Consider the following 72,089-nt stretch of genomic DNA (forward strand, 5'->3'; position numbering starts at 1 on the left):
TTAAATACAATACCAACAACAGAGTTCTGAAACTGGCAAGCAGAGCAATGAAAAAATCAGGCCTGGAGATGAGATAATAGCATGGATGAGGATTTCTGCGGTTGGTGGAGGTAATCTAATAACACAAGTGGACAATGTTATGCAGATGGGAGTACATGATCTTAGTTGGGTGATATAATGGAGGACACTTCAAGAAACAGGAGAGATTAGAGATGGGCTGGTATTTAGAGAAAACAGAGGGAACAAAGATGGATTTTAAAGGAAATATTTAGATGAAAAACCTCTGCCCAATGACAGATGATGCCAGGATCCCTCCCACTCCCCTAGCTAGGTTTCCAGATTGGAACGCCTTGGAGCTGGGAGACATGGCTGCTTCCATTCAGCACCTCCGCGCTCAACTCAAACTTGAGTCTGACCCTGCTCTGTGCTATTAAGCATTAACATGTTAATAATGCTCAGTGGCCATCAGGCTGACCTTGTTAACAATATATTTAGGTCTTGTCAGTCTTGCCTCAGGGGTAGCAGTCTTACCTTACAATCAGAGGGTTGTGGGTTCAACTGCGTTCCAGAACTTGAGCATATAAGGTTGGCTGAAACTCCAATGTATACTGAGGGAGTGCTACTTAATCAACACAGACCTAGCGCGCACAGATATCGCAGTGTGGGCTGGCCCGTGCTGCCCCTGGGCCCTCGGCTCTTCTGGGCCCCGTACCTTCATCTCTCGCACCTCCAACAGTCACCACACGTTAAAAAAAATTCACGCACAGGCATCTTCCACCTCATCAGTTGGAGTTCAGGACTGGAACATCGGGTTCTTCATCGAAACACCTGTGAACTCATGGAAGCAAGTCATCCCCGTTCGAGGGACCGCCTATGATGATGATGATGATGACTTAATCAGCCAGCTACCTAGGTCTGAAACCTGGTTGATATCTGAGAACAACAGCCTTGGAAAAAAACCTACAAAAATAATGGGCCGGATTTTGCCGACAAAATAACTGATGCTGATGGCACTTCCTGTAATTTATGCATATTTGGTACAGCAACTTCAGGCAGGTGCACGGTTAGAAACATAGAAACATAGAAAATAGGTGCAGGAGTAGGCCATTCGGCCCTTCGAGCCTGCACCTCCATTCAATAAGATCATGGCTGATCATTCCCTCAGTACCTCTTTCCTGCTTTCTCTCCATTCCCCTTGATCCCCTTAGCCGTAAGGGCCATATCTAACTCCCTCTTGAATATATCCAATGAACTGGTACCAACAACTCTCTGCGGCAGGGAATTCCACAGGTTAATAACTCTCTGAGTGAAGAAGTTTCTCCTCATCTCAGTCCTAAATGGCCTACCTCTTATTCTAAGACTATGTCTGGTTCTGGATTTCCCCAACATCGGGAACATTCTTCCCGCATCTAACCTGTCCAGTCCCGTCAGAATCTTATACGTTTCAATGAGATCCCCTTTCATCCTTCTAAACTCTAGTGAATAAAGGCCCAGTTGATCCAGTCTCTCCTCATATGACAGTCCAGCCATCCCTGGAATCAGTCTGGTGAACCTTCGCTGCACTCCCTCAATAGTAAGAACGTCCTTCCTCAGATTAAGAGACCAAATCTGAACACAATATTCCAGGTGAGGCCTCACGAAGGCCCTGTACAACTGCAGTAAGACCTCCCTGCTCCTATATTCAAATCCCCTAGCTATGAAGTCCAACATACCATTTGCCTTCTTCACCACCTGCTGTACCTGCATACCAACTGATGACTGATGAACCATGACACCCAGATCTCGTTGCACCTCCCCTTTTCCTAATCTGCCACCATTCAGATAATATTCTGCCTTCGTGTTTTTGCCACCAAAGTGGATAACCTCACATTTGTCCACATTATACTGCATCTGCCATGCATTTGCCCACTCACCTAACCTGTCCAAGTCACCCTGCAGCCTCTTAGCATCCTCCTCACAGCTCACACCGCCACCCAGTTTAGTGTCATCTGCAAACTTGGAGATATTACACTCAATTCCTTCATCTAAATCGTTAATGTATATTGTAAAGAGCTGGGGTCCCAGCACTGAGCCCTGCGGCACTCTACTAGTCACTGCCTGCCATTCTGAAAAGGACCCGTGCATCCCGACTCTCTGCTTCCTGTCTGCCAACCAGTTCTCTATCCACGTCAGTACATCACCACCAATACCATGCGCTTTGATTTTGCACACCAATCTCTTGTGCGGGACCTTGTCAAAAGTCTTTTGAAAGTCCAAATACACCACATCCACTGGTTTTCCCTTGTCCACTCTGCTAGTTGCATCTCAAAAAATTCTAGAAGATTCGTCAAGCATGATTTTCCTTTCATAAATCCATGCTGACTTGGACCGATCCTGTCACTGCTTTCCAAATGCATTGCTATTTCATCCTCAATGATTGATTCCAACATTTTCCCCTCTACTGATGTCAGGCTAAACGTCTATAATTACCCGTTTTCTCTCTCCCTCCCTTTTTAAAAAGTGATGTTACATTAGCTACCCTCCAGTGCATAGGAACTGATCCAGAGTCGATAGACTGTTGGAAAATGATCATCAATGCATCCACCATTTCTAGGGCCACTTCGTTAAGTACTCTAGGATGCAGACGCCGCGGATTTATCGACCTTCAATCCCATCAATTTCCCTAACACAATTTCCCGCCTAATAAGGATATCCTTCAGGGGTATCATACAGGGGTATCATACAGGATATCATACAGGGGTATCTGACAATTCGGAAGGATAGACAAGAAGGGAAAGGAGGTGGGGTCGCTCTGTTAATAAAGGATGATATCAGGGCAGTTGTGAGAGATGATATTGGCTCTAATGAACAAAATGTTGAATCATTGTGGGTGGAGATTAGAGATAGTAAGGAGAAAAAGTCACTGGTGGGTGTAGTTTATAGGCCCCCAAATAATAACTTCACGGTGGGGCGGACAATAATCAAGGGAATAATAGAGGCATTTGAAAAAGGAATGGCAGTAATCATGGGGACTTTAAACTACATATCGATTGGTCAAATCAAATCGCACGGGTAGCCTGGAGGAGGAATTCATAGAATGCATACGGGATTGTTTCTTAGAACAGTACGTTACAGAACCTACAAGGGAGCGAGCTATCTTAGATCTGGTCCTGTTTAATGAGACAGGAATAATAAACGATCTCCTCGTAAAAGATCCTCTCAGAATGAGTGATCACAGTATGGTTGAATTTGTAATACAGATTGAGGGTGAGGAAGTAGTGTCTCAAACGAGCGTACTATGCTTAAACAAAGGGGACTACAGTGGGTTGAGGGCAGAGTTAGCTAAAGTAGTCTGGGAACACAGACTAAACGGTGGCACAATTGAGGAACAGTAGAGGACTTTTAAGGAGCTCTTTCATAGTGCTCAACAAAAATATAGTCCAGTGAAAAAGAAGGGCGGTAAGAGAAGGGATAACCAGCCGTGGATAACCAAGGAAATAAAGGAGAGTATCAAATTAAAAACCAATGCGTATAAGGTGGCCAAGGTTAGTGGGAAACTAGAAGATTGGGAAAATTTTAAACGACAGCAAAGAATGACTAAGAAAGCAATAAAGAAAGGAAAGACAGATTACAAAAGTAAACTTGCGCAAAACATAAAAACAGATAGTAAAAGCTTTTACCGATATATAAAACGGAAAAGAGTGACTAAAGTAAATGTTGGTCCTTTAGAAGATGAGAAGAGGGATTTAGTAATGGGAAATGTGGAAATGGCTGAGACCTTAAACAATTATTTTGTTTCGGTCTTCACAGTGGAAGACACAAAAACCATGCCAAAAATTGCTGGTCACGGGAATGTGGGAAGGGAGGACCTTGAGACAATCACTATCACTAGGGAGGTAGTGCTGGATAGGCTAATGGGACTCAAGGTAGACAAGTCCCCTGGTCCTGATGAAATGCATTCCAGGGTATTAAAATAGATGGCGGAAGTTATAGCAGATGCATTCGTTATAATCTACCAAAATTCTCTGGACTCTGGGGAGGTACCAGCAGATTGGAAAGCATTTAATGTAATGCCTCTGTTTAAAAAAAGGGACAGATAAAAGGCAGGTAACTAAAGGCCGGTTAGTTTAACATCTGTAGTGGGGAAAATATTTGAAGCTATCATTAAGGAAGAAATAGCGGGACATCTAGATAGGAATAGTGCAATCCAGCAGACGCAACATGGATTCATGAAGGGGAAATCATGTTTAACTAACTTACTGGAATTCTTTGAGGATATAACGAGCATGGTGGATAGAGGTGTACCGATGGATGTGGTGTATTTAGATTTCCAAAAGGCATTCAAAAGGTTACTGCAGAAGACAAAGGTACGCGGAGTCAGAAGAAATGTATTAGCATGGATCGAGAATTGGCTGGCTAACAGAAAGTAGAAAATCGGGATAAATGGGTCCTTTTTGGGTTGGAAATCGGTGGTTAGTGGTGTGCCACAGGGATCGGTGCTGGGACCACAACTGTTTACAATATACATAGATGACCTGGAAGAGGGGACAGAGTGTAGTGTAACAAAATTTGCAGATGACACAAAGATTAGTGGGAAAGCAGGCTGTGTAGAGGACACAGAGAGGCTGCAAAGAGATTTAGATAGGTTAAGTGAATGGGCTAAGGTTTGGCAGATGGAATACAATGTTGGAAAGTGTGAGGTCATCCACCTTGGAAAAAAAAACAGTAAAAAGGAATATTATTTGAATGGGGAGAAATTACAACATGCTGCAGTGCAGAGGGACCTGGGGGTCCTTGTGCATGAATCCCAAAAAGTTAGTTTGCAGATGAAGCAGGTAATCAGGAAGGGGAATGGAATGTTGGCCTTCATTGTGAGAGGGATGGAGTACAAAAGCAGTGAGGTCCTGCTGCAACTGTACAGCGTATTGGTGAGGCCGCACCTGGAGTACTGCGTGCAGTTTTGGTCACCTTACTTAAGGAAGGATATACTAGCTTTGGAGGGGGTACAGAGACGATTCACTAGGCTGATTCCGGAGATGAGGGGGTTACCTTATGATGATAAATTGAGTAGACTGGGTCTTTACTCGTTGGAGTTCAGAAGGATGAGGGGTGATCTTATAGAAACATTTAAAATAATGAAAGGGATAGACAAGATAGAGGCAGAGAGGTTGTTTCCTCTGGTCGGGGAGACTAGAACTAGGGGGCACAGCCTCAAAATACAGGGGAGCCAATTTAAAACCGAGTTGAGAAGGAATTTCTTCTCCCAGAGGGTTGTGAATCTGTGGAATTCTCTGCCCAAGGAAGCAGTTGAGGCTAGCTCATTGAATGTATTCAAATCACAGATAGATAGATTTTTAACCAATAAGGGAATTAAGGGTTATGGGGAGCGGGCGGGTAAGTGGAGCTGAGTCCACGGCCAGATCAGCCATGATCTTTTTGAATGCGGAGCAGGCTCGAGGAGCTAGATGGCCTACTCCTGTTCCTAATTCTTATGTTCTTATGTTCTTATGTTCCTCCTTCTCACTAGGTCCACTGTCGCCTAGTACATTCGGAAGGTTATTTGTGTCTTCCTTCGTGAAGACAGAACCGAAGTATTTGTTTAATTGGTCTGCCATTTCTTTGTTCCCCATTATAAATTTACCTGAATCCGACTGCAAGGGACCTACGTTTGTCTTCACTAATCTTTTTCTCTTCACATATTTATAGAAGCTTTTGCAGTCAGTTTAAGTAGCACATTACTAACTATGCAATGTAGGCTGGCTTGCAAAAGTACAATTGAAAGTGTTTAATATAAATCAACTCAGGAAAGGAAGATACATGAAAACTATACTTCAATGATTTTAGTGCTTTGGCAGCAAATACACAAATTTGAACACGAAGAAAGAAAAAAACTTTGATTTATATAGCACCTTTCATGACCTCAGGACATCACAAAGCATCTTACAGTAAAGAACATAAGAGCAGCGTGGAAGCCCTGACCTGCATGAGAACACCAGCGGCAGGTCGGGGCCATAAAAAGAGCGGTGCAGAGGCCTCGGGGAGCAGTGTGGCGGCATACTACTCCAGGGAGCAGCGTGAGCTGGTGCAGGAGAGCGACGGCAGCGAAGAGTGACTTCATCAAGGTCCAGGTCGGTGATTGGGACGTGGGCAGATACAGCACGAGTGGCGGGGTCAGGGCAAGGGAGCGGCTAGAGATTGTAGAGGGACGTGATTGGGCCCAGGGGAGCCGTGAGTTCGGGGCCAGGGGCCCAGGGGCAGCACGGGCCAGCCCACACTGCGATAAGTGTGCGCACTAGATCCGTGCAGCAGAGCTGGTCTCCAGTTGTCTTGGTTAATCCTTGCCACTGGACCAAGACCTAGCTCTGCCAAGCCCGTGTGGTGGCTGGTGTGCAACGGCCACCACACGTTAAAAAAAATCCATGCACAGGCATCTTCCACCCTTAAGGATGTAGTTAGGGTTCTTCATTGAAACACCTGTGAACTCATCCTTTTTTGGCGTGGAAGCAAGTCATCCTTGTTTCGAGGGACTGCCTATGATGATGACAGTACTGTTGAAGTGTAGGCACTGCTGAAATGTGGCAGCCAATTTGCACACAGCCAGATCCTATACCAGCAATGAGGTAACTGACCAGATAATCTGTTTTAGGACATTGGGAGAACTTCTCTGCTGATCTTCGAATAGTGCCATGGGATCTTTAATGTCCACCTTAGAGAGCAGATGGAGCCTTAGTTTAATGTCTGGTTAGCACACTGCAGCAACTTCTTCTTCTGCATGGTAGTATGACAGCGTGGATATCTTGTAGGCTGCCTGTGAATTTCCTCTGAGCGCAGTGCTCAATGATGTGCTCCAGGGTCTGATTAGGAGCCCCACAGTGGCATGATGGGGATACGTTATTCTTCCACCTATGGAGAAGGTGGCAGCATCTACCATGACCAGTTCTGGGGCAGTTTAATGGTTGTCCATTGTTTGCGAGGAAGGTTTGATCTTACAGGTTGTCATCATCATAGGCAGTCCCTCGAAATTGAGGAAGATTTGCTTCCACTCTAAAAGTGAGTTCTCAGGTGACTGAACAGTCCAATGCGGGAATTACAGTCTCTGTCACAGGTGGGACAGACATTGGTTGAAGGAAAGGGTGGGTGGGGAGTCTGGTTTGCCGCACGCTCCTTCCGCTGTCTGCGCTTGGTTTCTGCATGCTCTCGGTGACAAGACTCGAGGTGCTCAGCGCCCTCCCGGAGCTCTTCCTCCACTGAGGGATGTCCTGGGCTAGGGATTCCCAGGTGTCGGTGGGGATGTTGCACTTTATCAAGGAGGCTTTAAAATGTTTCCTCTGCCCACCTGGGGCACGCTTGCCGTGTCAGAGTTTTGAGTAGGTTGTACTGCAGCAACTAGGTAACCATTTAGCTTACATCTGCTTTACTCAATGTAATTAGTTTACATTTAAAATGTATATATGGCATTACACATCACATGCTCCCTATTGTTTGTCATTTGATTTCTCTTGAAAGCATACATGGAATTACACATTACAAACTCAACTGAAATATAAATCGTTCAGCCTCTAGATTTCACATGAATCTTTTCACTACGTTCCATGAATTCTAGGATATTTTAAGTCTGTTATTTTACTTTGGGTGAAACAAACTGGTGTTGCAATGTACATAAGTTCTTTTTGCTTAACCCTGACATGGCTGGGTTAGTCTGTGTAAAACGTTATGTTGTATCTCCACTTCACCTATATAGACCTTCCAGACTTGAATAGCCTCTCAAAGCTAGGATCGTATTCCCTTATTGGCATATTAATAATAGCTCAATGATATAGAGAAGAGAATCCGGCAAGGACCCACCCAACCACAGCCTGTCAATATCCTAGAATTATAGAATCATAGAATGGTTACAGCACCGAAGAAGGCCATTCAGCCCATCGAGCCCGTACCAACTCTCAGCTAGTCCCACTCCCCTGTCCTTTTCCCGTAGCCCTGTAAATTATTTTCCTTTTGATACTTATCTAACTTCCTTTTGAAAGATAAGATTGAGTCTGCCTCCATCGCCCTCTCAGGTAACACATTCCAGATCCCAACACTCGCTGCGTAAAAAAGGTTTTTCTGACGTCGCCTTTGTTTCATTTGCCAATCACCTTAAATCTGTGACCTCTGGTTCTCGACCCTTCAACCAATGGGAACAGTTTCTCTCTATCCACTCTGTCCAGATCCCTCATGATTTTGAACACCTCGATCAAATATCCTCTCAATCTTCCCTGCTCCAAGGAGAACAACCCCAGCTTCTCCAGTTTATCCACGTAACTGAAATAACTGAAGCATTATCTCCTAGGAGTAGGGCAGACCAAATCAGGCATGACCTTACAATATATGAATAACTAAACGATACTGGGGATTCTTTTCCTCACCATATTTTACTAAAAATAGGCCCCAATTCTTGTGACATAAGTGTTAATCTATTTTTTTCTTTTAATTGCAAACATACCTTTAAACATTAATATTTTGCCTTAGAATTTCTTTTAGGGTTTCTTCATGGTTGGAGATATAAGATACAATGTTCTGAACAAAAATAAGAAGAACTTTAGTTTCTTTCAAACATTTTCCGAGGAACTTGTCATAATATCTCCTTACCTAGAATATCAGATGGGCAGAATATACTACTTGTTTAGGGTTTGGGTTTTTATAGTGAAGAAATTAAATGAAAAGATGCCTTTTTCATTTCCACCCTCCCCCAGTATATCCGTTACAGTACTTACTGTAACTAAGAGGTTTTGCTCAGATAATCATGTTTAATTATATTCAGAATCTCCTTCCAAATGTGAATAATGATACAGTCCTTCCTGCTCTTATATTAAGCTTTCCTGTTGGTTGCTGATGTTCCGTGTCAGATACTCATACATATAAAATGCAGCTTCTGTAATCATTCACGATATATTACAATATATATACACACACAATAAACAATGGCATCATTTAATTTGTTGCTTGACATGCACAAAGTCCCAAAGATATTGGTTGGAAAGGCCGAGCTGAACAAAACTAGCTTCAGAGAACAAGTGAGACTCAAGCCTTGGCCCCGAAGAGGAAGAAGGCTTCTTGAGGCAAAATTTCCAAGAAAGCACAGGTAATTTTATGGGTTAATTTTTTTCCGCATTATTTAACTTTTCATATGTTTATTTTACAAACCTTAGTACTATATCTCCCTATCTCTGTAATCTCCTTCAGCTCCACAACCCCCCAAGATGTCGGCGCTCCTCTAATTCTTCCTTCCTGAGCAGCTCGGATTATAATCGCTCAACCGTTGGTGGCCGTGCCTACTGTTGCCTAGGCCTCAAGCTCTGGAACTCCCTGCCTAAACCTCTCCACCTCTCTAGCTCGCTTTCCTCTTTCAAAGACGCTCCTTAAAACATACCTCTTTGGTCACTTGCGCTAATTTCTACTTATGCGGCTCGGTGCCAAATTTTTATCGCATAATACTCCTGTGAAGCATCTTGGGATGTTTCACTACGTTAAAGGCGCAATATAAATACAAGTTGTTATATATCTTGGCGTTACTGACAAAACAAGATGGCAGCCAAGAACTCTTTCCAAAAATGGATTGAACAGTTTGTTTGTTTTCCTTCTCTGCCTTGCTAATGGTTTTCCAGCGATGGTCTGACGATTCCTGATTGGTAGTTTCTGTAATGTATGTACATAAGATCCGCCCACAAACAGGGGGCACTACCATTGGAGGTCCTAGGATCATAGGTACACGCGTGCTGGGCCCAGTATATAACCTGAACTTCACCTTTGTATCTTCACTTCTGGAAGCCATTAAAGACTGATCAGGTTATACCTGGTCACTGGCTCACAGTACGGAGTTCATTGTTCATACACAACAACTGGCGATGAGAATATGAACTCACGCAAAAGTATGGCGAGCATAGCACGATCAAGTACTGTTGGTATTCTCGAGAGGATTGGGGAGATTTCATGGATTGTCTTGACCAGTACTTCATGGCAAACGACCTAAACAAAGACGAGGATACAGAGAAGCGCAGGGCATTTCTTCTCACCGTCTGTGGCCCCACGACCTATGCACTCATCAAGAATCTGCTCTCACCCATTCTTCCTACAGAAAAGGATTATAAAGAACTGTGTGCTGTAGTTCGGGAACATCTTAAACCCATGGAAGGAATCCTCATATCCAGATATCGCTTTTATACGCACGTTCGTCCAGAAGATCAGGACGTAACGGCATTTATTGCCGACTTGAGTCATCTTGCAGGGCCTTGCAAATTTGGACTTGCGTTGGAAGACATGCTGCATGACTTTTTCGTGATCGGGGGTCAACCATGAGGCGATCTTAAGTAAGCTGCTGGCTGCGGAGATGCCGGACCTCAGCAAGGTCATCACCATCGCCCATACTTACGAGTCCAGGGAGAAAAGCACAAAGCAGATATCGCGACAAAACAGGAACTCCACCGCAAGTACTGTGTACAAAATTGTATCGATGGCCGGCAGAGCTGCACATGGCAGGGCCTACTCGACTGCGTCTGCAAGGCCAGGAGCCGCTCCAAGTTCGCCATCGAGGGCCTACTCGACTGCGTATGTGAGAACGGGAGCCGCTCAAAGCCCACCATCGGGCACAAATCTGAGCTCAATGTGTTGGTGTTGCGGGGGCAATCACCGACCCCATCAGTGCCGCTTCAGGCAGTATGTATGCAGAGGGTGTGCGAAGAAGGGGCATCTTCAGCGGATGTGTTCACAACAGAGCAAGCGAGCTGCGACACACCACGTGGATGACGACCAATCCAGCGTGGATCTGGCGATGCAACCTGAGGCATTTGAGTGCTCCGAGGAGGAAGTGTATAGCGTATGTGTGTTCCTAACAAAGAGCCAACCGATAATGATGGAGGTAAAATTAAACGGCGTGCCGGTATCCATGGAATTAGACACGGGTGCGAGTCAATCGATAATGAGCCAGAGAACTTTCGAAAAGCTGTGGGAGACCAAGGCAGAGAGACCCAAGCTGAGTCCGATATATGCAAAATTGCGTACCTACACCAAAGAGCTCATACCAGTGATCGATAGTACAGCAGTAAGAGTGACGTACGAGGGATCAGTTCATGATCTACCATTATGGATTATCCCAGGCAAAGGCCCATCGTTATTTGGCAGGAGTTAGCTCGAGAAAATAAAATGGAACTGGTACGATATCAAAGCTTTGTCATCAGCCGATGATGATTTGTGTGCTCAAGTGCTGAGCAAATTTCCCTCACTGTTTGAACCGGGAATTGGCAGCTTCAAGGGAGCCAAGGTGCAGATTCACCTAGGCCCAGACGCAAGGCCCATCCATCACAAAGCCAGGGCGGTCCCGCACATGATGAGAGAAAAGGTCAAGCTTGAGTTGGACAGGCTACAACGCGAGGGGGTAATCTCACCTGTCGAATTTACTGAATGGGCCAGTCCCATTGTTCCGGTGTTAAAAAGCGACAGCACAATCAGGATTTGTGGAGACTACAAGGTCACGATCAACCGAGTTTCGAAACAAGATCAGTACCCGCTACCGAAAGCTGATGACCTGTTTGCAACGCTAGCCGGGGGAAAATCATTCACCAAATTGGATCTAATGTCGGCCTACATGACACAGGAACTGGTTGAATCATCAAAGAAACTTACCTGCATCAAACAAAGGACTGTTTATTTACAACGGGTGCCTTTTTGGCATTCGTTTGGCGGCAGCCATATTTCAGAGAAACATGAAGAGCTTAATAAAATCCATTCCCAGGACCGTGGTATTCCAAGACGACATCCTAGTTACAGGTCGTGACACCGCCGAGCCACTGCACAATCTGGAAGAGGTTCTGCGTCGTCTGGACAAAGTGGGACTCAGGCTGAAATGTTCAAAGTGCGTTTTCATGGCACCAGAGGTCGGATTCCTTGCACGAAAGATTGCTACAGGTGGAATCAGGCCTACAGACGTGAAAACAGAGGCCATCAAAAATGCGCTCAGGCCCCAGAATGTGACGGAGCTGCGTTCGTTCCTGGGTCTTCTCAATTACTTCGGTAACTTCTTACCCAAATTGAGCACAGTATTAGAGCCTTTGCACAGGCTACTCAGAAAAGGAGACGACTGGGTGTGGGGTGAACTTCAAGACAGAGCCTTTGAGAAGGCTAGAAATCTGTTGTGTTCCCACAAGCTACTGGTACTGTATGACCCATGCAAGTGTCTAGTTTTGACCTGTGAAGTGTCGCCCTATGGGGTCGGCTGCGTACTCCAGCAAGCCAATGAGTCAGGTAAACTACAACCAGTTGAATACGCATCTCGAAGCCTGTCCAAGGCGGAAAGAAAGAGGCTTTAGCATGGTAGAGAAAGAGGCCTTAGCATGTGTTCATGGGGTAAAAAAATGCACCAGTACCTGTTTGGGCTTCGCTTCGAGCTGGAAACCGATCACAAGCCGCTTATATCATTGTTCTCGGAACATAAAGGTATCAATACCAACGCATCGTCCCGCATCCAGAGGTGGGCGCTGACATTATCTGCCTATGATTATGTCATTCGCCATAGACCAGGCACCGACAACTGCGCTGATGCATTGAGCCGGTTACCATTGCCCACAAGGGAGATGGAAACGCCAATGCCCGCAGAGCTACCCATGGTCATGGATGCCTTTGAGGGTGAAGGGTCGCCTGTTACTGCTCAACAAATTAAGACCTGGACCAGCCAGGATCCGTTTTAAAACATTGTGTTCTTAAAAGGGACTGGTCGACCATCCCCAAGGAAATGGGTGATGAAACCAAACCGTACAGCCGTCGCAAAGATGAGCTTTCCATCCAGTCCAACTGTTTACTGTGGGATAATCATGTTGTAATGCCCAAGAAAGGCAGGGCGAGATTTGTACGAGAGTTACATAGTACGCATTTCGGTATTGCCGAGATGAAGGCCATCGCCAGGTCCTATGTTTGGTGACCTGGCATTGACTTGGACTTAGAGTCATGCGTGCATCAGTGTAGCACTTGCATGCAGTTAAGCAATGCCCCAGAGGAAGCTCCGCTCAGTCTGTGGTCATGGCCATCCAAACCGTGGTCTAGAATCCACATTTACTTTGCGGGCCCCTTCCTCGGTAATATGTTTTTTGTGGTGGTGGATGCATACTCCAAATGGATAGAATGTGTGATTATGTCATCCAGCACTTCCACTGCCACCATTGAGAACCTGAGAGCCATGTTTGCCACACATGGTCTACCAGACATCGTTGTCAGCGACAACGGACCATGTTTCACGAGCCTGGAGTTTCAAGAGTTCATGAAACGCAACGGCATAAAACACGTGAGGTCAGCCCCATTCAAGCCTGTATCCAATGGTCAAGCAGAGCGGGCAGTTCAAACCATCAAGCAGAGCCTGAAACACGTAACTCACGGTTCCTTGAAGACACACCTGTCACGCATACTGCTCAGTTACAGGACAAGGTCACACACGCTGATCGGGGTCCCATCTGCGGAAGTATTGATGAAAAGAGGCCTCAAAACTAGGCTCTCCCTAGTCCATCCTGACCTTAACGATCATGTCGAAACCCGATGTCAATGCCAGCAGTGGTATCACGACCGCACTGCAGTGTCACTCGACTTATCTGTAAATGACCCAGTGTATGTACTTAACCATGGTCAAGGGCCCAAGTGGCTCCCGGACAATGTTACAGATAAGGAAGGTGTATATGGTTAAGCTCAAGAATGGGCAGATGTGCAGGAAACACATTGATCAAATCAAGCTAAGACACACTGACGAACCGGAACAGTTGGAAGAAGACACCGCGAGCTTAGACGATCAACCAACTCACGTCCAGCCATCAGAAGAACCCACTGTGGTCAACGCCCAGCCCCAAGTCGTGAGAGACTTTGAAAGCACTGGGATTGTACTGAGACGGTAAACCAGGAAGCGAAGGGCTCCGGACCGTCTGAACTTGTAATATGGACTTGTGCCAAGAACTGGGAGGGAGGGCGGGGAATTATGTAATGTATGTACATAAGGTCTGCTCACCAGCAGGGGGCACTACCGTCGGAGGTCCTAGGATCATAAGTACACTCCTGAACTTGTCCTTTGTATCTTTACTTCTGGAAGCCATTAAAGACTGACCAGGACCTGGTCACTGGCTCACAGTACAGAGTTCATTGTATCATTTCATACACAACAGTTTCTGTACCTGTTTGCTGCTGTTTCAATGGTCGGCTCCTATCCTGTTTGGTAGGGCGTTAGCGTTGGTTTGAAAATGAATTTAATATTAAAAGCCTATCACGAGCATGCACGAGATACATTGTGACAAACATTTTGCACGTGTGACACTTTGAAGTGTGAGCGACTTGCCAGATGTAAGACGTTTAATTATACAGATATACATCTGAACTTTTTCATGGGTTGTATCAGGTTAGCTAAAGCACTGAGTCAGTCAATTAAACTGCTTGATTTTCTGCACTGACTACAGGCATCTTTGATCTTACTAAATAACTGCAATATCCGCGAAAGCCGTTTCAACTTGATCAAAGTTGTCTCTGAATTCTCTGTCTCTAATGTTGTAAATCTATTATTATGCTGTATGAGGCTGGGCTGGAGCTGAGACCGAAAGCTAAGTGGTACATATAATTATTTGACATTGATATAACTAATAGAGGGTAAATGGAGTATGAATGACATTACAAGAATGTGTATGTTTTAAATAAGGAAAACCGTAACAAACTGGGAAACTCAATCCGCCAGTGAGTTTCTCGGTGACATTTCCTACAGACGAGCCTGCCCAATTCTAGGCCTCCCGCGCAATACTCCCTAACAATTCATTAACATACCTCTTCAGTGATACTCCCACAGACAAGTTGTACATTACTAAGCCTCCTTAATGATGGATTCTGCAGAGAAACCAGTCATACAGTGAGCCACTTAAATGGCTTTCATTGCATAGAAAGAAGAAAGACTTGAATTTTTATAGTGCTACCAGTTGTCTGAAGTACTATTACAGTGTAGTCACTGTTATAATGTGAGAGACGTGGCTGCAAACTTGTGCACAGCAAGCTCCCACAAACAGCAATGTGATAATGACCAGATGATCTGTTTTTTTTGTGATGTTGATTGGGGGGTAAATATTGACCAGGACACCGGGGTTAACTCCCCTGCTCTTCTTCAAAATAGTTCCATGGGATCTTTTACGTCCACCTGAGAGGGCAGACAGGGTCTCGGTTTAATGTCTCATCCAAAAGATGGCCCCGTCGATAGTGCAGCACTCCCTCAGTGCTCACTGGAGGTCTACCTCAATTTTATGAGCTCAAGTTCCTGGAGTGGGACTTGAACCCACAGCCTTCTGACTCAGACTACAGCTGACACTCTCATCATCATCATCATCATAGGTGGTCCCTCAAACGAGGATGACTTGCTTCCACGAGCTCACAGATGTTTCAATGAAGGACCCGATGTTCCAGTCCTGAACTCTAGTTGTGGTGGTGGAAGATGCCTGTGCGTGGATTTTTTTAACTTGTGGTGACCGTTGCATATCAGCCACCACACGGGCTCGACAGAGCTAGGCCATTATCCAGTGGCAAGGGTTGAACCAGGATGACTGGAGACCTGCTCTGCTGCACGGACCTAGTGCGCGCACATATCGCAGTGTGGGCTGGCCCGTGCTGCCCCCGGGCCCTCGGCCCTTCATAGACCCGTACCCTCATTCGCCGCACCTTCACCCACGATGTTCCAGGGCCTGGCGCTCCAGCTCTATTTATAGCCCCGACCTGCGGTTGTGTTCTCACACAGATCGGGGCGGTCCACTGTAAGATGCTGACACTATAAGATGCTGATAGCATACAAGAAGATAGTCTAATAGTGAGCCTGCTGAGTGATTCTCTCTAGTGAAAACATAGTGAGAATCCGGGCTGATACCTACCTGTAGACAAGCTCATCAGCGGATCTCCTGAGGGACCATGCCATGCGGAAAACCCTATCTGTCATACACAGTAACCATCATTGCTCTCTCTCATATTTTGCACGCATTGAGTTCTTTTTGTTTTCTTCTCCTATGTTGACTTGAAGAGTACTGTCCAAACCTGTTCTTAATTTCCGTATGCATGTTGTGATGCCATGACTCCATTCTTCCTTTCCACAATGATCCTTCAGTGCAGCTAAACATAACTGTGGTGAAATTCTGCACAACAGAAATTTGAGCGTTTGTGTCAAGTTCGCAAAAACACGGAATCAGTTAATTAAATTGCAAGAACTGGGCCTGATAGGAATAGTGACGTTTCCTCCCAGTATTCGTAACGTTTTACTAAGTGATTTTAAATACATCACAGCAAAGTAGTGCTTGTCAGACTTTAGCAATTTAACAAATAGGAAATAAGCCTCTCGGGGTAGAGTTTCTGCTTTGGGCGAAATTGCGCTCAAAAATGCGCTTGAAATTGCGCTGGGCAAATTAGGCTTCAAAATTCCGCAAAAATTTATTTGCATAATCAAACGTAAAGCATGAGGCAGCACCAACGGGCAGCATAGTAGAACGGAATTGTTTCTTTTTCTCTTCTTTCCATTAAAAAGTATTCCTTGATGTATTTCGGAGTGGTAACCTAGTGCAGCTGAAAATGAGTTTATCAGCAAAAAGAAACATTTTTAATAAGGGTGTCCACTCATTCGCTTGTGAGTAACCTGATTTAAAATCACTGAAAAAATGACTTAAAAAAAATACTGACCCATTTAATAGTTCACTTGGTGTACACTAGTCAGCTTCTTAGTAAATTAAATAGTTTTTGGTAGGAAATTTTTTTAAAAACATGCCTGTGCGCCTAAGAGAAATGAGCGCAATTTGAAGAGCCTTCCTGAAGCAGAGCAACCATCGGAATTTCGCAATGTCGACCTGGGGGCGGGGCCAGTTTGTGGGTGGGGCCTGATCCGGGCGAATTGAATCTTGAACTGCCGTAAGAGACGGCGGAAAAACACACAACTTGCTCACATTTAAAATTCGATTCCGCCTCAGACTGCGCTGATGTTACCGGCTGTGAACAAGCGGAAACTCGACCCCAAATTCTTTGGTGATATCGATGTTTTCTGTGGCAACGTTATGGCCAGAATGGAAAAAAAAATTAATCAAATCGGAAATGTGCATTTTATTGTCACAATGTTGGAAGCAAACCTGGGGAGGAGAAGATCACCAGCCGGGTCAGCCCGTCAGCACCACATGTGAAAGGTGGCAAGAGGTCATGAAGAGACTCCATGATGTCACAAAGAAAGCCAAGCAAAATCTAACTTCTAATTGACAGGCCACATGGGGTCCAAAGTGTTCACATTACCAGAAGAAGCTGTGCCATAGTTTGGCCTTAAAAGGCCGAAGAGGATGACAGATGATCCAGTAAGTGTCTATCTTATCTTACGCTATCACATGCACCCTATTAGATAAAAGCTCTGCTTTGTAATAAAGCTAGTCTTCTTATTGCACAACATCTGCCTGCAGTGGGTACAACCAGTGTTTGAACTCCTATTCCAGCTGTATCATTGCAGAGTAATACGTAAACATGTGTTCTTTCTAAAGAAGAATATGAAGCATCTAGACTCTGGAGCATAGCTGCATCACGCACTATCAGAAGGTATTCACACAAACATCACTACGTACCAGTACCAGTGCAAAGGACCTACGTTTGTCTTCATTAATCTTTTTCTCTTCACATATCTATAGAAGCTTTTGCAGTCAGTTTTTATGTTCCCAGCAAGCTTCCTCTCATACTTAATTTCCCCCTCCTAATTAAACCCTTTGTCCTCCTCTGCTGAATTATAAAATTCTCCCAGTCCTCGGGTTTGCTGCTTTTTCTGGCCAATTTATATGCCTCGTCCTTGGATTTAACACCATCCTTAATTTCCCTTGTTAGCCACGGTTGAGCCACCTTCCCCGTTTTATTTTTACTCCAGACAGGGATGTACGATTGTTGAAATTCATCCATGTAATCTTTAAATGTTTGCCATTGCCTATCCACCGTCAACCCTTTAAGTATCACTCGCCAGTCTATTCTAGCCAATTCACGTCTCATACCATCGAAGTTACCTTTCCTCAAGTTCAGGACCCTAGTCTCTGAATTAACTGTATCACTCTCCATCTTAATCTTAATAGGGGGAGTAGAATGAAGGTTCACCAGACTGATTCCTGGGATGGGGGGATTATCCTCTGAGTAGACTATGCCTATATTCTCTAGAATTTAGAAGAATGTGAGGTAATCTCATTGAAACATACAAAATTCTTACAGGGCTTGACGGGTAGATGCAGAGAGGATGTTTCCTCTGGCTGAGGAGTCTAGAACCAGGGGTCACAGTCTCAGAATAAAGGGGTCAGCCATTTAGGACTGAGATGAGGAGAAACTTCTTCACTCAGAGGGTGATGAATCTCTGGAATTCTCTACGCAAGAGGGCTGTGGAGGCTCAGTCTTTGACTATATTCAAGACAGAGATCGATAGATTTTTGCCTATTAAGAGAATCGAGGGATATGGGGACAGTGCAGGAAAGTGGAGTTGAGGTAAAAGATCAGGCATGATCTCATTGGATGGCGGAGCAGGCTCGAGGGGCCGAATTGCCTACTCCTGCTCCTAGTTCTTATGTTCTTTAAATGAAGGATAGAGGAACACTGAGTGGTGGGTATATAGATCAATGGCCAACCTTTAAATTGAGGATACAGGAACATTGTTGTCAAGTTCACAATATTAGAGTCAACATGTATGTTCCAGTGGAAGAAAAGTTGGGCAAAATGGAGACATTCATTTCAGGTGACTTCCATGTCTGAGTTGAATCCCCACATCTTAGGGATGAGTATCTTTACTTCTGATATCCATAACGTGTTGAACTAGTGGGTAACTAAAGCAGAAATCCTGTGACCCAGAGACTGAGCAACATATAAACATTGCTCCATAATTATCCTTGGCTCAGTGGCAGCAGCCTCACCTGTGAGTCAGAAAGTTTTGAGCTCAGGCCCAACTCCACAACCTGAGCATGCAAGCTAGCCTGACACGTCAGTGCAGTACTGAGGGAGCACTGCAATGTCGGAGGTCCCCTTCAGATGAGACGTTAAACTGAGGCTCATCTGCCATCTCAGGTGGACATAAAAGATCTTATGGCACTGGGGTTGTCCTGTCCAACATTTAGGCTTCAACAAATGGCACCGAGGAAATGATCTGATCATTCATTCACTTGCTGTTTGTTGGATCTTGCTGTGCCACGGTTGCCTACAAACCAACAGTAACTACACTTCAAGAGTAATTAATTGGCTGTAAAGTGCTTTGGGAAGTCCTAAGGATGTGATAGATGCTTTATAAATTCTGTCTTTACTGCTCTGAATCCTGCAGGTTTCTACTTATGTGGCTTGGTGTCAAATTTTTATCGCATAATACTCCTGTGAAGTGCCTTGGGACGTTACACTACATTAAAGGCGCTATATAAATACAAGTTGTTGTTGTTCTTGTTGTAATATCCAAGTGGTCTGCATTTAGAACCAGATGGTCTTGGAGAAAGAATACAATCAGCCAACAACAACAACCTGTGTTTATATAGCGCCTTTAACACAGTAAAATGACCCAAGGCACTTCACAGGAGCGTTATCAGACAAAAGATTGACATTGAGCCACATAAAGTGATATTAGGACAGGTGACTAAAATTTTGGTCAAAGAGGTAGATTTTAAGGAGCGACTTAATGAAGGTGGAGAGGCAGAGAAGTTTATGGAGGGAATATATCTAAGAAGGAGATAGATAGATTTCTAGACACATAAGGTATCAAGGGGTATGGGGAGAAAGCGGGAATATGGTGTTGAGATAGAGGATCAGCCATGACCATATGGAATGGCGGTGCAGGTTCAAAGGGCAAAATGGCCTACTACTGCTCCTAATTTCTATGTTTCTAATTCCAGAGCTGAGGGCTTAGGCAGCTGAAGGCAAGGCATGGTGGAGCAAAGGAAATCAGGAATGCGCAAGAGGCCAGAATTGGAGCAGCGCAGAGATCTCGGAGGGCTGTCGGGCTGGAGGAGGTTGCAGAGGTAGGGAGGGGTGAGATGTGGAGGGATTTGTAAACAAGGATGAGAATGTTAAAATCGAGGCAGTGTCAGACCGGGAGCCAGTCAGTAATTAGGCAAGGTTTAGTGTAACAGAGATGATGTCCTCATATAGAACAGTGGGCGCCATGAGGAGATGCCCACGACCCATGGCCTACGTATGGCACTGCGAGTGCAGAGCCAGAATGCAGGAACGTATGCCAGCAGCCTGGCCTTGATACCAGGTTACCCTGGCCAGGTATCTCACTGGAAGGCAGGGTATCCTCGAAGGCAAATGTGCAAAGCATTCCTTGCCCTGACATTCCACTATCAAGAAGGGTTCCGAACTGTCAGAAAGCCCACGGTTAGAGTTACTTTCCGGCAGTGGTACTGTTACCAGAAGAGGGACACAGAGAGCGTGACCGTAGGCACATCTCACAGGGTGAGAAGGAAGTGTGGTTTGCAGGGGGGAGGAGCGCACAATATACACATGATAGGCACATGATTTGCTCATGTAAATAAAATGCCTTAAATGCATTTATATCGCCAGCTTTGCCCATGTTTCCTCATATATATATATATATTTTTCTGATTAGGAATTCAGCAAGTTGATTTAGAGGGAACAGCTGCTGGTGTGACCAAGGAGACAGACTTGACATTCACAGCACAGGCAATGGTCACACTGCAGATGACCACATGAATGACACACGAAATGTTATTATTATAATCAACGAAAACATGAGCCCTTTCAATTTGATCGGAGTCCTTTAACTCAACCCAGCAGGTATCCCTCAATTTTTTTTCCGGTTAACTATTTGCTGTTGAATATAAACTTTGAAAACCAACCCGACTGCTATTGTTTTAAGCAGAATCTGGCTCGGTGGTAAAATTCACTTGACGACAACAGCAGCAGAAAGCCGGATCACGGTTCAGAGCGAACACGGGTACTGATGATAACATGCTGGCGCATTTACCGTTCGTCCTGCCTCGCGTGGAGCCGAGTGCGTGGAGGAGCTGGCAAACACAGTGGAAAACGATGGAGTTTTGATCGAGATATCGAACCGACAACAGAGCACAAGTTTATCCTTTTGGGGTATTATTTTCACAAATCTGTGGCTGCAGAGTTCACCCTGAGCTCTCCTACCCACCCCATTCCCCCCTTCCCCCCCACCCCACCCCAGTTCACTGTTTATCCCGGAAAAACTCAACAAAGACAATGCCGCTTTGGCAGGTTTGTTTTATTGAGAAAAGTCCTTTAAAAAAAAAGCGATTGTTTTTGTATTGTCTTCTTAGGCAGTCCCCTGGTCGAGCATGACTTGCTTCTGCACTAAAATGAGTTCTAAGGTGACTGATGAGACCAATGTGGGCCAGGTCCCGGACTTCATTTTAAAGGGTGGAAGATGCCTGTGCGTGGATTTTTTTAACGTGATGTGGCCGTTGCACACCAGCCACCACACGGACTTGACAGAGCAAGGTCTTGGTCCAATGGGAAGGGGATCCAAGACGATTGGAGACCAGGTTCTGCTGCATGGGCCTGGCACACACACACGCGCACACACACACATCCACCGCACACACACACACATCCACCACACACACACACACACACATATTCCTACTGATCCCCCTCCCTCCCTCCCTCCCTCAGGTCCCCTCTGGTTTTCATCTTTAATAATGCATTAAAGGGAAAAACCTGAATTTTTGTCCAATATACATTCACCGTGGATCATCCATGCTTGGGTTTCCAAATCTTCGCAATCTGGTAAATGTTTATGAACACAAATTAACACCAGCTCTGTTACCAGTATTAATGTAAAGTAGCAAGTAACGGAGCAAAGCCACCTCAGCACGATTTCAAAAAGATTTTTGTTCTCTCTGTATCTTTCGTGCAGCACATTGTAATCCAGTTCTGTTGCTCTTGTTATGGTATCCATTTCACAGTAGCTTTATGACCTCTGTTTAAATAAAAGTGTTCGACAGAGTTATTCGTACCATTTAATGTTATAATTACACTGTCAGAGTCTCAAAAAAGGGTCATAAAATCCCTTTTCCTTTACCACTGTGACAGATGTTTATGTGATTATGGGTTGACTTCGATTACCAGAGAGAAAGGTCAGAACAAATAAGTGGGCCCAATTGTCACCAGATTACAGTTTAGAATTCTTCCCATCCGCGGGAACAATAAGTGGGAGGAATGTTAAAAGGATCCTGAATAAACAAGCACTACACTTTCTTTTGACAAAGAGCTGCTTGGGCCCTCAAAAGAAGTGGGATTTGAGGAATCTACATGGTTAGGCAGCAGACAGATTTTGTGAGAGGAGACGAGGTTTGCGGTGTCCACTCAGTTTTATTTAATTCTTGTGGTGGAGTGAGATTTTTTTTGGGGAGGGGGGGGGGGGGGGTGGGGTGCTTTGTTGCAGGGGCTGCTTAATGAGCTGGAAAATACAATTGCACTTTCCTGGCTGTGAAAGTTGCTTTGAGGGCATCATAAATTAGCTGCTGCGAGATACTTAAATTGATTTGCCTTTGTGTTCTATGTGCCTGCCTTGTGTTCAGCCACATCCTCCTGCAGGCGCGCTGAGCAAATTATGAAGGATCAAAAGCCGGGCTATTTCCATAGGAGCTGGCCCCATTTTTTTTGGTGACTGGGCAACTGGGCTAAACATACATTGAACACGGAGTGTGAAGCGAATATAAAGCCCTGCACTGTTACACTCATCCAGGCACGATGATATACCGTGGTTACTTAAGCAACATATGACCGGGGCTTGCCTTTTCCTAAGCATGGAGCACCTATTTCCTGCAGCATTTTCTGACGTTCGCTGTAAAATCCCATGATTTACTAACTGCTCGCATATTTTACAGCTCTGTGTTATTCATTGTCATGCGCATGAGCAGCACGATGGGAGAGAGGGAGGGGAGTCTCCTGCAAATATTTAGTAAACTTGCAAAGACACTTTATTTTTCTCCCTCCCCTCGCAAGCTTGGCACATGCCTTCTGTTACTAAGTGGCCCCGTATTCAAAAACTCCTCGTCTCCTATTCTTCGTCCCACTAGGTGCCCAGGCTTACAGCCCTGGCAGCTGCTCGCTACTGAAAGGCTTTAGAGACTTCTCGGCAGGTGAACCCTCCTGCCGAAGCAATTTCCAATCAAAGACTCTTTCAGAACTTCACAAGGAATCTGACTTTTTGTTTTGTGCCACCGTTCAAAGTCCCCCCGCACCACCCCCCGCAACAATGACTGCTCTGACTAACTATGCAGATCATACTGAGAAGAGCCATTCTGCATCGTGCTCTATTATTGAGGGTTGATGGTCGGCGTAAGTCGCTGTGATTCAGGGCAGGGCAGCGTTCAAGTTATTATACGTGCTCGGATATGTTAGTCAAAGGTGTGGTATTCAGCAAAAGAGAGCGTTTCTGCCTTCAAAGCCTCTGGCAGCCTTGTAATATTAGGTCATTGCTTTGCTTAAGTATAATTGCTCTCTTTGAAGCCTGAGAGTACCAAATAATTTGCTGTGTCCCCGGGCTGTAAGGGTAACCCCCTTCAGCGAGAACTGCCAGCACCTCGGAAACAGCAGCGCGGAGATAATCTCGACTCCTTTTCATCCTCCGCCTTCACTTTATTAGCCACAGCTTTAGCAGCCACCGCGACAGGGTTATGCTGTGCCGGCGGTGCCTCCGCGCAGGCCGGGAGCCGGGAGCCGGGCCGGCTTGCAGTGGCTCTCACTTTAAACTGCGCCGGGAATTAAAGCGTTGCCCGGCCTCCATCTGCATTCTTCAGTTCTCTTTGGGAGGGTTCACCCCACGCCTCCCACCGCCCTCATCCCTGTTGCTGTAAGATAATGATAGTCTGGCTGCTTCTGTTTGACATTGTGTAACAGATTACTGGACTCAGAGCTCCAGCATTAGGGACACAAGAGCAGCAGTGGGCCATTCAGCCCCTCGAGCCTGCACCACCATTCAATATGATCATGGCTGATCATTCACCTCAGTACCCCTTTCCTGCTTTCTTTCCATACCCCTTGATCCCTTTAGCCATCAGGGCCACATCTAACTCCCTCTTGAATATATCTAACATGTTCATGTAGATCATAAGAACATACATAAGAAATAGGAGCAGGAGTAGGCCATTCGGCCCTTCGAGCCTGCTCCGCCATTCAATAAGATCATGGCTGATCTGATCATGGACTCAGCTCCACTTCCCTGCCCGTTCCCCATAACCCTTGACTCCCTTATCATTCAAAAATCTGTCTATCTCCACCTTAAATATATTCAATGACCCAACCTCCACAGCTCTCTGGGGCAGAGAATTCCACAGATTTACAACCCTCTGAGAGAAGAAGTTCCTCCTCATCTCCGTTTTAAATGGGTGGCCCCTTATTCTGAAACCAGGCCCCCTGTTATGGCCAATCTGTATCTCACCTCCATCTACCTGCCTTGGCTCCCTAACCCTTAATACTTTTGCTTAACAAAAATCTATCAGAGCTTTCAATTGAACCCCCAGCCTAAACAGCCTTTTGTGGGATAGAGTTCCAGATTTCCACTCACCCTTTGGACTGCGCCAAGAATCAAATGTATTCCAATTGATATACTTCTACTGAGCTGCGCTGAACCTCAAGCTTTGTGACTCACTTCAAATTTGGTTTTGAGGGAATTGTAAACTTTAGGTGCTTCAGGGGATAACCAACATCACCAAAAACAGATTATCTACTCATTATCACATTGTTGTTTGTGGGAGCTTGCTGTTCCCAAATTAGCTGCCGTGTTTATTACATTGCACCAGTGACTTAATTGGCTGTAAAGCTCTTTTGGATGTACTGAGGTCGTAAAAGGCACTATATAAATGCAAGTCTTTTCCTTTTCCTTTAACCAACACAAAGGCGCAACATGAACATTGATTTTGGACCAAGGAGTTATCAAGTAGATTAAAGTCTGTGTGCAACCTGCCCTCAATATCAGAACACAGTCCAGTCAGCAATATATAAATATATTTTATTCCTACTGGGATGTGGGCATCGCTGGTAAGGCCACCATTTATTGCCCATCCCTAATTGCTGTTGGGAAGGTGCCGCCTTCTTGAACTGCTGCAGTCCTTAATTACTGCAGCATAGTCTGCTCGTATCCTACAGAAAATTCTGATGAAGTACCTCAAACCAAAACAATCACTTGTTTATTCTTAGATGTTGATTGGACTCGCTTTGTATTTTCAGGGTTTTAAAAAAACAGAATAAAATTATGTTCTTTTTTCAATGCAACCGCAAACTACAAGATAAAACATTCAACTGAATAAACACGGGCTGGTATCCAACTCCACATGTGTAACATCTGCATCACAAAGCTCCATAGATCCTTCACAAATAATCCAGTATATGCGGGTTGGGGAGGTGGAGGAAGGATGAGAGGCTACACTTCAAAAGGACTTAATTGACTGCAAAGTGTTTTGGCATGTCTTGAGGTTATAGAATTATATAGCACAGAGGCCATTCAGTCCATTGTGGCTATACTGGCTCTTTGAAGAGCAATCCAAGTAGTTCTGTTTCCTTGCTCTTTCATAGCCCTGAAAAGTTCTCCTTTTCAAGTGTATTATGGAAAGCATATCTTTCTTTCTACACTCATAGTAATATGTTGGCCAATAATTTACTTTCAAAATAACGTTGAGGCTAACAGTGCTCGCCGTATTTTATGCATAGATGCTGCAGCAACTTCAGGCGAGGGGCAGATGCACAGTTAAACGCAGAAATCCAGAAGTTTCTGTCCGAGTTGTGCTGTTCCGCCATTAACCATTAGCCTTTAGCCTGACCATTGAAAGGCTTGGTAGCCGTGAACTAAACTCGCTACAGAGAGTTAAGTCTTGTCCATTTTAAATCTAAGCACCCTTTAAACGACGTGATAAGTGCTAATTACTGCCAGTCAACCTCTCTGGCAATTAACCAAATACAAGTGTGGTGTGTCATTCCTTCAGGTTTTAATTGTTGTTGGAGATTTTAAAGGTGTGAAATTTAAAATGTAATTTATTTTAAAAATTTTCACTTTCTGTCTTCTTCCCCCCTCTCTTAATCCAGTCTTTCTTTCCCTCTCTTTATTTCTCTTTTTGTAGCTGATTTGACATTGAGTTCACCCGTTGTATCTTACACTTCCTTCTCAGTCCCGGCGCGGTTAATTTCACAGCCCTTCAATTTGATTGGTTAAGGAGCTACACAGTTGCTCAGGTTCCAGATGCCCGGTTTCCCCTCGTTGCACCCTTGTCAGCTTGTACTTGCAACAACTCGTCACCCAAAATAATCAAAAACCTAAATGCGCATGGGCAAGTCTAACGAATGGTAGATGCCATTAGATGCCACAGCTAGAGTACTGCGTGCAGTTCTGGTCACCGCATTACAGAAAATATGTGATTGCACTGGAGAGGATACAGAGGGATACAGAGGATGTTGCCTGGACTGGAGAATTTTAGCTCTGAGGAGAGATTGGATAGGCTGGGTTTGTTTTCTTTGCAACAGAGGGGGCTGAGGGGAGACCTTACTGAGGTGCATAAAATTATGAGGGGCCTAGATAGAGTGGATAGGAAGGACCTATTTCCCTTAGCAGAGGGGTCAACAACCAGGGGGCATAGATTTAAAGTAATTGGTAGGAGGTGTAGAGGGGATTTGAGGGGAATTATTTTCACCCAGAGGATGCTGGGGGTCTGGAACTCACTGTCTGAAAGGATGGTAGAGGCAGAAATCTGTGGCTATTTTTAACAGGTCACAGATTTAAAATAATTGGCAAAAGAACTAGAGGGAAAATTGGGAGAGATGTTTTTCCCCTCAAAGAGGGCATTTAGGATCGGGAAAAGAGTGAATGAGTGCCAGATGCAGATTTCACAGGACCTCTCAAATGGCAATTGGACATGCACGAAGAGGACTAATGTGCAGGGTTTTGTGGGCGTAAATTGCACAGCTCTTTCAACGAGCCAGCACAAGCACGATGGGCTGAATGGCCTCCTGCTGTGCTGTAAGATTCAATGATTCTATGCTTGGGCATGGTGAAGAATAGAGCGGTCTTGGTGGGAACTGATGTATTTTTGTTTTATTCGTTCCAGGATTGCGGGCGATGCTGGCAAGGCCGGCATTTATTGCCCATCCCTAATTATCCTTGAGAAGGTGGTGGTGAGCCGCTGCCTTGAATTTCTGCAGTCCATGTGGTGAAGGTGCTCCCACTGTGCTGTTAAAGAGGGCGTTCCAGGATTTTGACCCAGCAACGATGAAGGAACGGCGACATGTTTCCAAGTCAGGGTGGTGCGTGTAACTTGGAGGAGAACTTGCAGGTGATGGCGCTCCCATGCGCTTGCTGCCCTTGTCCTTTTCGGTGCTAGAGGCCACAGGTTTGGGAGGTGCTATTGAAGAAGTACATTGCAAGTAAGAGACTGAGTGCTGAGAACGAGGGCTTTGTGGCAAGTGAAGTTGTGTTTAGATTGTTGAGTGCCAATGTTTATGCGGAGTTGATCGTGGGGGGCATTACCACGTCACGCAGTTTGCTGCCAACTTCAGCTTTCTTTGGAAACATCACAACGTACAATCAGTAAAGGCAACAGATGAATTTGTTATGGCTCCTTTCTCAACCTCCTGCAATTATTCATTGTATTGCGTGCAGTTATTATTATTAGCCACACTGTTCTGATGACCACCATAATGCTCTTTGCTGTTGTTCATCTGTCTCAACCTATGATAACAGACGATTGGGACTGCATCATGCTGATGTTGATTAACCCTGTGTAGCAATGCCATTTTATATAATGTACGAAACCTTCCTTCCCAGCTCCACTATATTATTGCAAAGAAGTGTAAGAGTGCTGCATGTATTCTGACACCCTGTGACAGTCCTGAACAAGTGCCAATGAAAAATATTTAACTTAACGTATGCCTCATTGATGAATCATTTCTGCATCGGTCATTTTACGAGTCTTTTGCCAATCCCTGACACAAATTTGGAAGCGATTATGAAACATGTCTTTCATGTCATCACCACAATGGTGTGGGAGTCACTGGGGTTAATTTTAATCTAATCCACCAGGCGGGGAAGGGGTGGGTTTGTGTCGACCGAACGGTTAGCATCCTGCTCAACGTTACTCTCCATTGAAGTTGCTGGGGAGTGAGCTCAGTCAACCGGCTCAATCAAGTCAGATCCCACTGGGTGGGTAAGTTAAAATGACCCCCACTGTCTCTATCCTCCACCCTACCCTATGCACTAGTAAGGTTCAAGGTCTAGTAATAAGTGTTAGCCGTGTTTCAGTGGGCAGCACTCTCTCTCGCCTCCAAGTCACAAGGTTGTGGGTTCAAGTCCCACTCCAGAGACTTGAGCACATTAATCTAGGCTGACACTCCAGTGCAGTACTGAGGGAGTGCTGCACTGTCGGAGGTGCCATCTTTTGGATGAGTCATTAATCCGATGCCCTGTCTGCTCTCTCAGGTGGGCATAAAAGATCCCACGGCACTATTTCAAAGAAGAGCAGGGGGGTTATCCTCGGTGTCCTGGCCAATACTTATCCCCCAATCAACATCACTAAAACAGATTAGCAGGTCATTATCACATTGCTGTTTGTGGGAGCTTGCTGTGCCCAAATTGGCTGCTGCGCTTCCTACATTACAACAGTGACTACACTTCAACAAGAACTTCATTGGCTGTAAGGGGCCTTGGGACATGCTGAGGTCCAAAAGGTGCTATATAAATGCAAGTCTTAACTTTCTAATAGTTGGGGAGGAGCTCTGATTGTTGTTTAGTGTTTGCTAATACAGCTGTCAATGATATTGAGACTCTCCTGCAATACCTTGCAGACTTGCTGCTATCAATCCATTGATGCAAGATACAGTTTACAAATAAAAATAAAGAGAACCAGATTAAGAATAAAACTAAGGAACATGGATGGAAATGATAAACCTTTTTATTTTCATTTTCAGATTTTCTCCAGTCATGTTGCTCCGGCAGGAAACTGGAACCTTAACCAGAACCGAATAGAATAAAATGAACACTATTGTATTCACAGTAGCTGTCACAACTTGACAGAATTCTCTTTATCTTCCTTAGTGGCAGTATTAGTGCAGATAGCAATTGATCTGTTATACTCATAGAACAGAAAACCTATTCTGAATAGTGCAGTGCAGTATGTGTGTATATAATGTATATCTCATCTCGGATTCAAAGTTGTGGCTTCAAGTCCCGCTCTAGGACTTGAGCACATGAAACTAGGCCAACGCTCCAGTGCAGTACAGAGGGAGTGCAGCAGTGTCGTAGGTGCAATCCTTCAGGTAAAATGTTAAACACTGCCCGTCACACTGTATCTAAAGCCTTTGTACGTGGATGTTAATGTTCCCTTGGGACTACTTGCAGTGTCCTGGTCAACATTACTCCCTTAACCAACACCACTAACAAATGATGAACTGGCCATTTATATTATTGCTAATCATGGGATCTTGCTGTGTGGAACTGGCTGCTGCCTTTGCCTACATAACAACAGGCACTTCACTTTAAAGCAATTCATTCTAGGTGAAGCTCCTTTGGGGTGTTGTTGAGAGACTTGGCAAGGTGCTAGCTAAATGCTAATCTTTATTTTGTATCATTTTTTGTTCTGTATTACCTCATCACTACAATCACCATAACTGCAATGCCGGTTAGGACAGAGTACACATCCCATGAGCATTTAAAGAGCCACTTTTTGATCAGGATAATTTTTTTTTAAAAAGCTGCATAAAGCCCAAATGTCATTTGTGATCTATTCTTCAGTGAAGCACTTTCGGTTAAACACGTGACACCTCTATTGCATTAGTGACTTTGAACCAGGTCCAGTCCAAATATGGAACAATAGACCATTAGCGGCATGAGATATGTAGGAGCAATACAACTTCCCTTTGCCCATTCCCTCTCTGGGAATCCTCACTTAGCTTTTCTTCCTTAGGTTAAAGGTCAAATGCCGTGACCCCACTGACACTGCAGCTGAAATAAGTTAATGGTACTGTAGGGTATGGCAGTATAGTGGTTATGTTACTAGAGCAGTAATTTAGGGGTCTGGCCTGATGATCCAGAGACCCGAGTTCAAATCCCACCATGGCAGGTGGAGAATTTAAATTCAGTTAATTAAATAAATCTGGAATAAAAAGCCAGTGTCAGTAATGGTGACCATGAAACTGCCGGATTGTTGTAATAACCCATCTGGTTCACTAATGACCTTTACGGAAGAAAATCTGCTGCCCTTACCCGGTCTGGCCGATATCTGACTCCAGACCCACAGCAATGTGATTGACTCTTAACTGCACTCTGCGGTTCAAGAAGAGGCTCATCACCACCTTCTCATGGGCAATAAATGCTGGCCTTGCCAGCCCAGGAACAAATTTTAAAAATGAATCAGTACACACCCAGGGATTGAATGTGGAATCTGAGTCACTGGAGGAGGCCAGAGCAATTCTTCCAGCAGGATGTCACCCTGTTATCGCTCATGGTTCCGTGCTGACTACAATGAGAACTCTGGTGAGACCAGCGAAGCGGTATGTTACGATGAGAGCTGTGGTATTCTCAGAATCATTGTAGGCTTTGTTTAACATAAAGGTTTGACTTTCCATCAGCCGTTTCCGACAGAACATTCAGCCTTTACCTCAAAGACTGTGAAGTGGGCTCTTTGTGAACTCCTCCTAATCCATTTACCAGTCCATGGGTTGCATTGAAGGAAACCACCTGAACACGAAGTTGAACGTGAGGTTAAATTCAGACTGAAATCTAATTGAACTGGAACCCAACCTTTGAGTCTGACTTTAATCCAATTGAGGAGTTTGTTTTAATTAAATGCATTCACGATACTCCTACAGGCACAAATCAAAAGGTTTCTGATTCAATCTCTCTGTAATCCAATACGCTAGGAAAAAAAGTTGCGACCGAACAACGGGCAAAGACTACACGGGCATTGTACTAGCTGATATTGAGTTTCTTGTTGAATGTTCCATGTTTTTCATTGCAACAGAGTTAAGGAGATAGATTTATCACACGTCAATAAATTCAGAGCACCTTATGTGTGAGTTCACCAGCAGAATGTTTTGTGAGGAATTGCTTCCATCTTCATGGTTATTTTGCCTTCCTAAGACTTCTAAAACTAACTGTGAGTAAACAAGCCCATAACTGAAACTTTCAGCAGTCAGTCATCCTAATGCACTCCTGGCTGGCCTCCCACATTCTACCCTACATAAACTAGAAGTGATCCTAAACTCTGCTGCCAGTATGTTAACTCGCATCAAGTCCCGCTCATCCATCACCCCTGTGCTTGCTGACCTACATTGGCTACCAGTTAAGCAACGCCTCGATTTCAAAATATCATCCTTTTTTCAAATCCCTCCATGGCCCTCGCCCCTCCCTATCTCTGTAATCTCCTCCAGCTCCACAACCCCCCGAGATGTCTGCGCTCCTCTAATTCTGCCCTCTTGAGCATCCCTGATTATAATCGCTCCGCCATTGGTGGCCATGCCTTCGGTTTCCAAGGCCCCAAGCTCTGGAACTCCCTGCCTAAACCTCTCCGCCTCTCTAACTCTCTTTCCTCCTTCAAGACGCTCCTTAAAACCTACCCCTTTGACCAAGCTTTTGGTCACCTGCCCTAATTTCTCCTTATGCAGCTCGGTGTCAAATTTTTTATAATACTCCTGTAAAGCGCCTTGGGATGTTTCACTATGGTAAAGGCGCTATATAAATACAAGTTGTTGTTATTGGTACTGCACTTGATTGCTTTTTCTGAGTTTGGTCCAAAGTGATGGGGATGAAGTTTTCTCCTTTTTGATGGCTGCAAAGGTCTTAAATTAAATTTGAGAATCTAGTTTGCAGGACAAGATATTTGAGTGTGGTGACTGATTTAGTAGCAAAGGTCCAATGACCCAGAGAGGACTGAGTACACACTCCTTAGTTATTTAAAAGGCCAGTTAATGGGTTGTGCTATGGAAATGGCAGATTGGTGCACAGTTGGGTTCAGTTTGGGGTTGGTACATTGTTGAGAGAGTAGGAACTCCTGCTGGTACATTCTGTGGGCGTTCTTCCAATCTTTCACCGTACCTTTGGTGGAAACCCTGGAGAAACAAGGGTCCACAATTTCCTGAAAACTTGTGCCATGGTAATCATAGAATCATAGAATGGTTACAGCACGGATGACCATTCGGCCCGTCGAGCCTGTGCCGGTAACGTAGCTATGAGATACGTGTGATGGCGTGAGTGATTTTTTTTTTAATGAGATCTGCTAGCAAAGCCAGCATTTATTGCCCAATCCTCGATGCACTGGACAAGGTGATGGTGAGCCACCTTCTTGAACTGCTGCAGTCCGTGTGGTGAAGGTGCTCCCACAGTGCTGTGAGGGAGGGAGTTCCAGGATTTTGACCCAGCGACGATGAAGGAAAGGTGATATATTTCCAAGAGGGGAACTTGGAGGTGATGGTGTTCCCATGCGCCTGCTGTCTTTGTCCTTCTAGGTGGTGGAGGTCACGGGTTTGGGAGGTGCTGCCGATGAAGCCTTGGCGAGATGCTGCAGTGCGTCCTGTGGGTAGCACACGTTGCTTCCGTCAAGATTTCTTGGAACCCTCCACCGTGACCCTCGCCGAAACAGTGCTCATTATCATAGCTCCGCCCCCTGTACAATTAATAAAGATGACCAATTTGCTGGATTAATGCTGCTTTGATCGCCATTGCCACTGAGACAGAACCAGGACAGAGCTGGTGACTCGGTGACAACGCGACCCATTGCTCCAAGATCACTCTCCCTCAAAGATAGATGTCATTTTACTGAGCTGTGCCGATTTATTTAGTTAGTGCAAAAATAATTGGCTTTTGATCGTGTTAGCTGGCTGAAAAGTTTCTTGTTAAATGGAATTGAATTTTTGAAAGCCATTTTGTATTGATTTATCGATCTCTGGTTGCGCAATAGTTCCAATCGTCAATTGTAACATAGGATATCGATCCAAATAGGCGATTCCTTCTGAATTCATATTGATAAACCCTTTCGATTCCGCATCAACGGAACAGTGACTCTCAGTAACCATGCACCTGCAGTTGCTTTGAATTTAAAGGCTGCGTGCTCTGAGAAATTAATGATTAAATGATTACCCCCGACAGATCTTGCATTACGTTTTAATATATTTTTCCTGCAAAATAAATGCTTTGAAATGAGTTTACCCACCTGCATGTGATAACAATTACAATGTAGAAGTCTTCAATTAACCCAGGTGTCTGGAGCCACACACGGGCTGTCCATATTACACCCAGTGATTATATTTTCACAACTTTAGATTAACAAACAAAATAACCTGACGAACAGATTTGTGTTAACTTCACGAAACAGGAGTCTCAGGTGGAACACATGCTTTTATAAAGCAGAATTCAAAAGTGGGCGAATAATGCGATACCGTTTGAGTGATCGAAATCGGAATTGAAAGCAAGTATTTGTCAACAGCCATTCCGGCCTAGGAACGATGGGCTGAATGGCCTCTTTCTGCGCTATGCCATTCTATGCTAGGCTGCACCACCTCTGAATCGCCATTATCCTCGCTACGGCATATTTTAATGACTTCTCCAATAAATTTAGGGTCGAGTGGAATGGTAACGGCTAGAGTCCACCTTCCTGACCCTTGCCCATCTCTCTGGACAGGAGGACATGCCAAACCTCTGATCTTTCCACTCGGAGCGCCATGTTGGTGGAAGGTGGGAGATGATGTAAGGCTGCCCAGAAGCAAGCCCCAGAGACACAGCATGCAACAGCATGCAACACCACACAACAGCACGCAATACCTCCCCACTAGGAACCAACCATCGTCAGACTGCGGCCACCTCAGTTCCTCTTGGGACAGCAATTCATTATGCGACACCTTTTCGGATGCCCTGATGTGCTATATAAATGGTATGCCCCGACTTTCAAAAGGGTTTTGATAAAGTTCCACATGAAAGGCTATTAATTAAACTCAAAGCTGCGGGGATTCAAGGTAAACCCCTGGAATGGATAATGATTGAATGGTAGGAAACACTGAGACCTTGTTAGAGGCATTATGTTGGGGGAGGAAGGGGCAGAGAAGGGGAGAAGGGGCGGGGACAGGGGGGAGGGAGGGGCGGGGACAGAGGGACGGGGAAGGGGGAAAGGAGGGGAGAGAAGGGGTGGAGACTGAGGGACGGGGAAGGGGGTGAAGGGGCGGGGACAGAGGGATGGGGACAGGGGGAGGGATGGGCGGGAAGGGGGAGAAGGGGCGGGGAGAGGGGGGAGGGATGGGGAAGGGGAAGGAGAGGCGGGGAAGGAGGAGGGAGTGGCAGGGAAGGAGATAAGGGGCGGGGGCGGCAGGAAGGAGGGAGGGAGGGATGGGGGGTTAGTACTGAGTGCGGAAGCTTAGGGCTCAGTACTGGAACCACTGATGTTTCTAATTTACATAAATAACCTGGATTCAGAAACTCAATACAGATGGTCAAGTTTCTAAATGAGACTGCACAAGGAGTGGAAATGCAATTAACGGAGACAGCTCCGAAGTGACAGAATGAGTTGAGCGAAATATGTAAGTGGGATAAACTGCAATGCAGAAAAATGTAAAGAAGTTCACATGGGAAGGAAGGAATCGACGACACATGAAAGAACAGCTAAAGGTGAAGCTGAAAGGGACCTCGGAGCCCAGCCAATGTAGCGCATATGCAACAAATCCATAGCCAGACTATATTACTGAGGAGCTAATGATCAAAGTTTAGGGTGACCTTGAATACTGTGTCCAGTGCTGGTCGCCAAGAAATCAGAGAGATGTCCAAGTGCCGGAGGCAGTGCTGGGAAGGACGAAGAGGCTGAGCTGCCCTGTCAGGAGCCTGAATTATGAGGAAGGTTATTCTGGAGAGAAGGCTCCTGAGAGGTGACCTTATAGAAGATTGTTATGGGTATAGAGAAAGTTAACCTGGGATATTATTTTAAGCTTTACTCTGGATGAAGAATTAGGGACATAGGTTCAAACTCATAAAAGGTCATTTTAAAAAGAAAGACTTGCATTTATATAGCGCCTTTCATGACCGCCAGATGTCTCAAAGCTCTTTACACCAATGAAGTACTTTTGGAGCGTGGTAACTGTTGTAATGTGGTAAACGCAGCAGCCAATTTGTGCACAGCAAACTCCCACAAACAGCGATGGGGTAATGACCAGATCATTTTTTTTTTGTTATGTTGATTGAGTGATAAATATTGTCCAGGACACTGGGGATAACTCTCCTGCTCTTTTTCAAAATAGTACCAGGCGATCTTTTACATCCACCTGAGAGAGCAGACAGGACCTCGGTTTAACATCTCCTCTGAAAGACAGCACATCTCTCAGCACTGCACTGTAGTGTCAGCCTGGACTTTTGTGCTCAAGTTCCTAGAATGGGATGTGAACCCACAACCGTCTGACACAGAGGCGAGAGTGCTGCCCACTGAGCCACAGCTGACACTCCATTTTAGTAGTTGATGTCAGGAGATTCTTCAAAAGGTGATCAGCATGCGGAATAAACTTTCAGACAGTTGAGGCAAAAAAAATACTGGAATCATTTAAGAAATATTTGGATGCTGCAATGGGAGGAAGGGGTCGTTAGGCCACCTGAAATGAACTTTCGACCACATATCCACAGCAGAACTAAGACCGCTTATTTCCACCTCCGAAACATCGCCCGCCTTCGCCCTTGCCTTAGCTCAGCCGCTGCTGAAACCCTCATCCATGCCTTTGTTACCTCTAGACTTGACTATCCTGGCTGGCCTCCCCCATTTTACCTTACGTAAACTAGAGATGATCCGAAACTCGGCTGCCCGTGTCCTAACTCACCCCAAGTTCTGCTCACCTTTCATCCCTGTGCTCGCTGACCTACATTGGCTTCCGTTTAAGCAATGTCTCGATTTTAAAATTCTCATCCTTATTTTCAAATCACTCCATGGCCTCGCCCCTCCCTATTTCTGTAATCTCCTTCAGCCCCACACCCCCCCGAGATGTCTGCGCTCCTCAAATTCTGCCGTCCTGAGCATCCCTGATTGTAATCGCTCAACCATCGGTGGCCGTACCTTCTGTTGCCTGGGCCCCAAGCTCTGGAACTCCCTCCCTAAACCTCTTTGTCTCTCTCTACATCATTCCTCCTTCAAGACGCTCCTTAAAACATACCTCTTTGACCAAGCTTTTGGTCACCTGTCCAAATTTCTACTTATGCAGCTCAGTGCCAAATTTTTATTGCATAACGCTCCTGTGAAGCGCCTTGGGATGTTTCGCTACGTTAAAGGCGCTATATAAATACAAGTTGTTGTTGTTGTTAGGATCTATCTGTACGGCTGAGTTAAGTGGGGCCGAATGGAATTCCTTATCTGTCGTTATCTTGCGATCTTGTGATAAATGGAACCATGGGCCCAACTTTGGCCATGACTTACAGCAATTCTTTTGGAGTAAGTTGTTTTTTCTGGCGTAAGTTAAACAAATGCCATTTTTCCCCAAAAAAAATTTGCTCCAGAGTAAGTCAGTTAGGTACTGTTTTTTTTTTAGGTCAGTTTTTTTTCCAAAAGGGGGCGTTCCCAGACACTTACGCCAGTTTTGGCCATTTATGCCACTTTGGCCAGCAAAAACTTACTGCAAATCGACTTAGGTGAGCGTATGTGGCCAGCTCTGAAAAACTTTGCGGGCAGTGAAGAAAAAGCAGCGCACATTCGGCAGACATTAGGGCAGGGATAGGGGAGGGAAGGGAACTGGAGAGGACCTCAACAACCAAGCACCAAACATTGCAAGGAAAAGCTCAAACAATTAAAATACTAATAAAAATGAAGTAAATTCTATCGGAGAAATGCGAGCTGCTGGCCGCAATGTCATGGGGGGGGGAAGGGGGGGGGGGGTAGCCAGAGAGAGAGAGAGATATGCTGGTATACAAAACACTCTTTCTCCCCTCCCAAAAACTCTCCTCCTTCCCCCCCCCCAAAACTCTCCTCCTCCCCCCCTCCCCCAATCAAAACTCTGAAGCACACACAACCAATGAATAAAAAATAGTAACGAAGTCCTCCCTCGCCTGGGAACGCAGTGGGCTGGCCGGCCGGTGCGAGAGGCCACTCCGCCGGGGATAGGGTCTGCGAGCGTCGGGTCCTGCTCACAGCCCACAGGACGCGCTGGGAGGGCAGGAGCATGCGCGCAGCCCTCACTGAGCATGCGCGCAGGTACTGGCAGTGCTTTCTGCGCTGGCCCGTTGCTCCGCCCCCTCCCCCTTCAGACTGCACGCCACGCCATGACTCCAGGGACTCCGAAGAGTGGCCAGGATGGGGCCCCATTTTTTCCGCCGCCCTTTCCAGCGTGCAAAGTTGGCGCGCTTCAGGACAGTATGCCGAAAAAAGGGGTTGGGCAAAGTTGGGCCCAAAGTAAGGGCAGGATGAGGCTGTGCTTTGATGCTGCCCACGGTTCAGCAGGCCAGACAACGTTCACCACTGGAGCTCTCCCATAAACAATGGCCACCTGGGCAAGGTATCAGGGAGTGCCCAGTGTCTGTGGAATCACACCCCACCGAGAGCCAATGCCTTGCAGGAAAAAGCAGGGAAGTCAACGTGAGAAGTGCATAGTGTTAGCAGGGTTGGGGAGGTGGGGGGGGAACAAGATAGAAAAAAAACTGGAGAAAGCAGAAGGACTGGAAGGAAGGATTGAAGTTAAAGGAATGTGCAGGGAGATGTTGGTTCGTGCTGGGGATTTCTCCAAACCGCCTGATTGCAGCTAGGCCACTAGAGGGAGGCGCTGAGCAGAGACGAGCAGTTTTCGGATTGGTCAGAATCAGCAGCGGGCTGGGTGCAAACTAACCATGCAGCGTTTGAACAAAGGATCAGTGTGTGGTGCAGGAGAGTTAACGAGAGAGAGATAAACAACTCCTTGACAAAATACAAACAGATACAAAATACCCCCTTGATATTTATTGGAAAAGACTTGAGTTTTATTTGAGTTTGACTTGAATTTATTTGTCTTGTCTTATAACACTGCTGTGAAGTGCCTTGGGATGTTTTACTGCATTAAAGGCGCTATATAAATACAAGTTGTTGTTGTTTTCTAAAACAGGATGCAATTTTTTTTAATCGCACATGTGGCCTTAAAATAGATTTCTTTCTAAAATGTAAAATCATGTGACACATAAGTGGAGGACCAGTAATGGCAGACTCCCTTACACCACTTGCTCTCCTCTTTCTTTGACCACTGTTCGGTGCTGCTCATTGGACAAGGTGAAGGGGCTCCATCTTGCTTAATACACCTTACGGCGTGTGGCTCAGTGGGTAGTATACTGGCCTCTGAGTCAAAAGGTTGTGGGTTCAAGTCCCACTCCATGAAACTTGAGCACAAAAATCCAGGCTGACACTTCAGTGCAGTGCTGAGAGAGTGCTGCACTGTCGGAGGTGCTGTCTTTTGACGTTAAACCGAGGCCCCGTCTGCTCTCTCAGGTGGATGGTAAAAGGTCCTGTGGTGCTATTTTGAAGAAGAGCGGGGCAGTTATCCCCGGTGTCCTGGCCAATATTTATCCCTCAATCAACATACCAAAAACAGATGATCTGGTCATTATCACATTGCTGTTTGTGGGAGCTTGCTGTGCACAAATTGGTTGCCGTGTTTCCTACATTACAACAGTGAATGCACTCCAAAAGTACTTCATTGGCTGTGAGGTGCTTTGGGACATCCGATGGGTCGTGAAAGGTGCTATATAAATGCAAGTATTTCTTTCTTTCTACGTCAACAAGAACTTTGCTTCTCATTTTCCACCACCGTTTGCCTCCACGATGACTCTGTGAGCCGTTCCGTTGCCGCATCACATGAGCACCAATCTGTATCACGGGACGTACATTCCCACTAAATATGGCCATTATTTTGTTTGAATTTTCAAAACAGCTACAAAAGAAAAAAAAAAATCATAGTCCGTGTGGAATAAAGAAGACACGGATATCAGTCAATGGATTAAACCATTGCGTCTTACTGCATTTCATCATATCTCTTCCTGCCAGGCACTAACCTGTTTAAAATCAGAACAAGAGCTCTGATCGGGATGCTTAATAGAAAAAAAAACCCTGCTTTTCTTTTATTCCCTTCAGCCGAGCCCTTACAATGAGCGAAAGTGGAGGGATAGGTAATAACAGTCTTAAAGGCGCCAGTCTTGATTAGCTTAATCATAAATATCTGTAAGCCAAGTTAAATCGAGTCTTTGCAAATAATAGGCCTACCAGGCTGCGAATTACGCATCGCAGGAAAATTTCATACCATGCTGGAGTGAAGTTATATTAAACCAGCCAGAAAATTATAGGCCTTTAGTGCTTGATTAAGTCAATAATGGTGGTACCTGTGAACAGTCTTGCCAAACTGGAGGATGGACTCGATGATTTAAGACCACAGATTACATCTGACAGAAGCTGAGGTGATTTATTGATGTAGCCTGTACTTGCTTTATTAAAATGTTTCCAGTGATTGGCCTCTCAATGGGTAGCTGCTTTGGGTGTGGTGCTGAGCCATACGGTCCAGTGAGGTCTCAGATTTAATCTCTGATCTGAGCTGAGTTAGCAGATCACAAGTGGGGAGTGATACGGTGAGGAAACTACAACGGGCCTCCACGTCCTGGGGCTGGGGAGGCAAAAGAATCCACAAAGGCCCCTGCTCTTGAGCTATCCCCAACACACGGAAATTGGATGAGGGCAAGCACAAGCTCGAATTCCTCCAGGGTCAAATAACAACTGGAGTACTGTGTCCAGTTCTGGGCACTGAACTATAGGAAGGATGTGAAGGCCTTAGTGTGGGTGCAGAAAAGATTTACGAGAATGATTCCAGAGATGAGGGACTTCAGTTACGTGGATAGACTGGAGAAACTGGGGTTGTTCTCCTTGGAGCAGAGAAGGTCGAGAGGAGATTTGATCGAGGTGTTCAAAATCATGAGGGGTCTGGACAGAGCAGATAGAGAGAAACTGTTCCCATTGGCAGAAGGGTGGAGGACCAGAGGGCACAGATTTAAGGTGATTGGCAGAAGAACCAAAGGCAACGTAAGAATTTTTAATTTTAGTCAGCGAGTGGTTGGGATCTGGAATGCACAGCCTGAGAGGGCGGTGGAGGCAGACTCAATCTTATCTTTTAAAAGGAAGTTGGTTAAGTATCTGAAAGAAAACAATTTGCAGGGCTACGGGGAAAGGGTGGGGGAGTGGGACTAGCTGAGAGTCAGCACGGGCTCGACAGGCTGATTGGCTTTCTTCCATGCTGTAACCATTCTATGATTCTATGATTCTCACAACTTGCATTTATATAGTGCCTTTTAAGTAGTAAAACATCTCCAGGCACTTCACAGGAGTGTTAACAAACAAAAATTTGACAATGACCACATAAAGAGATCTTGGGCTAGATTTTCCATTTTTGTGTTTATCGCCCAAAAATGTGCGTTATTTCCGACATGGGTGGTAAAGAAGGGTTTGCAGATCTCTGGCTTCTCACCCATTCTCAAAGCACCTAGTCTCCATTTTTTAAAATGGGCGTTACCGCGAGTGCTATGAAATGGGCGGCAGCGTTAAATCTCACTGACCTTCTGCCGTAAAGTGTTGCCATCCTTAGCAACAGCATGGCAACGCTCGATTCCCATGATTCAGGAGGTCAAAGGTTATCTTCACATGTGCAGAAGAGGAGACAGAGAGACAGGGAGCTCAGAGGGACTGAAGGCGTGTCTGGGTGTGGTGTGGCTGCTTTGGGAGGAAGGAGGGAGAGGTTAGAGCTTCACAGCAAGTAGGGAAAGAAAAATGACCTGTTACCAGCCACATATTTGCCTGAATTTGGCCTATAATGGAGAGAGAGGAGGAGACATCACAGCATGCTGTGGAGACTGACGCTGGAGAGAGCAGTGAGGTGGGAGAGGAGCACATTGGAGGCTGCAAAAGAGCCAGGAGGTTCTCAGACGAGGCAAATGCCTCCCTCCTGCATGAGGTCGAGTCAGCTGGGGTGATTTGACACAGGGAGGGCGTGGGAAGCCCAACCCAAAAGGCCTACCAGAGGATATGGACCGAGATAGCAGAGGTGGTCTCGTCGGTGACCAACGAGGTTCGTGAGGGCAACCAATGCTGCAAACGATGGAATGACCTTGTGGGATCTGCAAGAGTAAGTATTATATTGATTTACATGTACTTATGTATTTATATAATTTGATTTGTAACAGCCATGAGTGACTATCAGCAGATGTGTGCTCTTTCACTTTTACAGGGAATGTTTTACTCAAAGCCTGCGGTCACGGTGCACGCCTTTAGGTAAAGAATGCTAATTTTCATAGTAATCGTGATTACATTTGTCAGTTATGTGTTGTATCAGTGTCTGTGACAGTACCTAGCAATGATATCACGCAATGATCTCATGCCATGTCGTCCGGTCACCTGTTACAGAAGAAGCTATCGGCGATGAACTCCGTGCAGAGGTGAACGGGTGGGGGGGCACCAGTCCCCAGCGACATCACAGAGATGGAGGAGCGAGTGCTCGCACTCGTAGGGAAGCACCCCCGGACAGCCACGGACGCATCTGCAGACCCTGAAGTGATGCCATGTGAGTAAAGCTTACACCATTGCATAATATAAAGTCAATAGATGCTACACCCACTCATATCCGAACAATCATATACATGATTTCTAAAATTGTCCTAGAAATAATGCTGGCCTAATGAAAATTATTGCAATGCACAATGTGTTGATGGTCATGAAATGTGATGTCGGTGATGATTTTGAGAGCGGTGGTGCTTTTGTCGTGCATATACTGTGTGTAGCGCTGGACTCACCTTATCACCCTAGCACCCCCTTCTCCTCTAATAACCTCATTTGTATTTTGTAGCTCAGCCAGCAGCGCGTCCGAAAGCAAGACCACAGAAGCCAGAAGGTGGGGGCGCGGGACCCGACTCTCTGGACGATCCTACAGCTGGTGCTGAGGAGCTCTGATTTTTGCCCGTCAATCCGCTGGGTGTGTTCTCCATGGATGAGAGGAACCTGCATCGCCACGCTCCAGAAGCCATTCCACCCCAAGGCCATCTAGTGGTCCTCCGGTCATTCCCGCCTCCACTCTGGAGGTACTGGCTCCAAGCACATCGCCACAGGGCACCCCGTTTGTCCCCAGGATGGCGCTGACCCCGCAGAGGCCTCGTGGACGCGGCAGGTCTGTTCCACAAGCGCCACATGACAGCGGAGAGATAGTACAGTTGTCCAGGAGGACTGTAGACATTGGTGACTAGCTCATCGAAGCATTGAGGGGCATATACCAACAACTGGCCACCATGACTAAGTACTTTCCACGCATCGCGGAGGCCCTGGATGCGATAGCCAGGAACACTGCTGGCACAGGCCTCCAAGTGGTCCCTAAGCGTGGCACTCCACCCTTCGGTTCCACACCACCACTGCGAACGACAGATGAGAGCAAGGATCAAGATCCTGCTTCTGCATCAGAGAATGTTGCCCCTTCGGCACCCACCGCTCCCGTACCCGTGAAACCACCACATCTGCCTTCATCCCCCCCCCAATGAGGCACCACCTGAGGAGAAGGAGAGGGGGGAAGGAAAGTGAGGTGCATGTCTGCAGGTGATGGCTGTGTTATATCTCCATTTGGGTGTATGCAATTTGTTGTAATGTATGGGGGCTGGGGACCACACTCCTGCTTTGCCTTTGTATTCTGTGTTGCTGAACATGTTGAACATGTGATTTATGTCAATGGTGGAAAAAGTGGGGTGTGGGCGGGGTTGCCTGTGATACTTATGATTTCAGACCAATGTTGGTCTAATTTTTTTTCAATTGAACATAACCTTGTTGCACGTTGTCTCAGATAGCTGGACCGTTTCACACTGGTGATTGCTTAACATGAAAGGGTTAAATACAACTTAACTTCAATCAACGTAAACTTTAACTGGTGATAGGCACCATTGATGTCTGAGCTGCACACACACACAGCGGTGTGTCAGCGTTGTCACTCACATCAACGTTCTTTCAGGCAAATCGTTCACATAAGAGTCTTGCAGCTATGTAGCCACCACAGGCACTTTCCTGCGGTCTGGAGGGGGTCGGGGGCATGGTTGCATAGCCAGCCTGATTGTCTGGCCCTAGGTCAGCGTCCAGCCCCTCGTCGTCCTCTTCCTCTCTCTCCTGAGGTGGAGCATCAGTCCCTTCTGGCAATTCTTGGCCCCTCCTGATAGCCAGGTTGGGTAGTAGCATCGAGCACACAACTACGAATTTACATACTTGCTCAGAGTTGTATCGTAGCTCCCCTCCTGAGTGGACCAGACATCTGAAGTGCTGCTTAAGCACAATTATTGTTTTCTGGACCACACTGCATGTGTCGCTCCGGTTGTATCGCTTCTCGGCCTCGGTGTGGGTGTCACGCAGGGGTGTATTAAGCCAGGTGGCTAGGCCATATCGGTTATCACCAAGCATCCAGCATCGTCCTTGTGGCTGACTCTTAAAGATGTCAGAGACAGCGCTCTCTCGCGGGATGTGAGGCTCATCGAAGGTGCCTGGACATTTGGCATTCACTGCCATGATGATCTGGTTGTGGTCGACAACTATTTGGACCTTCAGGGAGTGAAATCCTTCTGTGTTACGAAAACGCTCCGGGTCCTGAGAAGGTGGCAACATGGCGATGTGAGTACACTGTATAGCTCCCTGCACCCTGGGGAACTGGGTAATGCGGTAGAATGCTCCAGCCCTGTCAGTCTGAGCCTCCGTGGTCATGGGGAAGCTGATAAAGTCCATCCTTCTCGCCTCTGTGACCTGTCTAATGCAGCGATGGGTTGCATGGTGAGACAGAGGGCAAATCTCGACCGCGGAGGCCCGAAAGGAACCGGACACGTAGAAAGACAGTGTCGCAGTGTAGTGACCTTGACCTCGCCTGACACTGATGTCCTGATGGCAGGCTGCATATGTGGCCTGATGAGCTCACATATTTCATTGATCACCACCTTGTGGAAGCGTAGTCTCCGAAGGCAGGTGTGGTGAGAGACGTCGAGGTAAGACCTCTTTTCCTTACACATGCGGGGTGTGTATGGTCTGGCCCTCCTCCTCATTCTTGCATGTCTTAAATTGGGGACATAATGATGTGCATCACACATTGAGCCATCTGCACTCTGCAGCATCTGCGTATTAATCGATGCAGGCTGAGAAATGGCTGGCCCCATTACCTCGAAAGTATAATGGCAATTGATCAGAAGCAATGATTTCCTCACTAAAATACAGCTAGAGTAAACCCCCAATAGTCCAGAGTCTGAAAATCCGTCTGTTGAGATGGTCACTTCACCTGAGAAGAACTCCAGAGTCAATGCAAACTCCCCCGAAGTTGAGGCAGCCTTTTGAATGAAGCGACCTGCGATTTAAAAAATGGCAGCCACACCGCTGGCGTTAGTTCAGAACAGTTCCAATTTTTATGAGCATTTTTTTGGGCGAGCGATATTGTGGGCCATATGTGTGCGAGGTGGTGAAAGTGACGCTGGGCGATCTCCTGGGCGTTAGTTTCGCCTAATGTGCTCCTTACCACAAAGAAAATTTGAGCAGGCGGTATTACTGAATCTCGGCATTAATTCCGTGTGGAAAGTAACGCTGGACAATATTATGGCCGTTGATTTCGCCCATACTGCTGATTCCGCCTAAAAAAAGTGGGCGTTAAGCACATGGGGAAAGCACATGTGCCAAAATGGACGATATATGGGCGTTATACGTCACTTCAGCGGTAAAATGGGTGTTAAGTGGGCGTTAAGCATGCAAAAAAAGTGGAGGTTCTAGCCCCATTAAGACAGATGGTCACAAAGGTCAGTTTTAAGGAGCATCCTTAAAGAAGAACGAGAGAGGCGGAGAGGTTTAGGGAGGGAGTTCCAGAGCTTAGGGCCGAGGCAGCTGAAGATACGGCCACCAATGGAAGGGCGATTAAAATCGGGAATGCTCAAGAGGCCAGAATTGGAGGAGCGCAGAGAGCTCGGAGGGTTGTAGGGATGGAGGAGGTTACAGAGATAGAGAGGGGGCGAGGCCACGGAGGGATTTGAACACAAGGATGAGAATTTTGAAGTTGAGGCGATGCCGGGCCGGGAGCCGATGCAGATCAGTGAGCACAGGGGGTGGTGGGTGAGCGGGATTTGGTGCCAACAGTTTGCTGCCACTCAGCGTCTCGGCTCACATGACCTCCAGAGCCGGGCCAGCAATCCGAGATCCGCAGCCCGGCATGGGCCACCAGCTCTAGGGGAAAACTGGGGGGAAGAAATTCCCATTACACTTCTTATTGTATGCGGTCTCTGGCTGTCAACACAATGGACCCCCCTGCACAATATGTCGCTGTCCATGTTCATACCCCTTTGTTGTGAGACAGCGGTAACTGTGGACAAGCCAGTATCATTGAAATTAATTATTTTCTTCGCAAACTTGGAAGATAATTGAGGGTACATGCATATCAATTTTGTCCCCAAAAAAAACAAGCAACCCACATTAACATGAACAAAGTATTAAAAATAAAACACTTTGAATGGTCAGGAAGACAACTTCAGACATCCAGAACTCTTTAGGAAATACATTCTTCAGAGTCAAAAACAGAGTTTTCTGAATGACATTGAAAAGATGTCTTCTTCCAGACAGGTGGACGTAAAAAATCCCATGGCACTATTTCGGAGAAGAGCAGGGGAGTTATCCCCGGTGTCCTGGCCAATATTTATCTCAACCAACATCACTAAAACAGATTATCTGGTCATTATCACATTGCTGTTTGTGGGAGCTTGCTGTGCGCAAATTTGCTGCTGCGTTTCCCACATTACAACAGTGACTACACTTCAAAAGTACTTCATTGGCTGTAAAGCGCTTTGAGACATCCGGTGGTTGTGAAAGGCGCTATATAAATGCAAGTCTTTTTTTCTTTCACTGAGGGTGTGAGTTGTGTTGACCCTTGACCTATCATGTTGCTGGGCAAGCTTTTCCATCTTAGAAAATGTCGCCTCAAATTTGCCCAGGTTATAAGTAAACATTAAGCGAAGGCCTCGAATAAATAAGTTCATCAGAAATTGTGGGCTAGACTTTCCCTAAAGCCCCTCAACACCCAACTGCCCACTGAGAAGAACCACGAATATTTGGTGAGTAACGCTGGCGCGAAATTCCATTTTTACGTTTAAAGTGATTAAAACTAATCGCCTGCCGAGAAAATGGGCTTTGCACACTCATTGTCAGCGGTTTTCTCGGTGGGTAAGTGTAAAGTTAGCAACATGGGCGGTCGTTACCGGAATGGGCGGTAATTATTAAAATTTAGTCCGAGGCTGCGGTTGGGCCTAGGGAGGGGGGAAAACTTAAAGAAAAAATTTCAATAAAAAAATAAATAAAAGCGTACAAAGCATTCCCAACAGTTTTATACCTAATCGCCGTTTTAAAATAAAAAAAAATAAAGAACCTTTAACTGACCTTTCTTTGCAGAGTCCCCCCTTACCACTCTGTTTAAGCAGTGTTTACAGGGCAGGTCACTCGGTGATCTGGACATTGGCAGTTGAGGCCAAACTTACCCCCTGGTGGTTGTTTCCGGCGTTGCACCATGGCGGTTTGGTCCCGGCGGGCCTGTTCAGAAGTGGGCGATAACATTGGAAAACTTAAGTGGGAACTTTCGCTGGGTGGAAAAACAGCTGTAACAGCCGAGAAAGTCGCTGACAATGAAGGCAAAATTCTGGCCCAATATCGATTAAAATGGCCTCCGACCTGAAACATTTCTACGAATTTACCTGGTGGTCCCAGAGGAGCGGGGGATTCCGGTGGGGAGGCCTTCCCTTCCCGCGCTGCGAAGCGCGCTCCCGTCCTCCAGTTCCCACGGAGACGCTGCAGTCACGTGTGACTGCTCAGCCAATCAGGTACAGTATTCCACAGCTTTCTCATTAATGGCAAGGGGGACCTCCGTATCTATCAGTTCTCATTGCTATTAGTGAGAGAAAAACCCAAAGACACTAAACACGTGTAATAACAAATAAAAAACACACCTCACATCATTAAAATTAATTGAAATTAAAGTTAATAAATATCTGAGAGAAATTTTCTTTTTCGAGTTTTTAAAAAGTTTTTTTAATTATGGTTAAAAATAAATGTAACGTAGTGGGCAGGGTTTTAAAAAATAATATGTGTTCTTTAAATTTAATTAAATTATATTTTTGTATGTTTTTAAACTCTTACGCCTGTAACAGTAGGCTATGCACCTGCTTTTATCAGGCGCAAGAGTTTTGAGGACATTTGCTGGGCAAGATATGGGTAAACAACGCAATCTTGCCCTTGCAAATGTCCTCGCTCCAGATGTGCGTGAGATCTGTCCAGCTCCAGCCTGACCGATCGGAAAAGCCGGTTTTCAGCGCATGCGCATTGTGCACTGAAAACCGGCTTTTGCGATGTCTTCCTGGGTCCGTACATGCTCCGTACAAACCCGGGATGCCGGAATTTCAGGGCCATTATTTCCATTACCATCATTTTAGTGTTTCCCGATCCTGGTGAATTACGTTCTTGCTTTTGGAATCGGGCCACATTATCCATTTCAACTGACAAGCAGAAAGATTACATTCACATACGGCCTGACCTCGTTTTCTTTACAATGAAGCAGAACGGAATAAATGCGCTGAAAAGATTGCATTTGCCATGATCGAATTAGAATCGGAGCCCAGTCTGCAGGCAGTAAGAAGAGAAGATGGCTGCTTCTGGCTTCTTCCATTTTTCACAATAATGTAATTTCACCCTTTGCTGCCTTCTCCATTCACCGGTCAAATAACAGGCGGGGGCTCTGCTCCCCAGGTCAGAGCCCGCACCACAGTACAACTCGCTGTCGGGGGCAGTAACCTTTTCTTTGATTTTCCTCCCTCCTCCCTAGGTAAGGTCTGGCCTTCACTTCGGTCCATGACGGGATGTCGGCATGTGAGAGATTATGGCCATAAAGCTGTGCCCTGCATCAAAGGCACAGTATCCTGGGACACCAACATTCAACTGTGCCCAGGCAGTGACCCCGCGTATGTTGGCGGTGACCCCGGGCGGTGACCCAGGGTGGTGACCCAGGGCGGTGACCCAGGGTATGTTGGCAGTGACCCCAGGCGGTGACCCTGGGTATGTTGGCAGTGACTCCGGTATGTTGGCAGTGACCCCGGGTATTCTGATAGTGACCCCGGGCAGTGGCCCCGGTGTATGTTGGCGGTGACCCGTGTTTGTAGTGGATTAACCTGGGCGGTGACACCGGCTATGTTGGTGGTGAACCCGGGTATGTTGGCAGTGACCCCAGGCGGTGACCCCAGGTATGTTGGCGGTGAACCGGGCAGTAACCCCGGTAATGTTGGTAGTGACCCTGGGCAGCAACCCCCGGGTATGTTGGCAGTGACCCCGGGTATGTTGGCAGTGACCCCAGGCAGTGACACCGGATATTTTGGCCGTTAACCGGGCAGTGATCCAGAGTATGTTGGCAGAGACACTCGGTATGTTGGCGGTGACCCCGGGCAGTGACCCCGGGTAAGCTGACAATGACCACGAGCGGTGACACTGGACATGATGGCAGTGACCCTAGGCAGTGACCCCTGGTATGTTGGCAGAGACTCCGGGCAGTGACCCGGGCAGTGACCCCGGGTATGTAGGCGGTGACCCCGGGTATGTTAGCTGTGACCTTGGAGGTGACCCCGTGTATGTTGGCAGTGACCCTGGGCGGCGACCCCAGGTATGTTGGCAGTGACCCCAGACAGTGACCCCAGGTATGTTGGCAGTGACCCCAGACAGTGACCCCAGGTATGTTGGCAGTGACCTCGGGCGGTGACCCTGGCTATGTTGGCGGTGACCACAGGTATGTTCGCAGTGATCCCGGGTATCTTGGCAGTGACCCCGGGTATGTTGGTAGTGACCCCGGGCAGTGACCCTGGGTATATTGGTGGTGACCCCGGTTACATTGGCAGTGACCCCGGGCAGTGACCCCTGGTATTCTGGCAGTGACCCTAGGCGGTGACCCCTGGTATGTTGGAAGAGACTCCGGGCAGTGACCCGGGCAGTAACCCCGGGTATGTAGGCGGTGACCCCGGGTATGTTAGCTGTGACCTTGGAGGTGACCCCGTGTATGTTGGCAGTGACCCTGGGCGGTGACCCTGGGTAAGCTGGTGCTGACCCGGGCAGTGCCCTGGGCAGTGACCCCAGGTATGTTGGCAGTGACCCCAGACAGTGACCCCAGGTATGTTGGCAGTGACCTCGGGCAGTGACCCTGGGTATATTGGTGGTGACCCCGGTTACATTGGCAGTGACCCCGGGCAGTGACCCCGGGTATGTTGGCAGTGACTCCAGGCAGTGACCCCGGGTATTCTGGCGGTGACCCCAGGCTGTGACCCCTGGTATGTTGGCAGAGACTCCGGGCAGTGACCCGGCAGTGATGCCGGGTATGTAGATGGTGACCCCGGATGGTGACCCCAGGTATATTGGTTGTGACCTTGGGTTTGTTGGCAGTGACCCTGGGTATGTTGGCAGTGCCCCCGGAAGGTGCCACCTGGTCTATTGGCAGTGACCCCGGACGGTGACCCAGGGTTTGCAGGCGCTGACCTGGGCAGTGATCCGGGTAGTGACCCCAGGCAGTGACACCGGATATTTTGGCCGTTAACCAGGTGGTGACTGAGGGTATGTTGGCAGTGAGCCAGGGTATGTTGGCGGTGACCCCGGGTTTGTTGGCAGTGACCCCGGGTAAGTTGGCAGTGACCGCGAGTGGTGACACTGGATATGATGGCAGTGACCCCAGGCGGTGGTCCCGGGTATGTTGGCAGTGACCCCGGGTATTTTGGCAGTGACCCAGGGCAGTGAACCCGTATATTTTGGCAGTGACCTGGTCAGTGACACCGGGAATGCTAGCAGTTAACTGGGCAGTAAGCCCGGGTATGTTGGCAGTGACCCCAGGCAGTGACGTTGGGTATTCTAGTGGTGACCCCAGGCGGTGACCCCGGTTATGTTGGCGGTGACCTGGGCAGTAAGCCCGGATATGTCGGCAGTGACCCCGGGTATGTCGACAGAGACTCCGGGCAGTGACCTTGGGCAGTGAATCCGGGTATGTTGGCGGTGACCCTGGGTGGAGACTCCGGGTGTGTCGACAGTGACCCTGGGTATGTTGGTGGTGACCCCGGGTATGTTGGCTGTGACCCTGGTATGTTGGCGGTGACCAAGGGCAGTGACCCCAGGTATGTTGGCAGTGATCCCGGGCAGTGACCCCGGGTATGTTGGCGGTGACCCCGGGCAGTGTAGGAGTTCCAAGACTTGCTTTGGGAGTCTTGTGTCAGGCATGAGAACGATGTGGCCTACCGAACAGAGCTGGTCGAGTGTGGTCAGTGCTTTAATGCTGGAGATATTGGCCTGATCGAGGACACTAACGTTATTGCGTCTGTCCTCCCAGGGATTTACAGTATCTTGCAGAGACATCGTTGGTGGTATGTTGGCGGTGACTCCGGGTGTGTTGGCAGTGACCCCGGGTGGTGACCCCGGATATGTTGGCGGTGACCCCGAGTATGATGATATCGAAATATATGTGATATATATTGTAGCCCACCCTGCGATATGTGCGCGCATTAGGTCTGTGCAGCAGAGCTGGTCACCAGTCTTGGTTAACCCTTGCCCCGGACCAAGACCTAGCTCTGTCAAGACCGTGTGGTGGCTGGTGGTTAAAAAAATCCATGCACAGGCATCTTCCATCCTTCAGTATGCAGTTCGGGACCTGGAATATCAGGTCCTTCATTGAAACACCTGTGAACTCATTGAACTTATCACTTTTTTGCGTGGAAACAAGTCATCTTTTATTTGAGGGACTGCCCAAGAGAGAGAAGAGAGTGTCACCTTTCCACGATCCCAAACCATGCAATCTAAATACTGCGCCAATAAATACTCTATGACTGGACTTTAAAAACACTGAGGAGTGCTCCCCCGTGACCTAGCCAAAATTTATCCCTCAATGAACATCTAAAACAGATTATCTGCTTTTATCACATTGCTGTTTGTGGGAGCTTGCTGTGTGCAAATTTGTTTCCTTTCTTTCTCCCTCTCTTTTTTACCCCCCGGTAAATACTCAGAGTGCAATTGAAGTATTTCCCCAATTAATGCTCGATGAGGGCAATCTAGTCACATGCCGAAAGCTGTGCTTGTGCCTTGGGTGACCTGTCTCTGCCCCGGGTGGGCCAGGCAGGAAGTTGTCATTTGCACCCTGTTCCTGTGGAACTACAAATCCCAGAGAGCACCACAATAACCCACATCACGTGACCACCTGCCAGACAATTCACCAATTACAACTGTGAGGTGCAAGTGCCTGAGAAGAATAATCAAAAGTTAATTAGATTCGGCATTTTATACATTTTAGCCGTTAAATAAAGAAACAGTTTGCATCGTTTGCGCCTCCCGTTAACATCCACCGGGGGCGCTAACGGGGTGCAAATGATTTCTTGCCTGGAGCGTGGGGCCGCTATTGCCTCCCACGAAATTGCGCGAGTTAGTGGAGGTGTAAACCAGCAGCACCCAGCTCCTGCCGGTGGTGCCCCGGGCTGCTGTGCCGGTGATGATGACGTCATCGCCGTGCACAGCGGTCCAGGAGCGGAAATTCAGTAGCACTGCGTGAGGCCGCCGTGAGTGAGGTCAGCAAACCGGGCCGCACTCCGCTCGCGGGGCGAAAATTAAAGGGGAGGTGCGTGCCGCCATTTTGTTTAACTTGCCGATTTTCCGGTGAGGCCTTTCACCGATTATTTCGCGGGGTTGGTGCCGCCATGTTGCGGCCCGGCTCTCTGCTTCTGTGCCGGGCTGCTGCTACGGCACCCGGCTCCCCAGTGGAGAAACGGTGGCCCCTCACCCCATTGCAGAGCAGCAGCGTTCTCGCCCCTTTAACGGAAGGGGAGGGCCCTGTTCTCCCGCGAGTGCTTACCGCCCGGGTCCCGCCCCAGAGAGGAAGTGGATCGCCCGACATTGCACTCCACTTCCTCTCTGGGGCGGTAACACCAATTTCGCGGGTGGGGCGGGACTTCCAAATCGGGCACACGAAGTCCCACCTCGCCTCGGTTACCGTCTCCAGACGGGGCGTTGCCGAACTTCAGCTCCAGTGTTCTTTGGTGTGAGTTTGGTTGGTGTCAGGGAACAAGATTAATGCTTATGAGGCACTGGCATCAGTAAAACGCTGTTGAATTTTCATTCATCATCATGGGCAGTCCCTCGTACCGAGGATGACTTGCTTCCACGCCGAAAAGGGATGAGTTCACAGGTGTTTCAATGAAGGACCTAATATTCCAGATCCCGAACTGCATGAAAGGTGGACAATGCCTGTGCGTGGATTTTTTTAACGTGGGGTGGCCGTTGCACACCAGCCACCACACGGGCTTGACAGAGCTAGGTCTTGGTCCAGTGGCAAGGATTAACCAGGACGACTGGAGACCAGCTCTGCTGCACGGGCCTAGTGCGCACACATATCGCAGTGTGGGCTGGCCCGTGCTGCCCCTGGGCCCTCGCCTCTTCTGGGCCCCAAACTCACGCCTCTCCCGGTCACTTCCCTCTACAAACTCTTGCCGCTCCTTCGCCCCTCTTGCTGTGCTTGCCCGCACTGCAATCAGCGACCTGACTTCGCAGCCGTTACCCTCCTGCAGCAGCACGCGCTGCTCCCTGCAGTGGTATGCCCCCAGCACGCTGCTTCCTCCAATGGCTCCGGCCTGCCGATAGTCTTGCAGGCCGGGACCACGCCGATTTCCGGGCCGAACCGCCGCACGCTGCTTTCATTAGAACCCAATCGGTTCACTAATGTCCTTTGGGGAAGGAAACACTGCCGTCCTTACCCGGTCTGGCCTATACGTGACTGCAGTCCCACACCAACATGGTTGACTCTGAACTGCCCTCTGAAATGGCCAAGCAAACATGGACTGCAGCTGTTGAAGAAGGAGAGCGACCAGGGCAACTCGGGATGGGTATCAAATGCCGGCATTGCCAGCGACGCCCATTTCCCGAGGATGAAATTTAACGAAAGCTTTGATGCGAACAGTAATGCCAACCCTACAGTCATATTAATCAACAGACAAACTCAGCAGAGGAGGACAAAGGGTTTGATTAGGGCAGGGAAAATAGAGTACGAGAGGAAGCTTGCAGGGAACATTAAGACGGACTGCAAAAGCTTCTATAGATATGTAAAGAGAAAAAGGTTAGTAAAGACATACATAGGTCCCCTGCAGTCAGAATCAGGGGAAGTCATAACGGGGAACAAAGAAATGGCAGACCAATTGAACAAGTACTTTGGTTCGGTATTCACGAAGGAGGACACAAACAACCTTTCGGATATAAAAGGGGTCAGAGGGTCTAGTAAGAAGGAGGAACTGAGGGAAATCCTTATTAGTCGAGAAATTGTATTGGGGAAATTGATGGGATTGAAGGCTGATAAATCCCCAGGGCCTGATGGACTGCATCCCAGAGTATTTAAGGAGGTGGCCTTGGAAATAGCGGATGTATTGACAGTCATTTTCCAACATTCCATAGACTCTGGATCAGTTCCTATGGAATGGAGGGTAGCCAATGTAACCCCACTTTTTAAAAAAGGAGGGAGAGAGAAAACAGGGAATTATAGACCGGTCAGCCTGACAACGGTAGTGGGTAAAATGATGGAATCAATTATTAAGGATGTCATAGCAGCGCATTTGGAAAGAGGTGACATGATAGGTCCAAGTCAGCATGGATTTGTGAAAGGGAAATCATGCTTGACATCTCTTTTGGAATTTTTTGAGGATGTTTCCAGTAAAGTGGACAAGGGAGAACCAGTTGATGTGGTGTATTTGGACTTTCAGAAGGCTTTCGACAAGGTCCCACACAAGAGATTAATGTGCAAAGTTACAGCACATGGGATTGGGGGTAGTGTGCTGACGTGGATTGAGAACTGGTTGGCAGATAGGAAGCAAAGAGTAGGAGTAAATGGATACTTTTCAGAATGGCAGGCAGTGACTAGTGGGGTACCGCAAGGTTCTGTGTTGGGGCCCCAGCTGTTTACATTGTACATTAATGATTTAGACGAGGAGATTAAATGTAGTATCTCCAAATTTGCGGATGAAACTAAGTTGGGTGGCAGTGTGAGCTGCGAGGAGGATGCTATGAGGCTGCAGAGTGACTTGGATAGGTTAGGTGAGTGGGCAAATGAATGGCAGATGAAGTATAATGTGAATAAATGTGAGGTTATCTACTTTGGTGGTAAAAACAGAGAGACAGACTATTATCTGAATGGTGACAGATTAGGAAAAGGGGAGGTGCAACGAGACCTGGGTGTCATGGTACATCAGTCATTGAAGGTTGGCATGCAGGTACAGCAGGCGGTTAAGAAAGCAAATGGTATGTTGGCCTTCATAGCGAGGGGATTTGAGTACAGGGGCAGGGAGGTGTTGCTACAGTTGTACAGGGCCTTGGTGAGGCCACACCTGGAGTATTGTGTACAGTTTTGGTCTCCTAACTTGAGGAAGAACATTCTTGCTATTGAGGGAGTGCAGCGAAGGTTCACCAGACTGATTCCCGGGATGGCGGGACTGACATATCAAGAAAGACCGGCTCAACTGGGCTTGTATTCACTGGAGTTCAGAAGAATGAGAGGGGATCTCATAGAAACGTTTAAAATTCTGACGGGTTTAGACAGGTTAGATGCAGGAAGAATGTTCCCAATGTTGGGAAAGTCCAGAACCAGGGGTCACAGTCTAAGGATAAGGAGTAAGCCATTTAGGACCGAGATGAGGAGAAACTTCTTTACCCAGAGAGTGGTGAGCCTGTGGAATTCTCTACCACAGAAAGTTGTTGAAGCCAGTTCGTTAGATATATTCAAAAAGGAGTTAGATGTAGTCCTTACTACTAGGGGGATCAAGGGGTATGGCGAGAAAGCAGGAATGGGGTACTGAAGTTGCATGTTCAGCCATGAACTCATTGAATGGTGGTGCAGGCTCGAAAGGCCGAATGGCCTACTCCTGTACCTATTTTCTATGTTTCTATGTTTCTATGTAAACTCTTAGAAATCAAGAGATTTGGTGTATAAATTATGAGCTGCTGTGTTTTTCAAACAAATATCAATTTGGATACAGTGACAGTTGATAAAACCTCATTAGAGATTTATTTCATTTCTAACAGGTCAGGGGCTAGAACCTCCACTTTTGTGGTTATCGCCCAGTTTCCATTTTGTGCCAAAATGGGCACTATATGGGCATTATACGCCATTTCAGCAGTAAAATGGGCGTTAAGTGGGCGTTAAGCATGCAAAAAAATTGGAGGTTCTAGACCATAATCACTTTACAAAAACCATTTACTATGCTTTAGAAATTAAGTACAAAAATCCTGCCCATTATCAGCACATTGCTCTGCAGCTCATTTTGAGCCACTGTGGGAGGGGGTGTGGGTCACCTCGGATCATCAATCCCAATCCCAGACTCCAGGGAGGGGGTGGGAAGACACAGTAACTCACTGCCCGCACTCTCCCGGGTGGCCCCGCTCATCGCAGGTCCCCTGTCTCCGTAGAGTACCCTGCCCACACATGGCCCCCTCACCACTTGCGCTGTCAGGAGGCCTGGCCATGCAGCAACCGATCCTCGCGTCTCGCTGGCTAATTCTGGAGGTGGTGGGGGATCAGGGGTCCCGCTGTCACCTCACTCACTCGGCTTTGAACGGTTACTCTTCCTGGAACATAATCTCCTCCAGCCCTACAACCCTCCGAGATCTCTGCCCTCCTCCAATTCGGGCCCCTCTCTATCTCTGTAACCTCCTCCAGCCCTACAACCCTCCGAGATCTCTGCCCTCCTCCAATTCGGGCCCCTCTCTATCTCTGTAACCTCCTCCAGCCCTACAACCCTCCGAGATCTCTGCCCTCCTCCAATTCGGGCCCCTCTCTATCTCTGTAACCTCCTCCAGCCCTACAATCCTCCGCGATCTCTGCCCTCCTCCAATTCGGCCTCTCTCTATCTCTGTAACCTCTCCAGCCTTACAACCCTCCGCGATCTCTGCCCTCCTCCAATTCGGGCCTCTCTCTATCTCTGTAACCTCTCCAGCCTTACAACCCTCCGCGATCTCTGCCCTCCTCCAATTCGGGCCCCTCTCTATCTCTGTAACCTCCTCCAGCCCTACAACCCTCCGAGATCTCTGCCCTCCTCCAACTCTGACCTCTTGCGCTTCCCTGAATTTAATCACTCCACCATTGGTGGCCGTGCCTTCAGCTACCAAGACACTTAGCTCTGGAATTCCCTCCATAAACCTCTCCGTCTCTCTTTCTCCTCCTTTGAGATGCTCCTGAAAACCTACGTCTTTGATCAACCTTTTTGTCACCTGCCCTACTATCTCCTTATGTGGCTCGGTGTCAAATTTTGATCATCGATCCTGTGAAGCGCCTGGGGACGTTTTTACTACTTTAGAGGCGCTATATAAATGCAAGTTGTTGGTATCGACTTCTGGCCCTCATTGCCAGGTTACCACCTGCCCTGTCAGTCAAACAACACTAGTGTTCTCTGTACAGACAATCGGCCACAAGATGCACACACCCTGACATGGGTTAAACTGACATGGGGCACAGCAACCCCTTCCCCATCCCACCAGTGGAACGTAGAGCTGGTAACTTACTGGGAACTCTGATGGCAGCCAGTAATGGGATCTTGAAGGTGATCTCAATGTGAAGCATTGTCTCCCAGGACCCCGGGCTGTCCTTTGATACAAAAGCAAAATACTGCGGATGCTGGAAGCTGACATAAAAACAGAAAATGCTGGCAATCTCAGCGGATCAGACAGCATCTGTGGAGAGCGAAACAGAGTTAACGTTTCAGGTCTGTGACCCTTCGTCAGAACCCTGGCTTTTGAGGATGGAAGTGGAGGGAATTAAGGGGAGGCTAAACAAGCATATGAGGGAGAAGGGCGTTATGTCTTGAATAAAGAGTCAGACCAGATACTGGAAGCTCAAAGTAAGGTGTGACCATAGTCCTTTATTACAGATCTCAGAGTGCCTCTCCAGCCTGTGAGGCCTCCTTATGTACAGGTACTCCCAAGGAATTGTGGGATCCCTTGGGTCTCTAGGGGATAAGCCCCCTGGTGGTTAGACATGGTAATTACAGGTTTACATACATAACAAAGGGAAAAGAGAGTTATGCTGATAGATTTAGATGAGGAAAGATGGGAGGAGGCTCGAGTGGAGCATAAACGCCAGCATGGACTGGTTGGGCCGAATGGCCTATTTCTGTGCCGTATATTCTATGTAAAGTGTATTTTTCGCACATGTGCAAATCGGCGTATTGACGTCATCAGGTATTCAGTGCAAATCTACCCCACCCCCCCTGAGATTTTGGAGTTTCATCGCGAGATTATGAGCGATGCTTTATTTCGCTCAGAATCCGATGGATCCGCGAGCATTGGCAATATTGCGCTAACCTTGGCCACTGCAGCCAGAGTCAGCCAGTCATTGAGCGAGGCCGAGCCTGTGGCAATAACTCCACAGAGGGAAACCAATCCCGGGGCAGCGCTAGAGCAACAACGGCAGATTCATAACGAACTGCAAATCCAGCGTGAGAGGGAATATCTTTTATATAATATAAATAACTGGCAAAAAGAGCTTTTGATTAGCGAAGAACAAAATTACTTGTATCTTAAGTAAGTTTTGTAAAGCGGGGGCTTAAAGAAAGACTTGCATTTATATAGCGCCTTTCACAACCAACGGGCGTCCCATAGCGCTTTACAGCCAATGAAATACTTTTGGAGTGTAGTCACTGTTGTAATTTAGGAAACGCGGCAGCCAATTTGCGCACAGCAAGCTCCCATAGACTGCAATGTGATAATGACCAGATAGCGGGGGAGACATTCGCAATCGCCCCGTTTGGGACGCTAACTTTTAAAAGTTTGAAAAGTTAGCGCCAGATGCTAACAACTTCAAAGTTAATAAAAATGAGCTGTTTGGTTTCCTGGAGCGCAATCGTCAGCGGGCGGGGCGGGGCGGTGAGCAGAGCAGCAGAGCACAATGGGCCGGGCAGCACTGCCGCATTGGAAGGCTCCTTCCCTCCCTTAAAGGGAAGGGCCATCGCTGCAGGCTGTGCAAAAGAAAAAGTACCCACCTGGACCTCGACGGCAGTCGTGATCCCGTGCGATCAGCCCGGCACTGAAGCAGAGCGAGGGGCTGCTCGATCGTGGGCAGGAAGCCGCGAAATAAACTGGAAGAAAAAAGGTAAGTTTTTTTTTTAAACTTACCTCAGCCACCTCACCTTTAAGCTTCGCCCCGAAGCGGCCGGCCACCTGATCCACACCTCCAGCAGCTGCTGGTGTTTTCCACTGGCGCTGCTGCAGGGTAGGAAGGCAATTATGGGTCCGGGACGCTACCGCAGCGATGCGCACGGCGATAACGTCACGATCTCCGGGCGAAGTCAATAGCGGGAGTCAATGTCATCGCTGCGTTCAGTTGCAAATATATATGCGCCCCATTAGCGCCCCCCTAGGGGCATTAACGGGAGGGACAAAGGCAAACAATTTTGTCCAAATCTGTTTTAGTGATGTTAATTGAGGGATAAATATTGCCCTCCTGTATGGCTCAGAGACGTGGGCCAGATACAGTAGACACCTCAAATCGCTGGAGCACTGCCTCCACAAGATCCTGTAAATCCACTGGGAGGATAGACGCACCAACGTCAGTGTCCTCGATCAGGCCAACATCCCCAACGTCGAAGCACTGACCGCACTCGACCAGCTCCGTTGGGCGGGCCACATCGTCCGCATGCCCGATATGAGACTCCAAAAGCAAGCGCTCTACTCGGAACTCCTACACGACAAGCGAGCCCCAGGTGGGCAGAGGAAACGTTTCAAGGACACCCTCAAAGCCTACTTGATAAAGTGCAACATCCCCACCGGCACCTGGGAATCCCTGGCCCAAGATCGCCCTAGGTGGAGGAACAGCATCTGGGAGGGCGCTGAGCACCTTGAGTCTCATCGCCGAGAGCATGCAGAAAGCAAGCGCAGGCAGCGGAAGGAACGTGCGGCAAACCAGACTCCCCACCCACCCTTTCCTTCAACCACTGTCCGCCCCACCTGTGACAGAGACTGTAATTCCCATATTGGACTGTTCAGTCACCTGAGAACTCACTTTTAGAGTGGAAGCAAGTCTTCCTCGATTTCGAGGGACTGCCTATGATATGATGAAATATTGACCAGGGCACCGGGGATAACTCCCCTTGCTCTTCTTCAAAATAGCGCCATGGGATCTTTTACGTCCACCTGAGAAAGCAGAATCATAGTGAATCATATGATATATTCCTCCCTGTGTTATATGACAGGTGATTTACAGACACATTTGGGCTGCAGCTGATATCAGAAACCTGGTCCCAGGCCTTGGATCGGGGCGATGGGTGTTCTACTGGAACTCTTTCAATTATCAACACAGTTTGGCGTTAAGCTTTGATGTGTTGAGGCAGACCCAGAAAAACACAAAGTAATCATGGAGGGTCATGGGTGAGCAGTTTGTCAGCCTCAGAGCTGCTGCATGTGAACCTCATGAGTCAACATTTGAATTGTGGGGCAGGGCAGGAAACCTGTCAGATAGAGAAGAGAATGTTTGCTGAATGCTCAGCTCAGCATTAGTTGAGATTCCAGCTTTTCCAGTTCAATGCAATAGTTTTTTTCAGGATTACCCAGGGTCGAACTAGTGTGAAATCTCGAACTGAGGCATTTGCTGCTTCTGGGAATCTGCTCAAGGAAAGATTAGCAGAAATCGTGGATACACTCATTAGAGGGTCGATCGAGGACATTCCCCGTGGGCATACTGATCCGTTGTCAACAGTGGCACGGTGGGTAGCACTCTCGCTTCTGAGTCGGAAGGTTGTGGGTTCAAATCCCACTTCAGAGACTCGAATACAAAAATCTAGTAGTGCAGTGCTGAAGGAGTGCTGTGCTGTTGGAGGTGCCGTCTTTCGGATGACACATTAGAGGTGGACGTAAAAGATCCCATGGCACTATTTCAAATAAGAGCAGGGGAGTTATCCCCGGTGTCCTGGCCAATATTTATCCCTCAACCAACATCACTAAAACAGATTATCTGGTCATTATCCCATTGCTGTTTGTGGGAGCTTGCTGCGGGCAAATTGGCTGCCGCGTTTCCCACATTGCAACAGTTACACGCTTCAAAAAAATGTAGTTAAGTGCCTTGGGGCATCCTGAGGTCATGAAATCGGTGATGTAGATACAAGTCTTTCTTTCTCAAAAAAGGACCCATGTTCAATCCCCAGTCCATTTTAAGTTGACTATTCTCAACTGAGACACCGATGGAGATGCTGTATTAGACCTCTGCGTGTATAGGAACAGCTGTGGGGGTATTGGCCCCCATCACTCACCAATGACCACTGCCCAACCTTAAATGTGTCAGTGTGCTAACTTGGCTAGGCTGAGATAAATGGTCAAATTGCTCGCTGACACTGACCATATAGACCTACACATGAAGAATGAGTGCTTGGCCAAGATACTGGAAGATTGTTGGATGACCCTATGACTATTTGATAGAGGTTTCAAAATCATGAGGGGTCTGGACAGAGTAGATAGGGAGAAACTGTTCCCATTGGCAGAAGGGTCGAGAACCAGAGGACACAGACTTAAGGTGATTGACAGAAGAACCAAAGGCGACGTAAGGAAATACTTTTTAGCACAGCGCTTGTTTAGGATCTGGAATGCACGGCCTGAAAGGGTGGTGGAGGCAAATCCAATCATGGCTTTCAACAGGGAGCTGAAGGAAACAAACTTGCAGGGCTACGGGGAAAGGACGGGGGGAGTGGGGACTGGCTGAGGTGCTCTTGCCGAGAGCCGGCACGGGCTCGACGGGCCGAATTGCCTCCTTCTGTGCTGTAACCATTCTATGATTCTATGACTTACTGCCTTCAGAAAAGAAGAGTGATAAAGATTCAGAGCTTCACGATCACTCCATTTCAATATGGAATTCTAATTCGCTTCTGTCCAATTCTTCAAGGGTTTGTTAAAACTGACGGTGACGATATCACAGCAGTAGCAAGAGTTATGAAGACCAACAGAACTTGGGAGCTAATGTGATACAGCACAGGAATTACCAATCCATCATCATTGCTGCGTTCTGACACTGATACCGCTAATGCCATTTTAATGGTTTTAACTAATAAAGGCCCACCTAATACCCAGCTACTCCTTGTTCCATTGTTATCACTCCATTTCTGTCACACTGCTGGCCTCAATGAAATGATCAGCTTGCAATTTAAGTATTGAATGAAATTCATAGAGAGAGAAAAAAACAACAAAATAACTGACACGAGGGTCGGTAACCAGAGGACACAGATTGAAAATAATTTGCAAAAATGCCCGGGGGCGGGGGGGTGAGGAGAATGTTTTTTACTCAGCGTGTTGTGATGTGGTACACACTGCCCGATTGGGTGGTGGAAGCAGATTCAATGGCCACTTTCAAAAGGGAAGTAGAGATTTAAGCTTGAACATTCTCAGCTGCACCTTCGGTCTCAATAATGTTATTGGCTTTAAAGAATTAGCTCCATCCACCCAATGCAAGAACTGAATGGTTCGCGAGCTGGGTCATATAGGCCGAGGCTTCCGATGAATCCCGTAGATGCGGCCATGATTGTCCCGATCCTGTGGAACAGTGACTCAGAACGCTACCTGTGAACCGGTGAGAATCGGTGCCGCTGTTGCTGTATGTACATGCACGCGGAGGTGAAACACAGACAATTATGAGGAAAGGTTGAGTAGGTTGGGCCTCTACTCATTGGAATTCAGAAGAATGAGAGGTGATCTTATCGAAATGTATAAGATTATGAGGGGGCTTGACAAGTTGGATGCAGAGAGGATGTTTCCACTGATGGGGGAGACTAGAACTAGGGGGCATAATCTTAGAATAAGGGGCCGCCAACTTAAAACAGAGATGAGGAGAAATTTCTTCTCTCAGAGGGTTGTAAATCCGTGGAATTCGCTGCCTCAGAGAGCTGTGGAAGCTGGGACATTGAATAAATTTAAGACAGAAATAGACAGTTTCTTAAACGATAAGGGGATAAGGGGTTATGGGGAGCGGGCAGGGAAGTGGAGCTGAGTCCATGATCAGATCAGCCATGATCTTATTGAATGGCGGAGCAGTCTCGAGGGGCCGTATGGCTGACTCCTGTTCCTATTTCTTATGTTCTTATGTAATTCTGCATCGGCATTAACGGTAAAATATCACAGAAATTCAGTTTAGGTGTCACAAATTCACCGTCCATTTGTCCATTCGAAGGTTGCATGCTGTGTCATAGAAACATAGAAACATAGAAATTTACAGCGCAGAAGGACGCCATCTCGGCCCATCGTGTCCGCGCCGGCCGACAAAGAGCCGCACGGCCCTTGGTCAGTAGCCCTAAAGGTTACATATAAACCTATGAACAATGGCGGAAAGGCAAAGAGCACCCAGTCCAACCAGTCCGCCTCACACAATTGCGATACCCCTTACACTGAAACATTCTACACTGCACCCCAACCCGCCTAGGAGAGGCAAAAACCAGATAAAAACCCAGGCTAATTTAGGGAGAAAAAATCTGGGAAAATTCCTCTCCGACCCATCCATGCGATCGACACTAGTCCAGGAAATCACCTTGGCCGTATTCTAATCCCTGCAGTACTTACCATTATATCTGCGTCGTCCAACAAAAGGTCATCCAGTCTAATCCCAATTACCAGCTCTAGGTCTATAACCCTGCAGGTTACTGCAATTTAAGTGCCCATTCAACCATCTCTTAAAAGTGGTGCCGGTTTCTGCATCCACCACTCTTCCATGCAGCAAGTTCCAGATCCCCACAATCCTTTGTGTAAAGAAAGCCCCCCCTCAAATCCCCTGTAAACCTTCTACCAACCATCTTAAAACTATGCTCCCTTGTAATAGACCCCGCCACCAATGGAAATAGACCCTTACTATCCACTATGTCCAGGCCCCTCAATATTTTGTACACCTCAATGAGGTCTCGTCTCAACCTCCTCAGTTCCAATGAGAACAAACCCAGCCTATCCAATCTGTCCTCAGATTGGAACTAAGATTCTCCATTCCAGGCAGCATCCTAGTAAATCTCCTCTGCACCCTCTCTAGTGCAATCACATCCTTCCTATAATACGGCGACCAGAACTGCACGCAATACTCCAGCTGTGGCCTAACTAAAGTATTATACAATTTAAGCATAACCTCCCTCTTCTATTCTATACCTCAGCCAATAAAGGCAAGCATTCCGTATGCCTTCTTAACCACCTTATCCACCTGGCCTGCTACTTTCAGGATCTGTGGACCAATGGTGGAGCTTTGGCGGCGTGGCCTATTCACGTGGAGCTGTGCTGCTGTGAGAGAAGGAGCTTGCTGCTGTTGCTCCTGCCTGGAAGGCCTTTGTGAGACCTGTGAAACAGCCCAGGAAGAGGAGGAAGGGGCTTACTACAATTCCAATTCATCCAGAGGGAGAGGAGGAGAGCAGAAAATTCAACAACTTCATTACTTTTACAAAGAGTTGGAGAGAGGGGGAAAAGAACAACAACTATCCAGTGTGGAAGGAGGGAGAAACTTCATCAACCAAAGGTGGGTGTATTTTGGTGCATTCCCCTAAAGACTTTGTTGAATCGGTGGGGGGAGGAAAGAAGACCATTTCGAGGGCCGGAACATCGCAGGGGGTGTGTGTGTGTGGAAGTGTGTGTGGGGGTCTTGCTTACAGCTAGGCCCCACACACCACTGAAGCACCCCTCCCCCATTGCCTAGCCTGGGATAGCTGGAGCTACCTGGCTGAAGGCTGATTAATCACCCTATTTAACATCGTTGGGAGTGTGTGCCTGGGTGGTTCCAGCTACCCCAGGTGAAGACATCTTCTCCCCCCACCCGAAGACCATCCTAAAGACTGTGTCTTGCTTTTTTTCCCATCATCTGGGGAGTGCACCCCAAAGAAAACACCCACCCATCACTGTGAGGGGAGACCTGCCCTCGCAGCTTCCCTCTTTCCCAACCCCCCTGCCTCTTTCTCTCTCTCTCTGTCTCTCCCCTCTCTCTCTGAGAGCCCTTTCCTCCTAATTGAAAAAAAACCCAATTAAGACAACTGAGCAGAGAGAGCAAGGCCTCTCCCCAATTGTCAACTAGGGGAGAGGTGTGCCTCATTGAGAGCTCCTCTGCTCATACACTTAAACGAGGCCAATTTAAGACCATTAAGGCCTGTGACTTTGGGGTGGGTGTAGCCCTTAAAGGGACCCCGTGATGGCGACCCGATCCACGCCGGTGGCAGGGCCAGCTAAGACGTACGCGCAGGCGGCGTCCACATCCACGGCGCCTCCTGCGCCTCCTGCAGCCCTGCCACCGTTCAGACTTATAACAAAAAAACACGGGGTCAAGAGCTACACTCACCCCACAATGAGCATCGAGGAGTGCGTGCGGGCGATGGCTGGGGTAGTCGGCCCCTCGGCCATTGTCGCAGCCTCCAAGATGTCTGGGAAGGCTGTATTCTTCCTGGGGTCGGAGCGGGCGGTGTCCCTGGCCCTTGAAAAGGGGCTCACGGTGGGCGGGACGTTCCTGCCGGTGGACCCTCTCGAGGCCACCGCGCAGAGGGTCATCCTTTCTAACATCCCGCCCTTTGTTCCCGCTGAGCTCCTCCTCCCTCACCTACACCAACTGGGGGAGGTAAGGTCAGGGATCAACCCCATACCGCTCGGCCTCAGGGAGAACAGCCTGCGCCACGTCTTTTCCTTCCGCCGCCAGCTCTTTGTCCGGCTGGCGCGGGAGGAGACGACGGAGGGATCATTTAATGTGGTGCTCGAGGGGACTGCCTACCGCGTCTTCTGGACGTCGGACGGCGTGCGGTGCCATGCCTGTAGGGAGGTGGGGCATGTTCGTAAGAACTGCCCCGCCTCCAAGGCCGCCAAACCACCGAGGGCGGCCAAGGCTGGCGCCGCCGTCACCCCTCCCCCTAGTAGCGTCAGCGTGCCGGGAGCTGTGTGTGCGCGGGCATCATCGGGGGCCTTTGTTTTCACGGCCTCCGGCGGGGGGGAGGGAGAGCGTCCGATCGGAAAGAAGGCGCGGAGGAAGGCGAAACATCTCGAGGCGGGTCCCCTCAGTGCGCCGGAAAGTTTGACCACCGCGCTCGGCCCAACCCAGCCACCGGCGAGCGCGCGGTGCCCTGAGCCCGTGCCTGAGCCCTTGACCAATATCACAGAGGGGCTCGGGCGCGGGCAAGATAAGAAAAAGGGGGGAGTGGAGCGGGAGGCCTCGGCAGACATGGAGGTCTCCCTTCCTCCGCGCCCCCCCAGGAACAAAAGGAGGCGCCGCTCCAATGAGGCGGAGGGGGAACAACATCCCTCCGCGGAGGAGTCGGTGCCCGCCGCGTGTCCCGCGTCCCCCACCAGCGCCCCCAAACTGCACCGTAGGCGAGAGGAGTCTGTCCCCGGGGAGGGTGAGACAGTCGAGGCTGCCCAGCCTCTGCTTCCCGGGGATGGCGTGGAAGATCTGCCTGTCGTGGGGGGCGTGGGGCCAGCGGAGGAATGCGTAGCCGCCGAGTCGAGCGACCCGGGGATTGAGGCGCGTGGGACCGAAAAGGCCGAACCTGAGCCCGCCCAGCTATTAACCAACTTCCCCCGGGAGTCGCTCGGCCCGAAAGGAACAAAATATGTTAACAATTTTAATGATACTGTTCACGCTGGGCTGGGGGGTGGCGGCGGGGAGGGGGAAGAACAACAACCCTCGCCCCCTTCTTTGGAGCTGGGGTACTTGGGGGACCTGGCGAATTTCTTTGGCTGGGTCTCTCCGTGTTCCCCGGCTCCTGGGGCGGAGGGGGAACCCCTTCCGCTGTCGCTTCCTGACCCAGCACCGCTTTTAAAAGAGCCCAGTGGGGACTCCTCTGCCGACGATCCTGGGGGTGGGATCGGGGCAGAGCCAGGGCCGGATGGAGCGGCCGGGCCGTTTGCCGTACCTCGTGCGGTCGACGGGTCGGCTGCTGCCGGCGACCTCCTGGAGGGGGATGGGGACTCGGCGGGGGACTCGGGAGAAGATCTCGAGTCCATCGCCAGTGAGGCGGTGGATCTCCTCGTGCCCGCCGCTGAGTTCCCCCCTCATTCCTGTAAAGGAGCTCCGGGACTTTTTGGTCCAGTGCCGGGGTCGCCGCAACCGAGCCCATCTGGCCCTGGAAAGCTGGTCCGAGCCGGGGCTGCTCGTCGCGTCCGTCTGCGCCGCCGCTAAAACCATGGCCGCGGGCGGGCCCTTATCAAAGGCGCAAGGCCTTGAGCTGCGCCGGCTCAAAAAGTTCCTCGCTGGGCTGCTGAAGGAGTGGAGGTCAACAAACGACTCCACTCCCCCCCCACAATAGCTTAAGGTAGAGGTTGCACTCTGCTTTTGTCATGAAGATAACCATAGCCAGCCTCAACATCAACGGCGGCAGAGAGGCACGCCGTAGATTTAACAATTTTTCGCTCCTGCGGGAGGGGAAATATGCAGTGTGCTTCCTGCAAGAAACCCACACCGTTCCGAGAGACGAAGCCACGTGGCTACTGGAATGGCAAGGAGAGGTTCACATGAGCCACCTCACCGCCACTTGTTGTGGGGTGGCCATCTTGCTGGCCCCGCATTTTCAGCCGGAGATCTTGGGGGTCGAGGAGCCCGTGCCAGGCCGCTTGCTGCATGTCACGGTTCGCCTGGGGGACGTGCTGCTCCATCTCGTGAACATGTACGCACCTCAGCCCGGCCCGCAGCAAACGCGCTTCTTCGAAGAAGTGTCCGCTCTTCTTGGCTCCGTCGACGTCGGCGACTGCATTGTCCTCGGGGGGGATTTTAACTGCACCCTCGAGGTGAGGGACCGCTCCAGTGCCCCGCAGAGCATGACGGCGATGGAGAAGTTGAGGGACCTGGTCGGGTCCTTCGACTTGGTGGACGTCTGGCGAAATCTCCATCCCGACTTGGGTGAGGCCTGGAGTAGGATGGTCCAGAGTCGACCGCCTTTACGTGTCTCGGGCGTACGTTTCCTGCATCCCGGCGGCCTCCATGCGGCCGGTGCCGTGTTCGGACCACCACCTGGTGTGGGCGGAGCTCGCTTCGCTCCGCGCGTGGATGAGGTCCACGTACTGGCATTTTAACAACCAGCTGCTGGAGGACGTGCGGTTCCAGGACTCGTTCCGTCATTTCTGGGCCGACTGGAGAAGGAAGCAGGGGGGCTTCCCCTCCTTGAGGCTATGGTGGGACGTGGGCAAGGCTCACGTCCGCGTCTTCTGTCAAGAGTACGCGAGGGGGTCGACCAAGAGGTGGGCGGCCAGAGTCGGGCGCCTAGAAAAAGAGGTGCTCGACTTGGAGTCCCGTCTCGGTCAAGTCGTCGAGGACCCGGCTCTGCGGATGGTGTACGAAGCGAAGAAGGCCGCGCTGAAGAACCTGCAGCTCGTCGGGTCCCGAGGCGCGTTCGTGAGGTCGCGGATCCGGTTCCTGCGGGATCTGGACCGCGGCTCCCCCTTCTTCTACACGCTGGAAAAAAGACAGAGTGTCCGTAAGCAGCTCTTGACGCTGCTGGCCGATGACGGCTCTCTCGTCTTGGATCCGGAGAGCGTCAACAACAGGGCCCGTGAATATTACGGGGATCTGTTCGCTCCGGAGCCGTCCAGCGAGGAAGCGCGTAGAGTTTTGTGGGAGGACCTGCCGAAGGTCAGCCCGGAGGGCGGCGAAAATCTGGAAGCTCCGCTAAGCCTGGTGGAGCTGACCGGTGCCCTCGACCGGCTCTCGAGGGGAAAATCCCCAGGGCTGGATGGGCTGACCGTGGAGTTCCACAGGGCATTCTGGGACGTCCTGGGGGGTGACTACGCGCGGGTCCTTGGGGAAAGTCTGGCGACCGGGGAGATGTCCCTCTCTTGGCGCAGGGCAGTCATTGTCCTGCTGCCTAAGAAGGGCGATCTCCACCTCCTTAAGAACTGGCGCCCGGTCTCCCTCCTCAGCACGGACTACAAAATCTTCGCCAGGGCGATGTCTGCTCGCCTTGGCGCCGTGCTGGACCACATGATCCACCCCGACCAGTCCTACACAGTCCCGGGCCGGACAATCCACGATAACATCCATCTGGTCCGGGACCTCATCCATCATTCCCAGGAGGCTGGTCTGTCAGTCACCTTCCTATCTCTCGACCAAGAGAAGGCGTTCAACAGGGTGGATCACGACTATCTGTTCGGAACTCTGCGCGCTTTCGGGTTCGGGACGCATTTCGTCGCCCGGATCCGACTTTTGTACGCCGCCGCGGAGTGTCTGATTAAGGTTAACGGGTCCTTGACGGCGCCCCTTCGCTTTGGGAGAGAGGTGTGCCAGGGATGCCCCATGTCCGGCCAGTTATATTCCATCTGCGTGGAGCCTTTCCTGCGCCTCCTGTGGACGAGGTTGACGGGACTGGCTCTGCAAGGGCCGGGCGTGGAGGTCGTCCTCTCGGCTTACGCCGATGACGTGCTCCTCGCGGTAGAGGATCCCGCTGACCTGCGGAGGATGCGTGAGTGCCAGGAGATTTACTCGGCCGCATCCTCTGCCAGTATCAACTGGGAGAAATGTTCCGGACTCCTGGTGGGTCAGTGGCGGGTGGACTCCCTGCCGGAGGAGCTCAGGCCTTTTGCCTGGAGCACGACCCATCTCCTCTATCTGGGAGTCTACCTTAGCCCCGACGAGGAAGCCTGGCCGGCGAACTGGCAGGAGCTGGAGGCCAAGGTCGCCGCTCGCCAAGGGGGCTGGACAGGACTGCTCCGAGTGCTGTCCTACAGGGGTCGAGCGCTAGTCATAAACCAGCTGGTGGCCGCAATGTTGTGGTACCGGCTGGTCACTTTGACCCCTCCCCCTGCGTTTGTCACCAAGATACAGAAGAAGCTGGTGGACTTCTTCTGGAACAACAGGAAGCACTGGGTCTCTGGCACGGTCTTGAGTCTCCCGCTTGGGGAGGGCGGTCAGTCGTGGTGTGCGTCAGCACCCAGCTCGCGACTTTCCGTCTTCAGACCCTGCAGAGATACCTTTACGTCGAGCCCCCTCCTAGGTGGCGTGCTCTGGCGACGTACTTCTTCCGCCAGCAGCGCGACCTCAATTACGACGCGCAGCTCCTGTTTGTGAGCTTGGGGGGCGTCAGGACCGCCTTCCAGGAGCTGCCTGTCTTTTACAAGGAACTCACCAGGGTCTGGAACAAAGTCTCCACCAAGCGCAGCTCTCCACCGGCTGGAGTGACGGCTGTCCTGCAGGAGCCGCTGCTCGGGAGTCCGTACCTCCACGACCGAGGTTTTAGGTGGCGGTCGGACGAGAGGGCTGTGGCTGGTGAGGTGACCAGGGTCAGGGACCTGCTCGATGGCGGAGGAGCGGGCTGGATGGCGCCAGACACGCTGGCGCGGCGCCTAAATTCCGCCAACGTCCGCCGCGCGGCCGATGCCATCGAGTCGCTAAAAACAGCTCTGGGCCCCGACTCCGTTAGGTGTGTCGAGGAGGCTCAAGCACGTGGGGAGATCCCGTCCGAACTGACCCCCGTCCGGACGGAATTCCTCATCGGCGCCAAACCCCGGAACCTCCCTCGGGAGCCGGCGCCTCAGAACTTGAGCCGCCTCGAGGAAATCCCCTCCGTGCCTTTCAGTTCCGCGCGGAGGGGTTTCCTGTATGGGCTGCTCCTGCACACTCTCAACTTTGTCATCCTCGCCTGCCGTCCGGACACGCCATGGCATACCATTTTGCCGTCCGGAGGAGGCGGGGGTCCCCGATGGAGGGCACTCTACGCGGGAGTCCTCCCACTATTTATCGGGGACTTGGCCTGGAGGGTGGTGCACGGAGCAGTGCCGTGCAATAAATTTTTAAGCCGGTTCACGGGCTCCCAGGCCGCCTGCAATTTCTGCGGTCTGGAAGAGTCCGTGTTCCATGTTTTTATGGAATGCACGAGGTTGCAGCCCCTGTTTTATTATTTAAAGGGGCTGCTCCTGAAATTCTAGCTGCACTTCGGTCCCACACTCCTGATCTTTGGGCACCCTGTGCGGAGGGGAGCGGGTAGGTCTGAGGGCCTCCTCGTAGGACTGCTCCTGGGCACGGCCAAGGGGGCCATCAGCCGGTCCAGGCAAAGAGCGGTCGAGGGGGTCGTTCAACCTGACTGCCTGCCTCTCTTCCGCACGTACATCCACGCCAGGGTGTCCTTAGAGATGGAGCACGCGGTGTCCACCGGTACACTCGCGGCCTTCCGCGAGAGGTGGGCGCCGGAGGGACTGGAGTGCATCGTTACCCCTGGCAACCAAATTTTAATTTGATTTTATGTTTTAAAGTTTAATTTGTTTTAATTGCCGGCGTTTTTAGTGTTCCCCTCCCCTTTTATAGGGGGCACTTGGAGAAAAAAAAAATGATTTTAGTGCCCAAAAAAAACCTAAAAAAAAACACAAAAAAACCCAACAAAAAAAACACAAAAAAAGGGCCTTGGAAATGTTTGGTGTGTCCCCCAGATAGGGGGGACACGATTTAATGATTTAATGTTTTAGTTTCCCCCCAAAAAGAGTTCTGTGGACAAGCACTCCAAGGTCCCTTTGTTCATCTACACTATTAAGTGGCCTACCGCTTAATATGTATACCCTTTCCTTATTAGCCCTCCCAAAGTGCATCACCTCACACTTCTCTGAATTAAATTCCATTTGCCATTGCTCTGCTCACCTGACCAGTAGATTGATATGCTCCTGCAGCCCATGACTTTCCTCTTCATTATCAACCACACAGCCAATTTTAGTGTCATCTGCAAACTTCTTAATCATACGCCCATATTCAAATCTAAATCGTTGATATATACCACAAAAAGCAAGGGACCCAGTACTGAGCCCTGCGGAACCCCACTGGAAACATCCTTCCAGTCACAAAAACATCCATCAATCATAACCCTTTGCTTCCTGCCTCCAAGCCAATTTTGGATCCAATTTGCCACTTTGCCCTGTATCCCATGGGCTTTAACCTTCATGACCAGTTTATCATGTGGGACCTTATCAAATGCCTTGCTAAAGTCCATATATACTACATCTACCCTCATTGACCCTCTTGGTTACCTTCTCAAAAAATTCAATCAGGTGCGCCAAACACGATCTTCCCTTAACAACTCCGTGCTGACTGCCCCTAATTAATCCTTGCCTTTCCAAATACAGATTTATCCTATCTTTCATGATTTTTTCCAATAGTTTTCCCACGACTGAGGTTAGGCTGACAGGCCTGTAATTACTCGGCCTATCCCTTTCTCCTTTCTTAAACAAGGGTACTACATTACCAGTCCTCCAATCTTTCGGCACCATGCCCAGATCCAAAGGGGACTGGAAAATGATGGTCAAAGGCCTCTGCTATTTCCTCTTTTACTTCACTCAACAGCCTGGGATGCATTTCATCCGGACCTGGGGACTTATCTACATTCAAAGCTGCTAAACCCCTTAATACTTTCTCTCTCACTATATTTATTTCATCCAGAATATCACACTCCTCCTCGATAGCAATATCTGCAGTACCCCTTTCTTTTGTGAAAACATAGAAACATAGAAACATAGAAAATAGGTGCAAGAGTAGGCCATTCGGCCCTTCGAGCCTTCACCACCATTCAATAAGATCATGGCTGATCATTCCCTCGGTACCCCTTTCCTGCTTTCTCTCCATTCCCCTTGATCCCCTTAGCCATAAGGACCATATCTAACTCCCTCTTGAATATATCCAATGAACTGGCATCAACAGCTCTCTGCGGCAGGGAATTCCACAGGTTAACAACTCTCTGAGTGAAGAAGTTTCTCCTCATCTCAGTCCTAAATGGCCTACCCCTTATCCTAAGATTGTGTCCCCTGGTTCTGGACATCCCCAACATCGGGAACATTCTACCCGCACCTAAGCTGTCCCGTCCTGTCAGGATCTTATATGTTTCTATGAGATCCCCTCTCATCCTTCTAAACTCCAATGTATAAAGGCCCAGTTGATCCAGTCTCTCCTCATATGTCAGTCCTGCCATCCCGGGATTCAGTCTGGTGAACCTTCGCTGCACTCCCTCAATAGCAAGAATGTCCTTCCTCAGATTAGGAGACCAAAACTGAACACAATATCCAGGTGAGGCCTCACCAAGGGCCTGTACAACTGCAGTAAGACCTCCCTGCTCCTATACTCAAATCCCCTAGCTATGAAGGCTAACATACTATTTGCCTTCTTCACCACCTGCTGGA

The sequence above is a fragment of the Pristiophorus japonicus genome, chromosome 22, assembly GCF_044704955.1.
Source record: "Pristiophorus japonicus isolate sPriJap1 chromosome 22, sPriJap1.hap1, whole genome shotgun sequence".
In the NCBI taxonomy this organism is placed as follows: Eukaryota; Metazoa; Chordata; class Chondrichthyes; family Pristiophoridae; genus Pristiophorus; species Pristiophorus japonicus.